Source organism: Populus trichocarpa, chromosome 19 (assembly GCF_000002775.5).
Source record: "Populus trichocarpa isolate Nisqually-1 chromosome 19, P.trichocarpa_v4.1, whole genome shotgun sequence".
Taxonomy (NCBI): domain Eukaryota; kingdom Viridiplantae; phylum Streptophyta; class Magnoliopsida; order Malpighiales; family Salicaceae; genus Populus; species Populus trichocarpa.
Window position 1 is genome coordinate 13823547 of NC_037303.2, and position 61664 is coordinate 13885210.

General features: G+C 30.4%; 5 protein-coding genes and 2 non-coding genes across 12 annotated transcripts; 2 read left to right on the forward strand and 5 right to left on the reverse strand.

Annotated features, from left to right (window-relative positions):
* Positions 1 to 4346: 4346 nt before the first annotated feature.
* Positions 4347 to 7549, reverse strand: LOC18108577 (NDR1/HIN1-like protein 6). 4 transcript variants are annotated; one of them, XR_008058234.1, is made up of 3 exons: positions 6703 to 7549; positions 5300 to 5989; positions 4347 to 4919 (listed from the first exon to the last, which is right to left on the reverse strand). XR_008058234.1 is itself a non-coding variant. In XM_024591318.2 (3 exons), exons 2-3 carry the CDS (start codon positions 5443 to 5445, stop codon positions 4675 to 4677), a joined length of 495 nt encoding a protein of 164 aa, XP_024447086.1. In that variant the 5' UTR covers positions 5446 to 5989; positions 6703 to 7406; the 3' UTR covers positions 4347 to 4674. The 4 variants fall into 4 exon arrangements, 3 of the variants coding, with proteins under 3 accessions (XP_024447086.1, XP_024447085.1, XP_024447084.1); XM_024591318.2 differs by having other exon boundaries at positions 4347 to 5023; positions 6703 to 7406; XM_024591317.2 differs by having other exon boundaries at positions 4347 to 5989; positions 6810 to 7397.
* A 1216-nt stretch (positions 7550 to 8765) lies between these two features.
* Positions 8766 to 13091, reverse strand: LOC18108579 (lipoyl synthase 2, chloroplastic). 3 transcript variants are annotated; one of them, XM_024590922.2, is made up of 7 exons: positions 12934 to 13091; positions 11400 to 12104; positions 11089 to 11179; positions 10832 to 10989; positions 9950 to 10121; positions 9564 to 9674; positions 8766 to 9240 (listed from the first exon to the last, which is right to left on the reverse strand). In XM_024590922.2, the coding sequence occupies exons 1-7, from the start codon at positions 13074 to 13076 to the stop codon at positions 9157 to 9159; spliced, it is 1464 nt and encodes a 487-aa protein (XP_024446690.1). In that variant the 5' UTR covers positions 13077 to 13091; the 3' UTR covers positions 8766 to 9156. The 3 variants fall into 3 exon arrangements, with proteins under 3 accessions (XP_024446690.1, XP_006371583.1, XP_024446691.1); XM_006371521.3 differs by having other exon boundaries at positions 11400 to 12157; positions 12934 to 13082; XM_024590923.2 differs by having other exon boundaries at positions 11400 to 12210; positions 12934 to 13078.
* Positions 13092 to 17980: 4889 nt separating this feature from the next.
* LOC18108580 (protein EPIDERMAL PATTERNING FACTOR 1) lies at positions 17981 to 18698 on the forward strand. Its single transcript, XM_006371522.3, has 2 exons — positions 17981 to 18152; positions 18342 to 18698. Exons 1-2 carry the CDS (start codon positions 18065 to 18067, stop codon positions 18611 to 18613), a joined length of 360 nt encoding a protein of 119 aa, XP_006371584.2. The 5' UTR covers positions 17981 to 18064; the 3' UTR covers positions 18614 to 18698.
* Positions 18699 to 20561: 1863 nt separating this feature from the next.
* On the reverse strand, positions 20562 to 20654 carry TRNAY-GUA (transfer RNA tyrosine (anticodon GUA)). The gene is made up of 2 exons: positions 20618 to 20654; positions 20562 to 20597 (listed from the first exon to the last, which is right to left on the reverse strand). It is a non-coding gene; the product is annotated as a tRNA-Tyr (tRNA).
* Positions 20655 to 23269: 2615 nt separating this feature from the next.
* On the reverse strand, positions 23270 to 23362 carry TRNAY-GUA (transfer RNA tyrosine (anticodon GUA)). The gene is made up of 2 exons: positions 23326 to 23362; positions 23270 to 23305 (listed from the first exon to the last, which is right to left on the reverse strand). It is a non-coding gene; the product is annotated as a tRNA-Tyr (tRNA).
* A 2716-nt stretch (positions 23363 to 26078) lies between these two features.
* On the forward strand, positions 26079 to 27734 carry LOC18108581 (desmethylxanthohumol 6'-O-methyltransferase). The gene is made up of 3 exons (XM_006371523.3): positions 26079 to 26425; positions 26528 to 27117; positions 27199 to 27734. Exons 1-3 carry the CDS (start codon positions 26260 to 26262, stop codon positions 27496 to 27498), a joined length of 1056 nt encoding a protein of 351 aa, XP_006371585.2. The 5' UTR covers positions 26079 to 26259; the 3' UTR covers positions 27499 to 27734.
* Positions 27735 to 37065: 9331 nt separating this feature from the next.
* Positions 37066 to 40597, reverse strand: LOC18108582 (uncharacterized). The gene is made up of 7 exons (XM_024591805.2): positions 40407 to 40597; positions 39509 to 39732; positions 39199 to 39419; positions 38657 to 38876; positions 38101 to 38186; positions 37774 to 37865; positions 37066 to 37670 (listed from the first exon to the last, which is right to left on the reverse strand). The coding sequence occupies exons 2-7, from the start codon at positions 39596 to 39598 to the stop codon at positions 37387 to 37389; spliced, it is 993 nt and encodes a 330-aa protein (XP_024447573.1). The 5' UTR covers positions 39599 to 39732; positions 40407 to 40597; the 3' UTR covers positions 37066 to 37386.
* Between the last annotated feature and the right edge of the window lie 21067 nt (positions 40598 to 61664).

Consider the following 61664-nt stretch of genomic DNA (forward strand, 5'->3'; position numbering starts at 1 on the left):
CAGAGACCCTTTTCTTTTTGCTTTCAGGAAAAAACAACGTATTTGGAAAATTTATTATCTGAATATAAATATTAAATGAACCAAAGCACTTTGAACACATTTCATGACAGAGAATGTCAAGGCCAACCAGAGAAATAAATGGTGCCTTATTATAGGCAAGGCTTATGTATAAATACAGCCGATTAGCTCTCAATATTTCTTCAATCCCTGCCTCCTGTTAACACAAGCAGTACTCATTGGCCCGTCGATCGATCACCTTTCGGAACAATGTCGAAAACATTGATGGTTTTTGGGCTCGCCGTGATGGTGGGATGTGCATGTTTTGCAGAAGCGGCCGGTGTACCAACTGTTGCTGACAATAAAACTCCCTCTCCTGTGATTGGCTATGGAGCTATTGGTCGAGGAGGCAATCATGAATGCGGTCCAAAAAATCCCAAAGCATGTAACGATGTACCGGCAAATCCATATTACAGAGGTTGTGAAAAAGAGGATCACTGCCACAATGGAGGGAGAAAGTTAATTGGAGAAGAAATTCAAGTGAATGCTCCCGTCCATTTTATACAATGAACGGGGCACCTTTTTTTCTCTGCAGCATAATTTATCGGTATTTTATAGCAAGCTCAAACTTAAGCTTGCCTTATTCTGACAGGATTTCCGGTTGCAGACCACTATATAGTCGGTGGTGATTGCGGTATTCGACTACATATATTCCAAGATGCATTTATAACCATAAAATAGAAATCAGGGAATATCTATGTACTTGTTAATATAGATCATGCTTCAAGAATTTCTTTCAGATGTATATGTAGAAACTAAATTTTTTTACCAATCAAATTTCACCATATTTCACCATGTATTATTTTTGTTTTTATTTTTTACAAGAAAGAATGAAAAAAAATTGAAATACATGACATGGACATGCATGCTAAAATCATCTTTGAGTCCTTTCTAGATAGGTGGGTCTTGTAGTTAAGTTCCCTTCTGCCATTGCACTTGAAGGTCAATCTCTATCTAGCGTGGAATTAATTCATTCTAAAAAATAGCCTATCTTTTAGGGTTTTTTTTAATCATAAATAGGTTTGAATTTAATCATTAGTATTAAAAAAAAACATTGAAAGCCATTTGCCTTTCACCATGCAACAAGATATAGTTCATTGTAAATTAGAATGGTGAAATAGTTATTTTGTCATTCTCAATAAAAAAATTAAAATAAATAACATGAAAAATAAATCAGCATTCACAAATATCAACCAATAAAATTATGTCATGTGGTATTAGAAAAGGATTTGAGCGCCCTACAGACCTCTATAAATAAAGAGTCTCAACCTAGAAAGAAATGATTATAAAAGATATAAATTTTTTTTTAGACAAGCTCTTCAAGTAAGAAAGCTCTCTTTTCAAGTAAGGAAGTTTTTTCAAAAGTTTTCAAACCTCCTTCATCTACACTTGAAGTTTACAAAGAATGAAATTCGATTAGATCAAGCCTAAACGTCCCATAAGAGTTCTTCAACAATATTTTGAAGACAAATCAAAAGTTCTCTTCAAAGTATCAAATCATCAAATCTCGCTTCGCAATATATGTCCAAATTAATTCGCGTTCTTGCATAGCACAAATCTTGGCTTCATTTCTCATATAAATCAAGTCACCATACATCAAATCCAAGAGAAGAATCAAAAGATGGTCTTATTCTTTTGATAGAATACTTTAGATAGAAATTATACCCGGTCATATATTCAATAAAATCATACATTTGTATACATGTGTTCGTTTAATTTCAGGTATGTCTACAGTATCAATTTTATTCTTTAACTATATAGCGTTGATGCAATCCTGACTCCATGCTTGGAGCTTAATTAATATATATTGCATAGTGCATGGAACATAAGCTTTGTTGTCATATTTGCCATATTTTGGGCTATTCGGCCTCCCATTGAATAAAAAAATCTGAAAAAATAATTCATTATCATTAAACAAAAAAATTCATTCAGAGGATGGTTTGTAGAATGTACAGAGCAAACGTTGGAGGAAAACAACAACCACATCTTCTCAACGAGCCGGAAGAAAGCTGAAATATATGTTGTAAATTGCTTTTACGTTTTGGGTTTGCTTTGTATGAAAAACAGATTTCTACAATCTATAGCTAACAAAAACAGGACCATAACATACTACATAATGCATCATTAGTCAATTTCAACAAGACAAAATAAGCAAGGATCTTGATGAGTCTTAATTCACCTTTTATTATGCCATTGAAACAAAAACAGAGAGAAAAGGAGAGAAAACAATTTAATTTGAAATTTATCTGCAGAAAATTAGCAGGTGTGAATTGAGGCGCAATGAAAATATAGCTTCAGGGATGGAATTTGCTGCGTCAACTTACAGGATTTATCATTTTTTTTTTTATCTTTCCCCTAGCTGAAGGTGAGTGATTACCTTTTGATTTACTAGAAGCTGAAAATGAATTAGTAGAAGGTTATTAAACCCAATATTCATGTATTAAATTTGGTTTATTTTATGCTGGTGAAGAGCGAGGTGCTAAAACCTTCTCATCAATGTGAGCTCTTGGGCAAGATGAACCTATTATCTACCCTAGAATAACTTTTATTCATTGAACGATGCCCTTCCACTCGTTATTGTCTGGTCACTAAAATCAACTTTTGTCCTTCTCATCAACACTGAGGCTCTAACATTGAACCACTCGCCTTGATATTCAATGGTAAAAATGTGAACTTATCATACTCAACTTCTCCAGATTTTCTAACTCTTGTGGGTTTTTCAACAATTAGATCCATATTGACAAGTACTGGTAGAGTAGGTTGAACAGCTGAGATATGAGCAGTAAGCTGACATTCTAACAATGAGATATTTCCCCTACAAGTGTGAGTGCAGTTGGGGCTTCAATAAAAGGATGGTCTCCAGATTTCAGTTGATCCTTCTCTAGATTTGGACCCCAGTGCTTGTTCGAGCAAATTTGTGAGCCTATAAACTTCACCCCTGATGCTCTCAATCTCTTATTGATAACGATTCTCTATCTAAGCCTTATTTTTTTTGTTTTTTGTTTTCTTTTGGAATCGAGCATGGTGGATTCTGAGAGGTAAACATGCATGCGCTAAAATCAACTTTCATCCTTTCTAGATAGGTGGGTCTTGTAGTCAACCTCCCTCCCTTCTCCTTTGCACTTGAAGGTCAATCTCCATCTAGCGTGAAATTGATTCATTCTAAAAAATAACCTATTAAAATAGGGTTTTTTTTATTTTTTTAATCATAAATAAATTTGAATTTAATCATTAATATTAAAAACAAAACAAAAACACTAAAAGCCAAGACACAGTTCATTGTACAACAATGAAATGATTATTTTGTCATTCTCATAAAAAAAAAACATCAATAACCTTGCTATTAGAGGTAAGATAGTCTTTTCTAAATATATTTGGACAAATCAATCTTATCATATTTTTTTAACACAATAAAATGACTTGATTATCTTTAAAAACAAAAAAAAATATGAAGAAAGGTTTTTTTCAATTTTTAAATACAATAAAATAACTGAAATACCCTAAAAATTAAAAAAAAAAAAAACTCTCAAGATGGCATTCAAGGACATTTTCATCTTTTCATTATGTTTCTTTTTATTATAATCACGTTCACTTGGGGGTATTTGGTATATTAACAAATATAAATATTATTAAAAAAAAAAGTGGTTGATGTTGCGTTGCATGCATCAACGCGTGAACAGTTCTCATGTCCTATGAGCAATGTTTATAACATTGTCCAATAATCAAACACTGCTTTTCACGGCAGCATTTGAATTGTATTGGTAGCTTCTCCATGATGCTACAGTGCATGTCACCAATGGGTCTCTAGTTTGGTGCTGGTGATATTTTTTTTTGTCATTCTTCTCTCTTTTCCTCAATTTTCATGCTTAATCTTTAAAATTTCAAAACAACCTTTTAATTTGTTTTTCTTCAAATTTGTTTCCTTTTCTTTTGATTTTTATTTGTTTTACATGAAATAATTTATAAAATTCATAAATAACAAGCCTGCTGCACGTAAAGGATGATCCACAAGACATTTTTGCTTGATTTGAACTTCATATTTACACGCAGTAGAGATATATATATCCAGTACTGCTTGGAACTAGCCGTGCCAAGACTTAACCACTTTTGTGAACCCTTTGGGATTAGCTTCGGCTGATTCTACCAGAGGTTTTTGGGCAACAATATTTAGCAAGTCTTCCATCATTCTACATTTGCAGCATGTGCTTGGTTGCAGGGAAAATGGAAAGGAAAAATGACTATATCTGGGATTATGTTTCAATAAAATCAGTGCTTGGATTAACAAGTGATGAGCTGAACATGGAATAAGCTTTCTAAATTTGTGCAAATAATAACAAGTTCAGGGTGAAATATACATTACAGAATTACAATACTGCTACATAAAGTTACGTATAAATTCCAACAGAAGCCTACACAGCACAAGCTAAAGCTGCATAACATACACTTGTTTTATAATCAGCAATCTACACAATATAGCCTGCAGAACAAACTCTTCTGATTTCATCTCTGAGAGAGGAAGCAAATGGCATGGATGCTATTAGCCAACTCTGCTTCTCCTTTCCCTTCCATCCGGAATTGATGATGCTAATGAAGAAGAGGAAAATAAAAATATAAGGGTCATATTTTGAGCGTAATACCTTCGAAGGCATAGGTATATGTACTTGATAGAATCCGAACCCTTTTGTTGGGTGCCAAGTTGTCAACAACCAAAGAACAGTTGACATTAACCATAACCTGTCTCAATGCAAGACTTTTAACCATCACAGAAATAGGTGCCTTTACGATTACAAGTAAAGGGATCCTTCCTGTTTCCCTGTTGTCCATTAGAGCTTCTTGAAGTCCTGAACCGAACTCGCTTTTTCCTGTCAAAACAACACGGATCATCGTTGTGTTCTCGAACGGTTGGTGAAAGGCAGGAAGCTTGCCAGAACAAAGAGTTGAATCTGAATAGGCTACAACGACCGAGCTGTCCTTGCCATAGGTGAAAGCAATCTCTTTATTAGGATTGTTAGCTTTCACGACGACAACAAATTCGGTATAGAGGCTAAAATCCGGAGCCATGTTGAAAGCATTGACCTCAAAACTTTCGATATTATATTGAGGCATTTTGGGGTCTAGTGTTACGTAAAGAACGGAAAGAAGGCTAGCAAGAACGATAATCACAACAATCGAGAAGCAAAAGCAACAGCATACACATTTTAAACAACAATGTCCATGAGAATGATGATGGTTTGAATGGTACCTAGGAATGTTACGCCTTTGAGGAGGAGGCCTTACGCTTGAAGAATTACTATTGTTGAGCATAACATATTTTGATGGGTATGCAGGGGCAGTTTCCATTGCTGCCTCAACATCAGATGGATGCACCCTGCGCTGAGCATAGTCCATACAAGATAGGAGAAGAAGAAAGAAAAGCCCTTTCCCTTCACGTCTAAGAATCTTGAACTTGGAGGTAGAGAGGAGACAGGGGACCTTTTTGGAGAATTTTGCTCCACTGGTTTAGGTTATTGTTATATAATGTGAGGGCATGGATTGGAGGATGATAGTAATTGGCATGGTTGTTACACAACTCTCTATTTCTCTATTTTTAGCACAAACTATCTGGGGTTGCAGCTGATATTTGTTAAGACCATCCAAGGAGGAGCTAATTTAGGAAAATCTAACAATTCTTTGCCATATCGTTGTGTAAAAAGATTGGCTTACATAGACAAAATCAGTTACTCATAACAAATGGTAGCTACCAATGACAAATTGCAGTCTGTCAATACAGTCCTAAATGGTAAATGATCATCCTATATACAACTATAGCCAACACTTATGATTTTCAAACCACCCAAAAGAAATGACAGTTTGGAAAGTCCAACTCCAATCTACATAGCGAAAAAAATTCTCTTGGTGTTGCAGACTACTCCAGGAATTTTGCACACTTGACCTACACAGAACCAGTTGGAGCCATAGGAACTATGTATGATAACCACATTACATTTATGAACCAAAAGCCTAGGATACAATGAAATTAATGAGGAAAGTTATAGGAAGCGTTTGGTACGTGACACTGAATAAGAGTAAACAGAACGAGAACCAGAAGCATAGGGTGCAATGAAATTAGTAAAGAAAATTGGTACTTGAGACTGAATAGGACTGAACATGACAAGTACATAAACAGAAGCTTTTGTTTCATCCCGTGCATATGTATCTGTCTAATCTCCTTCCATAGGGCAGAGGAAGAGAAAAGTGTCGAGGAATATAGCAGACAAGCAATAAGCCTTTCTATTATATACAATTGTGATATTTCTTGGGTTGTGTTTGGTTAGTGTCCCAAACAAAAAATTAACAAAAATATATTTGGTTAGAAAGATATAGAGAGAAATATGAAATAAATTTGTTTACGAGATGTTTTTGAGTGAACTCTGTGTTTTCAAAATAGAAAGGAAAAGAGAACGTGTATCGTCTACTCTCACTGTGTTTGCTCTTCTGAGATGGTATCCAAAAGTTCCTTAGAGACTAGAGTGTCAAATCTTTGCCAATGTATCTACCTAAAAACAGATATAGATACATAATCATAGAATTGCAGCAGCAAAAGATGCTTTATTAAGAAGGAAATCAGTTCAAGAAATTGGAAAAAAATTAAAAACCTAACAAGACTTGCTGAGTTGCATAGGAGAGGAAGCAGAGATTGATGATTTAGAATTACAAGATTTTAAAGCATTTCCCCTCATAAACGAAACAGCTGATAACACAGCCATCCTAACCTTAACCACCACCTTCTTCAGCTTCAACGATCTTGACCTTCTTCTTCTCAATTCGGTTCTTGATGCTAACCTGTAAGACTTCAGAAAAACCTGTCTTTTCTTAGCCCTTGCACTTCTATACCCCATGTCATGAGGATCATCTCCATGCAGAGCATCATAACGATCCAATGGCTGATAACCCTTTAATCCACTGCTAAAAGTTTTTGTTATGGTGTCATGGACAAGGGTGGTGGTGGTGTTCATGCCTGTATAAACAGAGGAAACAGCAGACAAGATCTTGATTCTTGGGGGTAAGTGTACTAATATATAGACCTAGAAAAAGGGTTTACGTTTGTTAATTTATTACCAGTTTTCGTTTCTTGGCAGCCGTACATGAATTACTATATTTACAGGGACTCAGAACCTAGTCTTCGATGTTAAATAGGCAATGAATTTGTGCATTAAGCTTCCTATTTTGACCGTTGACAAACAAGGTACCATGTTTATTCAGTGTATAGTAAGCATGAATTGAAACTATCTCTGGGGTAAAATGTACATACATGGATTGATGTTTATGTTTTTTTTCAACCAAAATCTTAATATTAAGACCAAACTAAAACCGAAACCATAGAAAGAAAAAAAAAACATGTCCAAAACGCAAAATTATAAGACAAACATGATAAACAATTGAAAATATAAAGGATAACAATGATTAATTCGAAAACATAAAAGCAAATATAAAAAAAAAATCCTAACCTCAAGGACCAACCAAGTATTTTGCCCACTTTTCAAATAAATCAATACTGCTAGATTAGAAAATATTTTTTTTAATTCTTCTAGTTTGAAAAATATTTTTTTATTGTGTTAATGTTGACTATGCTAGATTAAAAAATATTTTTTAATAGTACTAGTTTGAAAAATATTTTGTTTTATTGTGCTAACGTGGAGAAAATTAGGCAAATTCCGATCATAACTGGTGTGAACTGGCTATGGTAAAATGTGCAATCAACAACTTGTCCATCCCCAAAGCCATCTCATGAGGCTTCACAGTGTTTTATAATCCTTTTATATCTTAATTTATTATAATTTGGATTTTATCCTATAAGGATTTCAACCATGCTAAGCAAGAACTGCAACGTCACAGCAATATCATATGATACATCAAGTTCCACATGCTTTGACTTCCCACCTCTCACAAAATATACATCAAAAAAATTCTAATTTTTTAACTTTTTTTTTGTTGAAAAATCACAATTTTCCGAACATGTACATGGATTTTTTAAAATCCGGGATTAAAAAAATAAATAGAACTCAATTTAGTCAAAAATCACAATTTTTTGAACATATTATACTCCAGTCTAAGTCGAAACCTCACCATACTAGAATCTGGCTTGTGCGGGGATTAAAAAAATAAATAGAATTTGATTCAGTCAAAAATAATAATTTTTAGGACATGTATCTGAAATTTTTTTAAAATATCATTGTTATTATACTCATCTTAGTCGAAACCTGCCCATACTAGAATCTAGCTTGAGTGGGGATTAAAAAAAATAAATGGAATTTGATTCATTCAAACCCAAGTGACTTAAACTTAATCAACTAAAATTTAATTTGGTTTTTCTAAAAAAAAAAACAAAATAATATTTTAACTTAAAAATGATCTGATCCATTTGACCTGCACATCTAGCATTTTTATTCACTGTGAATAACCAGAACTAAGCCCAGTGAGTCACCAACCATTTTACTAGTGACACCTACTTTGTACTAATCATGAACCTGTTTGAAAATTCAGAGATGGTGGAATTAATATAGCTAGCTATAAATTTAAAAAAAAAAAGGCGAACCTCTGACATGCAGCAATTTGAGCTCTCTGCAGCAGAAATCATCTCCCTAAAACGATCTCAGTCCCGGACTTGAACCGATTCGTGGAGTGAATTCGCTCTTTTCCTTTAAACTATCTAGTTCTCTTTAAGAATCTTTCCGAAGGGTAACACGTGAATAATTGCATATGCTTTGTTTATTTACAGGAAGAAAATAGTGATGCTCACAGGAATAATAACTTATGGTCTTCAACTTTATTTTGTTTTGACCATATCAATTAACCATGCTTTGGGTTTTCTTGGGGGGAAAAAGAAGAAGAAATGGAGTTACAACAAGAATGGGAGGAAAAAATAAATAGATCAATTCACGGTACGGCTATCACCAGTAAAACTCACCACTGGCAAATCAAAAAACCAAGAGAACGAAAACTCAACCTTGTATATCTGATACAGTTTGTCCCAAAGCCAGTTGCTTGTGACGTAAAGTTGCTGTTGCTGCAGTTCCATGGCCATCAAGATGGAATGATAAAAAGGATTACAGGAGGTGACTAGGATATGGCAGCAGCTTCTTTAGCACTTTCTTTCACCATTGTCTTGACAAAGAGTTCCCCTGCTCTGTAAGAGGATCGAACCTGGAAAATAAAATCGAAAGCTCTTGTAGGTAAATTTAAAAGGGTCGATAGAGTGTCTTGGAAACAACTAAAGGAACTCAAGCTCAGCTAGTAAAACATTGAATTTGAAGCAAAACCATGCATAGGTTTGCAAAGCTTTTATTATAGAAGCAGACTGAAATTTAGACCCAACAGGATTTTAATGAACACAAATGGATTTGAACAGGGCTGCATTTACAAATTATAACAGTAACAATTAGCCTGTCTTCCCATTTGTTGTTCGTGTAAGAACACAAATGCTGACATCTATAACCTCCAACGTAAATAGTTATCAAAGAACTTACCAGAGGTCCACTAGCCACATAACGGAATCCAATAGACTCTCCATATTCCTTCCAATAAGCAAACTTCTCAGGTGAAACATACTCCTTAACCGTTAAATGTAATGGAGTGGGCTGCAAAAGATAAGCAGTTTCATATCGAGAGCTAAGCCTGCAAGAGTCAAATAAATGTAGCACCACAATATAACACGACAACACAACAAATGCCTTGGCAGTGTTGAACTGAAACCATCTTTTGGCAATATGAGAATCATTCAGGCAGTAAAACACTAGACTATGGCAAGCTTTAAGAGTTTAACATAATTAAGAAAGCAGAGGCCCAATTCTAGGCATAAGACGTGTATTACTCGAGCTAAATAGCATAAGAGCATAGTGGCACATAATTTTACCTGTAAGTACTGTCCAAATGTTAGAATATCAACATCTATAGCCCTTAAATCAGTCATGGCTTCCTTCACCTCATCATCAGTTTCTCCCAGACCCAACATTATAGAAGTTTTTGTTATCATTCCCTTCTTACTGACTTTTGCATGTTTCAAAACTGATAAACTCTGTTCATACCTGCATTTCCCATTCTTAAAATAAGAATCAAAATTAGCATTCACGACAAGTTTTCTTGAAAGAAAGACCAATCTGCATAAGATTTCTTGCTATAAGTACACCAAGCCTGGATTTGGTTTATTCATGCAAATTTTGTCCCGTTCTCAACAAATAATAGAATACCTTTATGTATCATCTGTATAAATATCCTTTTGATGGAGAATGAAGGGCAACAATGGGAAATGGTATTTATTTGTTTAGGAATTTTAATATTTTATGATTATTCTAGATTATTTTATTTAAAATGGAAATTGGTATTTATTATTTGATAGTTTAATTAGGATTTTAGTTTCATTATAGAATTAAGACTTATTGGTTTTCCTAAATAATAAAAACTAGTATAATCATAAAATATTAAAATTCCTAAACAAATAAATACCAACTCCCATTGTTGCCCTTAATTCTCCATCAGCTTTACTTGGCGATAATCGTGAATGTTATATAATACTAAATATTGTTTATAATTTGCATCATGTGTAAAGTCAGAAATAGCCTAGAACAAACCACCAGAAATTTTCCATTTGTTTCAGCTTTTGTCTTTTGTATTCAAATACTATAAACTGATCATCAAATACAACCATGGCTGGTAAGCCTCAAAACACAAAACAACTGATATGATGCAGACAGATCCATGTTTTGTGCTTGTACAGAAGCAATAACAAGCCACTCACCCAGCTCGGGGATCTCTAACAATTCGTTGTAGGCGTTTAACAGTCTCAACATTGTGGGCAAACACATCCAATCCTGAATGTACCAGAGTATCTACAGCCTTTAGGTCACCACGGAAATCAGAAGTTAAGCATTCAACCATGATCTCTGGCTTCAGTTCCTGCAGAAAAGGTGTACAGAATCCAATATGTGATTCTTATACTCTGCAACAGTAAATAGGAGCATGACATCCATAAAGTAAGCCTGATAACATACAAACCTTCATAGCTCGAACAGTTTGGGCAAAATGGCCACTTCCCCCATCCGATAGATCATCACGGTCTACACTTGTTATAACAATGTAATCCACACTACATTGGGAAAGAAGAAACATACTAGATTAGTTCGATGCTTAAAGCAAGTTGAACACTACAGTATGACCTACTGTCTATCTTTTCATTTCTTCTTACATATTGAAGGAAATGGTATTTTGAGATGAAAAAAAAAAGCCTTTCATTTGATAATCTAAAACATACTTGCAAACAGTACAGAAACAATATTTCCATAGTTAATTCTAAGAAACAAACTCACCCCCAACTTGCAATAGCCAAAGCAGTGTTAAGTGGCTCCATGGGGTCAGGAGGAGGAGGGGTTCTGCTGGTTTTAACAGCACAAAATCTACATCCACGGGTACAAGTATCACCCAAAACCATAATAGTTGCTGTTGCAATACCATCCCCGCCTCCATTCCAACACTCTCCAATATTGGGGCATTGAGCTTCTTGGCAAACAGTGTTGAGATTCAAGCGAGAGATAGATTCTTTTACCTCTTCAAATCGTTCTCCTTGAGGAGCTCTCTGCCTCAACCACTCTGGCTTCTTCTCATTGAGATCCCTCCCAGTGTATGGCCCCATCTTTCCACCTCCTGGATATGGGTATGGGCCCTTCTCATTGTTCTTCAAATCCACAGACGCTGATGATGAAGAGCCATTATTGATAGTGGTAGAATTCTGTGGGTGTTTTGCATCAATTTTTGTCAAAGAGGGATAATCAACAGATTCACATCGAATTTTTGAATAGGAACAAAAAAAGGAGGATTTGGATTTAGGGGCTTTAGGAATGGGAATTGACAATGAGAATGAAGGTTTTGAAAGAGATTGCTCTATCATTTTTATTTTTTCTGGGTTATTCTTTGACTCAAATGAAGAGGGAAAAAAAAGGACTCTTTTCGCTTTTGGTTTATTTGCCTGAGTAGCAGCTGCTGTAATATATCTAAATGCTGTCAACCAACGGTGCCTGTGTCCACTTGGATGACATTGTATGGATCAGAATTCCATCCAGTTGTTTTGCTACAGAAAATTTACAAAGTCCATTCAACTCCACTTGAAAGACGCAATGCTCACTTGCAGACAAACAAAACATGAATTTAAGGAAATGGATAAGAAAACCCCATCATAAATGTAAACATGAAAGCAATAAGAAAATGAACAGAAGATAAACATTTAGAAACACACACATCCCACAGCTCAACTCCATTAATCCACCACAACTCTGCATTGCAGAATTATGGAACAAGCGGTTCTAGCACAAGACCAGGAGGTTTTACTGGCTACACTACTGGAAATCTGTGAAGGTTCTATGCTGTGTTGATTTTCTTTCATATTAGTCCTTAGTATTTCTTAAACATCCCAACACAGAAAGACCATAACTTTTTTTTATAGAAATGAAACAAGTGCCACTAATGCATCATCAAATCCAAAGATACAGTATATCAAGCTTCAAACTTTAACATTTCCAAGGATCTTACGTTTTGACTACAAGAATTTCCAGGCATCACCAAAATGCATAACTACATATCTAATGCAAAAAACTCAGTGATTTACAATCAAAACATCAAATAAATCACCAAATTATTCAAAACTCATCTCCACACTCAAACTATACTGCAAATTTTCCAAATATCTACAAGCATCAAAGACTAAAACCCAAAAAAGTTATCATCTTGCAAGTTCACATAGGCATTTTAACAAACACCAAAATCCCATACCATCATTCATTTCACACACATGTACGAACAACAAAATGCAAGCAAGATTAAAAGAGAGAAAGGCAAGCACAAACCCACCTGTGATAAGAGAAATCTGTGATGAAAAATACAGGCTTTGTGTTTGATGAAATGATATGACGCCGGGATTTGAAAGAGAGGGCTTTTGTTTTGGGTCTTTGAGTTCTACGTCCGAACAATAGAAAGACCTTTTTGTTTGTCATTGGTAGTTGCAACTGTAATAGAGCAGTTAGGCAGCGATCACGCAGACGACATGTCTTTCAAGAGAAACAAGATAGCAACAAGACTATAGATAAATGTTTAAGGACTCCCACTAAATTAGTAGAATCTATCATAATAAAAAAAAATTTATGAATTTTTATGTGGAAATCATTGATATTTTCATATAATATGGTTTTTATACAAGTAAGAGATAAATACATCGTGGCTATTTAATAATTTTATACTTATATATTTTAATATATAATATTAATTATAGTTATGACGGGAAAATATAAAAAAATATTTATTAAAATTTTTTAAAAAGAATATTTTATAATTTTATAATTTCTTTTCAAGTTTCTAATATTATTTATATATAAAAAATAACTCAATGATATAATGGAAAATTTTATGATATTTATAGAGTAATCAATGATAGCATATTAATTACTCCATTGAATCTATTTAAAAAAAAACAAATGAGAGAGAATATAAAATTCATAACTCATAAAAAATTATAAGAGTATTTTCATTTAAGATTTTTTCTAATTGTATTTGAAAAGTAAATCTTAAAAAGTAACTAATAGAATATTATTAGTTATTCTCTAAATATCATTGTGATCTTATTAAATATATTTTTATCTTATTTTTAAAAAAAAATTCAATGATATTGGATTTTAGGTTTTTTTTTTTTTGTCATTGGAAGTTGGGGAAAATTTTTAGTAGGGATAAATATTTTTTATTCAATTTGATTTTGAATAGAATAAAATAATTAAACTAAATTTTATAATATTTAAAAAATAATTAGTTACTTTAGATTTGAGAGAGTAAAAAAGATGAAGAGAGTCTCGAAGGGAGTAGGGATTATTAGGGTGAGAATAAAATAAACTTAAGTATTTATAGTCATAGGTTTTTTAACCAGGTTTAAACTATTCCGGTTTGGTTTTGTTTCAGTTTTTGAAAATGAAATTAAACTAAACTGAATTCTTTTAAAAAAATTCTAATCAATTTAATCTTTTTTTTTATTTGGTTTTCTTAGTTATATATATTTTTATTTTCTTGATTTAATTGGTATTTTATTTGTTGCTCACCCCTGGGTCTACTGGTTTCGGCCATTACCGTGCTATGATTCGGCCTTTGTAGCTGGATATTGGCTTTATTTCTGACTTTTTAAGTGGGCCTGCCTCTAAGTTAACGTACTCTTCAGTTTGGTCGTGCTCATCTTTTGTGAGCTCAATTTGTATTTGGGTTTGGGAAAGAATAATAAAATTTATAAAATTACTCTAAATTTCCAGTGCGGTAACACTGTATTTTTATTTTTAAAAAAATTATATTTTACATAAAAGTCAACATCGGGAGCATGTTTTTTTTTTACTTTTTTAAAAAAAATGAATTTTTATTTTTTTCTTCAAATTTTATTTATTTTTAATATTTTAAGATAATTTTAATATACTAATATCAAAAATAATTTTTTAAAAAAATTAATATTATTTTAATATATTTTGAAACAAATAAATTATAAAAATCAATTATTACAACAATAACAAATCAATCTAGATTCATATCTCGACTAAAGTACTAAAAAAACCCTGACTTTTTTTTACCCTTTCCCTCTTCTTCTTTTTTTCTTCGCTTTCTTCTTTTTCTGCTATTTTCTCCTCTTCCTTCCCCGCAGGGGCGGAGCAAGTAAAAAAAATCAAGGGGGGATTAAAAGAAAGTAGGTCCACCTTCAAAAAAATCAATATTGACTCTGGATGATACAGGAAGGGGTTGAGAAAAAGAGAAGAAATAGGTCCCCCTTGAAAAAAAAAAAAAAAGAAGAAGTAGAGAAAGGTAGTTAAAATTTTAATTATTTTATACAAGGGAAGGGCTGGGAAAAATTTTCTTAAAGGGGCTGGGACCCTGCCACCCCCCTCCCCCTCCCCCTATCTCCACTCTTCTCTTTCTTTATAATGAACATCCATTATCTCTCTTCACCCCCTTTCTCTTTAAAACAAGATCTTAATAATAGATAAATATATTGAAACTCTCTCTTCCATCGTCGCAATATAAATCCAGGATTAAATTCTAAGTCAAAAAACCACTACCTTAATTCATAATAAAATAAAATAATGTTCTTAAAATGACAACCACCTATGGCGTGGTGGGTATGGTTAAAGATGGTTTGAATTAATGGCACGGTGGCGGGTCTGTTTTGAGTGGTTTCAATGGTGGCAAGCATGGTTAAAGGAAGTTAGAATCGAAGACAGAAGTTGGTGGGTCAGTTCTTGTGGTGATTTAAGAGGGAATGGTAGTAAACCTAGTATATAGTGGTTGAAAATTGGTGATTTTGTAAAACATGATGGTAAAGTGTTACCACACTTGAATATTAGAAGTATAAGAATAATTTTCCCTAATAATAATTATAACAATAACCCAATCCTTGTAGCTTATTGAAAGTAATTAATTACTTCTTGGGGGTATGAAATCCAACTAAATAGTTTTTTTGACGAGTATTGACCATCCTCAATTAAATTGTTTCTTTTTAAAATAATGCCTTGTTTTCAAATCAAATTTCTATCCTACCTACTTCTCTTATTTCAATCATGTTTTTTTTTTAAATAGAAAATAGATAATAATTAATTTGGAGAAGAACTTCAATTCACAAAAGGATTAAGTAACAAACAAATTTTAAAATATAAAGATTAAAGATAATGTTTAATTCTACATACTTATCAAACACGCCTAGCTCATCAGGTCGATTTGGTAACCTGCTAACTTGGAATTTGGTACACATCAAGTTTGCTTTTGACTTGTTTAAACAATTGATTCGGTCAAATCTGGGTAACTTTGTAGGATAACTCACGACCTAGTTGACCTAGCCAAAACTAGGCAAGACTCGGTTAAATCAAGTCCAATAATTTTTTTATTATTTTTTGTTAAAATGATGTTATTTTATAATAAATCTAAGTTAATTTCATGATCCACAAGTTAACTCGACTAACTTGAGACTCGAGTCTGGTTCAATCCCAAACTTAATCCGATAACTATGGTTGAAACTATAATAATAATCGGGTTAGACCTTAGACCGGGCTAGACTTTATAACAATCTTGATAACTATAATTTTTAAAACTATGAGAGTTAGTTAATTAATGATGTCAAGCTATAAGTGTGAAATTATAATTAACTCAAAGAAAAAAGCAAAACATTCAATAGATGGTCAGATGTAAGAAAAAGAATTATTCAGTCTAAAGATTCAAATTTGAGTTCCATCCTAGATTTATTTAGGCTTGTTTATTTTTATATTTTAAAAGTGTTTTTAAAAATATATAATTTTTTTATTTTAAATTTATATTTTTATAATGTTTTATGTAAAAATAATTTTTTTTTAAAATAATATATATATATATATATATAATATTTAATATATATTTTTTAAAAAAATTATTATAAAAAACAAACTGATATCATACTTCAAAGACGCACCAGCGTATCTATATTTGGTCAGCATATCTATACTGGTGTGAAAGGACAACATTTTTATACCAAATGTGCATTGTGTTTAGCTGACCCTTTAGGCTTCCCGACAACAAGGACGATGTAAGTTAAGGTTACAGCCATTTATGTATGACCCATTAAGAATTTGATAGGCTGAACATGCATAATTGCATAGGATAATCTTCTCTAGCTAACAAAACAACTGGATTTATTCTTTCTGTACGACTAATATACCTCATCATAGCGGTAATTCATGCATAAATTACACGATACTATTTGGTTATTGTACAAAGAGATGGAGGTAATGAGAAATAAAATATATTTGATCGATTGATATAAAAGAAATTAATTTTTAAAAATGTTGATATAAAAAACTAGCGATTGCTTCTTTTTTTTAAGAGTTTGTATACTCTAGGACAAAAATCTTATCTATTTATAGATGGAACTTCAATAATAACTAGGTCTACAGGGAAATTATAAGCAATGATATAAAATAAATTTATATATTTTTAAAATAAAAAATATATAAAAACATATCTTTTATATTGTCTCTTTCTCGGAATATTAATCACTAAGTTAAAAGTACTTACATTCATTTATTGCTAAAAATAAGGAGAGTCAACTTCCATGACCACATTATTTGTCTTCCTCTTCACTTTCGACCATCTAGCTAAGTTATTTGTGTAGTCGGCGGTCAGCCCATAGAATAGTTTCCCGCAGAAAATGGAAAATAAATGAGTTTTATTGGTCCCATTAACTAGTTCGCAACCATGTACAAATTAACCAAAAATTAATTGGGCCATCAATCATAAATCTATGGTAATTAATTAACTATTGATCTTCTAAAACTATTGACTGTATATAGGGTGTTGGACATGTTCTCTTGAGTAATTTGTAGATACTCTAATATGGATAGGCCAATATTTGTATAGAACAAGGTATCAAATTTTCTTGGAATTAAATAGCTTCGGGGTGGTCCAAACTCAAGCATATAAATGTAGAAGCACATTAATGGCAGTCACATTACATCTACAGTGTCTAATTTATTAGCTCCTACAATATGGCCTCAAGCTTTTCAGAGATAGATTCGGTAAAATTTGAAAATCCCTCCAAGCATTTATGGCTATGTAAGCAATTATGCCCTAAGTACATTAGTCAGAGAGTCACGTAGAAAAAGCACTTGAATTCAGTTAATCCTTCCATAAGTCACCTTAATTTCTTCCATGGAACCACACACATGCTAAGGCTTGAGTCATGTGACTATTGTTAGCAAACCTGCGTCGTGCAACCCTTTTCATGTGACCCTCTCTTGTCACACTGCTTCGGCACACACTCTTGCCTGTGACTTGCTTCAATACTATCCTTTTGCCCACCTCTTTATATATCCCTGTGCTCCCACACTTCCACTCTCACACTTTTGTCTCGAATTTTCTTCCAACACTGCAAGTACTCCAATAATTAGCTAGCTTACTCAAAGAAAAGAGTAACACGCCATTAAAGCATACCAAAGCCATGAAGATTTTTGTTGCAGCATTAGTCATTGCTCTCATTTGTCTTCCCACGGCCATTTCCGCGAGGCACATAGGCAGGCCACGAACACGTATGAACCTCTCGACGTTTACTCCTTTTGCTTCATTTCTTTTTAAATATAAGGGAGCGGTTCAAACTTATGTGTGAAAATTATGTTGTTAGTTCTTGATACATTTTGGAACTGAGACTTCGATCTATTCTTTTCCCTTTTTGCTAGGGTTTCTATTGATACTGATATTGTTCCTTAAATGCTGAACAGACCATGGGCACCACCATTCGACACAGCCTCGAATTAAAGATGGGACGGTGGCACAACCCAATTTCTACAGGGAAAGATGGCCAGCAAAGAGAAGGGGTGATACTGTCCAAATTGCTGGATCAAGCTTGCCTGATTGTTCTCATGCATGTGGGTCATGCTCACCATGTAGACTAGTAATGGTCAGCTTTATTTGTGCTTCACTTGAAGAGGCTGAGACCTGTCCCATGGCTTATAAATGCATGTGTCATAACAAGTCTTATCCTGTCCCATGAGCCATGACTCCCTTTTTCTTTCTTTTTTTTGTTAAAATGTACCCTCTCCCATGACTTAACTTACCAAACGTTTAACTTTGTCTAACTAGTAGATTTAGGTACCCATGTTTTTGTTTTTTCCCCTCTCATTTCCCCAATTTGACCTTTCTATTGTAGACATGCCTTTATTTGTGTAATCAGAGAGTTAATCAGCTTCCTTCATCATTACAAGATCATTGATATTATTATTTGCTAGCTTTTCAATTTATTATTTTCTAATATAGTACTTGTTTATAATTTGCTAGAAACTAAACATTTCCCTGATTTTTTCATATTCGGCTACATTTTAGAAATCTGATAAACAAAATTCACTGTTCCATGAAGTTATATAGTAGATAGATAATAAATGGCCTTGATTATGGGAAAATTGTATAATAACTTTTGATTCAACTCCCTTTCTTTTCTATTCTAAAAAAAAATACAGCTTTTCCTTTATTTACAAGAATAAATTGATGACATCTTGAACTAGTGTATGTTCGAACTTTTGTTGGTTGTAACATATCCCTCCAACATATTGAGTTCCCTTTTCAAGATTCGAAATGAACAACAACCTTTGAATGTTTAAATTTCAAGACAACATTGGAGTAGTTGCGAACTTTAAAATGGGGATAAAGAAATTTGTGATATGTTTGAACAAAGAATGAGAGAAGCTAAGAGTAGAAAATCTTATTGTTTTCTCAAGGAACGGAAACAATATCATGTTTCTGCCAAATGAAGAACACTTTTGTCATCAAATTCCGGTGTTATACTTGGACTTAGCAAAAGAAATTTACAGAGTTACTTTTTTTTTTCACGGTCATACTATCAACAAGCCTAGCATTATGGCCATGGAGTTTGTTATTGAACTTAGTTTTATTTGTGGCCTGTGAACATGGGTCTTCTTTTCCTTTCCATTTTGAGCCTAAAAGTTCAATTGTTACAATGATCTTCTATCTCGTAAACTAAAAGATCAGGAGAGGTGAATATTGCAATATACTAGGAAATAAAGGGGCTTTAATATTTCTTTTCTTTTCTTTTCTTCTTTTTGAAGATGGGAAAAATTGTTTTTTATAAAGTGATTGAGGCGGGATCCACTAATCCAACTAAACTACCAATCGAGACCATAACTTTCAAATCATATGACAATATAATAAAATATGATTTGAAGTTTCAGTCTTTTTTCTATAAAAAAATAAAAAATAAATCATCATTTTATAACATACCTCTCTCTGATGAATAAAATAAATCATCATTTTATAACATACCAATCTCTCACACATCCTCTACCAATCACACCAAGTAGGTACGTGGTTATGGCTTCATCACCATTGCTTGTACAAAAGAGAGTTGTGAAAATTTTATTTCTCATACCCTACAGAAGATAATTAAAGAGATTTTTTTTTGTTTATTTAATGAGATTGGCATCTAAAAAAAATAGTTTTCTTTAAATTAGAACTCATCAAAAATAATAAAAATATTTTTACCTAAAATCTCACTATTTCTTGTATCTATTAAAATCTTTTTAAAATAATAGGATAACAAATCTTTTAAAATTCCATAGAATAGATAATGTAATTCCATTAATTAATCAGATAATACTAAAAAAAGGTTTTGAAGTTTTAGTTGCGTCTATTTTTGGTTAGTCAAAACTTTATTTGAACCTAGTTTTAGCTAATAATTTTAGAGAAAAATAAAGTTAATGGGATTTGATCGTGTAAAAAAGTTGGATTAAAATAAAAACAATTCTAGTCAAGTGAAGAAAAAAAATAGATAACTACTCCACATGTTAAAAATAAATGAAAAATGGGCCGTGGTTAACCTCTGCATTATGAGCAGTGGGTTTAAAGTCTAAACGCCTAAGGTAAGGTAATGGCCAATGGGCCTTATCAGATCATGACCCACTTGTCATTCAAAAATCAAAAAGGATTTTTCCGACCTGCCGGATTCGAACCAGCGACCTAAGGATGGCTATTTGGATTTTACCCACTACAGTCCTCCGCTCTGCCAACTGAGCTAAGGTCGGAAGCTATCCAGGTTGGATGGCTAGCATTATATAATAGCATAAAACATGAATTTGTGCCACAATTTGTGATCGTCATATCTGAAGATTTTGAACTAGCATATGTTCGTTTGGATCTACCTGTAGTGTTTTGATTTAATTTGTACATTAGGTTAATTGAATCTTTAAGTCGCATTAAAAATAATAAACTAAAACATTAGGACTCAATTTTACTTTATTAAAAAAAAATCATTTGTCCGTATTATTATTTTATTATTAATATAATTTTTTAGCATGAATAAGTTTGGTGAAGTCTCAAATTTTAATCTCATTTTATTTAAAATTCTAATATAATTATATATAAAAAATGTATATTTATGAAACTCAATCATCATCTAAATCTGCTTACGTATCGATATCTTGAGCTCTCAATCAAACCATTTCAGTCTTGGAAAAACCAATATTCAAAGGTAATTAACGTAGAAATATAATATTAATTTATCTATATACATAAAATATGTGAAAGCAAGTAGTAGTAAGATAAATGCAAATTCATCTGCCCTTTTCCTGTTTTTTCTTTAATATAAGATAGCAAATCTCAAGTCGCGTCACTTTTATAATTTTTTTTTATTTAATATTATATAATCTTTCCCAAAATCATTCTTGACGTAGTAATATCACCTTGATTATAAAAGAAACAAGGAGCATAAGCTACCGATCTTCTAATCATAGTTTTAAAACTTAATCTAAAAGTAAACTCATATTAAGGCTTGAGTTGTTTTAGTTTAGTAATCTCTAAAATAATTCTATAATTATTCATTAAGATTTTTTATTCTTTTAAAAGTAGATCTAAGACTAATATAAATATAGTTATTTAATTTATATTTCATAATATTCCTTTGAAAAGAAATTGTAAGTGATAAAATCTTGAATTAAGATTTTTATATAATAACACAATTTATTTTTATTTGTTATTTTTTTTATATTGTTTTTATTTGCTCCATTTATTCATCTTTTGATTTCAAATCTTAAAACTCTAAATTTAGAGTTAATTGAAGTAAAAACAGATTTGATAAAACTCTTATTATCAAACTAAAAAATTAAAAGTATTAATAATGAGAGATGTAGTTTAATTGGTCAGATTTTGAGTTTGATTTCCAGAAATCACTAATTCAAGTGCCACAAATCTTGGGGTCACTAGAATCTTATTTAATCGTTAACTTTAGGTCATTGGAGGATTAGTTAAGATGTGTATATACTGATCTGGACATTTATAATTTGAAAAAACACGTGAATTATTAATATATGTTGATGATGATTCTTCCTTCAATTTTTCTTTTTCTCACAAATGAAGATACAATAATTTATTTTCTTGTTTTTGTAGTGGATATTGCATGATTGGTGAGATGAAAATTGTGTCAAAATTGTACGAAATTGCCGCAAAAAGCAATTGCAAAGAAAACTGGAATGCTTATTTTGATGGAAATATATAGCACTACAGCCTAATGATAACAATCAATTTGTCGATATGGGACTTGCTTTTGACCTGGTGCTGCTTACTCATACCAACGGTGGAAAACGGAGAACTGAGCCGGAATGAAAGAAATTATTAGAAGGAGTCTTCCCACGCTACAAAATCCTTAACATTCCTGCTTTGCCGTCTGTCATTGAGGCGTATCCAGAGTAACAAATTTTGAGCCACGTTAGCATACCACTTGAAATAAAGTTGTATCACTGAATCATCATCTACTTTAATTTTGGAATAGGAATACTATGATTTATGATTTATTGGAGGTAATTGAAGGTTAATAATTGTGAGAATTAATTCTTTATGTTTATAATTTTATTACATGTTTATAATTTCAACATGATCTATTAAATATATTTTTTATGTTTTAAATGCTTTTGTTGTAAGTTATTACTAATATAATACATTTCCCACCTTGTAAAAAAATCTTAAAACTTTATTTAATTTTTATTAGATTTTGTTTAATTTATCTTGTGATGATGATGATGATAATAATAATATAAATTAATTATTTAAAAGGTTTTTAGCACCTTTAATAATATATATATATATATATATGTTAAACATTTTATTTTTTATCTCAAATAAAGATGTATATAGTTCACTAACTATCAAAAAGTTTTATGGTGCGTGGGTAATAACTAGTGGTATTCTATTAGCTACTTTTTAAGATCAATTTTGAATAAAAAGACATAACAAATATAAGAGAGAAAATAAAATTTAGGATCCAAAAAAAATGATAAAAATATCTTCACTTAAAATTTTTGTTATTTTTTATATCTATTAAATATTTTTTAAAATAATGGGATAAAAAATCTTTTAAAATTCCATAGAATGGATAATTCGACTCCATAAATTAGATATTACTAGAAAAGGGTTCGAAATTTCTCTTGCATCTATTTTTGGCTAGTCAAAGCTTTATTTGAACGTAGTTTTAGCTAATTAATTATAACTTTTTATTATTATTATTATTTTAGATAAAAAAAAAATGGGATTTGATCGTGTAAAACAAATGAAGCTTAATTACTCCACAAATGAAAAATGGGCCGTGGTTAACCTCTGCGTTATCAGATCATGACCGACTTGTCATTTAAAAAACTAAAAGGAATTATCCGACCTGCCGGATTCGAACCAGCGACCTAAGGATGGCTATTTGGATTTCACCCACTACAGTCCTCCGCTCTGCCAACTGAGCTAAGGTCGGAAGCTATCCGTGCAGGGTGGCTAAACTTATATAATATAATATAATTTGTGCCACAATTTACGTCACATCTGAAGATTCTGAACTTGCGTATGATCGTTTGGATCAACCTATAGTGTTTTAATTTAATTTGTACATTAGGTTAATTGAATCTTTAATTTGCATTAAAAATAAATAAACTAAAACATTATAATTCAATTCTATTTTATTAAGAAAAATCACTACATATATAAAATATGATTCGTTATTTTTTAATACTATACAATTTCTCCTCTAAGTTATGTCTCCTCATGTTATTATTAATGTGATTTTCTATCATAAATATGTTGGGTGAAGTCTCAAGTTTTAATCCCACTTTATTTAAAATTCTAATAAAGTTTTTATATATATATATATATGTGTGTGTGTGTGTGTGTGGACCTCTCAATCAAACTATTTCAGGAAACAATACATTGTTTTGAAGAATTATGAACTACTTAATATCATTTATCTATATACATAAATTGTGAAGCTAGAAATAGTAAGACAAATGCAAAGTGACCTACCCTTTTTCTGTTTTCCCCCCCTTAATCTGAGATAGCAAGTCTTAAATAATGTCACTTTTATCATTAATTTTTATTTGATATCATATAATTTTTTCCAAAATCATACTTGACATAGCGATATGACCTTCGTTATAAAAAATATTAATTATAACTGGATTTAGCACGATTATGTATTGCTAGTTTTGGCCCTGCAATTCTTAATGGGCCAGCTTATTATTTTTTTTTGTCAAATATAATATTCAAGTATTATAAAAATGTTTTTTTAAAAAATATGTGATTTTGGTTATATTAATTAGATGATAAAAAAAAAACATTAGCATCAAATGAAATATATATATATGACTACACTAACATAAGGAAAAAAACTCTTTTTCAAAAAAAAAATAAAAATATACAGTTCAATTCTTAGCAAATTAAATACGAACATATAAAATTAAATAAAAACAAAAATAAAAAAAATATTTCAAATCAACTTAAATTAGAATGACAAACTTGTCATTCCACAAATTAAATGGTTGCTTTTCAAATTTTGAAAAGCTAGACACAAAAACTGACAAGGAAAGATAAAAGAAAAGGGAAAAGGTTCATTACCAAGCCGAAGCTCTATTGATCACATGAGCCTCCTAGACGTGGAGGAGCATCAAGATGACTCTAATCTCATCCCATATTCCACTACTTGGCTACCATGAGACGTCACATAAACCATCTAAAGAGCAAATTTATGACGGCCAAACAATTGGTTTTTTTTACCGCGGGCAAATTTAATTATTTTACTGTGAAAAAAAAATCATAATAACCCCAATAATCAAGCCTATGTTTTCTTGAGAAGAGCATATTTATAATTTCACTGTTTCAATCTATATGAATCTACAGCTCCAGTTTCTTGGCGCCGTTCAAAACACACTTTCATTTTAGTTTATTCTTTATGTACATCCATGTGGGTTTCTTAAACTTTATTTATTTTGTTAAAAAAGAAAAGCAGTTGGACTATCTCAACTTCTTTCTTAATTCTTTCTTTAGGGATAAATCAGACTTCATTTAGGATCAAGAAGAACAAAAGAAAACCAAGTTCAAAAGGAGACAAACAGGTCGCATAAGTAACAAAAGACACCAAACAAAAATCAGAGACGAGGCTACCTGAAATTTTAACTATAGTTTTAAAACTTTATCTAGGATTAACATGTTACATATAAGAAAAGTTAATTTAAAAAGAAAATTTTTCTATGAAATTAAAATAATATCATTTTAACATGCGCCAAGACTTTAATTACATATCAAAAAAGTTAATTTAAAAAATAATTTAAAATAATATCATTTTAACATGCGCCAAGATTCTAATTACATATCAGAAAAGTTAATTAAAAAAAACCACGAGTCAACACAGGTTTTTTATTATGTCAATTTAAGTCAATTTCTTTACTTATTTTTTATTCAACTCAAACCGATTTAGGTCTTCGATCTCATGTAGATACAATCTTGATCTTATAACTATATATGCTTTTAAAATAACAAGTTAAATTCATTTCATTCGTATAAGTAAATGTATATTTAGAAAAATATCTACTATACTTGTATCAGAGCCGAAACTCAAGATATAAAAGGATACAACCCCATGATTCCAACCATAATGAAGTTCTTTTATATGCTGTTTGTAGCCATATATATGAATTAAGTTCAATCAAAAAATTTTAATTAAATTTCTTGTTTTAAAACTATTTTAAGTGTATTCTAAATAGAATTAAATTTCTAAAGATAGTATAAAAATAAATCAAATATCAACTCCTCAATATTCATTCATCTTTTGTTTAGATATTTTTAAAGGAATAAAATAAAACTAATAAGGATAATATAAAAATAAAATAAAACATATTTTATTTCTTTCTTTCAATCATGCATGCGAATACAAGTTATTCATTAATTAAACCAAAATTGAACGCAACGTCATTTCATGAACATTTTCAGATTATATTTACTCAAATCATACATTGTTGAATGCCTCACGCAATTCATTATATATCCCTGTAGTATGTTTGGTATGTATAAATTTTCAAGTTTGGTAGGGCTTTTAATCCTCTCAGGTCAAAATCTACTCAATACTACGTGGTAGACGTTGATTGATAGCAATATTTAAAGCACATTTCAAATAAAATTAACTAGTGGGTCAGATGCAGAAGTTGAAAATCTTGCCTCAAAGCAACACTAGGAAAAAACAAATTCCGAAAGTTATCACATTTTATTTTTATCCAAGTTTTGTGAGTTAATGTTTACCTGATACACCATTTTTCTTATAAATATTCCCCTCATCTCAAAGCTTTAAGTGGAGAGCAAAAAGTTTAACAAGTGTTGGCAGAGAGAATGGGATCATTAGACGAAGAGGCATTACTGAGAGGCCAAGTAGAAGTATGGCAGCTCATGTTTGGCTTCGCAGAATCTATGGCGTTGAAGTGTGCGATAGAGCTAGGCATAGCAGACATCATAAATTCTCTTGGTGGTCCAGTCACTTTGAACCAGATAGCTTCAGGTTCTTTACAATTTCCACTCGTTTTTTCCATACTCAGAATAATTTTATAGTCGTCCATCTCATTTTATTTAATTTTTTTTTTTTGTGGGGGGGGGGGTTCAGGAATTGACTCACCTTGTGTTGACATTCCCTACCTTGCTCGAATCATGAGATTTCTGGTCCGCAAACGAGTCTTCACACAACACATTCCATCTGATGGAGGAGAGACTCTCTATGGTCTAACCGACAGTTCAAAATGGCTATTACGTGACTCGGAGGTAAGCCTTGCGCCAATGGTTCTGATGCAAAACTATCCATGGCAACTAGCACCATGGCATTACCTCAGCCAATGTGTCAAAGAAGGTGGCATAGCTTTCAAGAAAGCTCATGGTTGTGAAATTTGGGACTTGGCCTCCCAAAATCCTGAATTCAACAGGATTTTCAATGATGCCTTGGCATGTACTGCAAAGATCATTATGAGGGCAGTTGTATCCCATTATAAAGGTGGTTTTGATGATGTTGAGACGTTGGTGGATGTTGGAGGTGGTACAGGAGGAAATTTAGCTGAGATTGTCAAAGCCTATCCTCACATCAAAGGCATAAACTTTGATTTACCACATGTTGTGGCCGCAGCACCAGCATATAATGGGGTGTCACATGTTGGAGGCAGTTTTTTTGAGGCCATACCTAATGCTGATTCAATTTTTATGAAGGTAATTAAGCGTCCCTTTAGTGCAATTTTCATGTTGCTGTCTTGTCTAACATCTTTTTTCTTGTTTCTTCTCTTAATTCAGTGGGTATTGCATGATTGGGGAGATGAAGATTGTGTAAAGATATTAAAAAACTGTCGGAAAGCAATGCCTGAGAAGACAGGAAAGCTGATTTTAGTGGAGATTGTTCTGCAACCAGAAGGAAATGGCCAATTTGGTGATATGGGAATGGTGTCTGATCTAGTGATGTTTGCACACAGCACAGGTGGAAAAGAGAGGACTGAACTTGAATGGAAGAAATTATTAGAGGAAGGAGGGTTTCCTCGCTACAAAATCATCAATATTCCTGCTTTACCATCAATTATTGAGGCCTATCTACAGTAATACAAATTTGATTTCTATGGTCATATGTTGTACTAAAATAAACTTCAAGGTCGGTGCTTTCAGAAAATTTGGCGAGTGATATGTGCTTAATGGCCACAAAAATTTCACATGACCAAAGCTGAATTGTTTTTTTCCCCCCGTTCCTGGTATGTTTCTTTGCTGTTGTTGGTGGCATAGTTATTAGATAGACTGGTTTCCATGATCTGGTCCAAGGTTCAAGATAATGGGTTGGATAAGTTTACTTGTGTTTATTTGTTTTTTAATAAAATATTATTGTTTTAGATAAAAATTAAAAAACAAAAATGAATTACTTTTGAATAATTTAAAAAAATGGTTAAACGAGTATGATTGGGATTTTGACTGGTCACATACGTCATGAATTGACTCGTCGGGTCATCTAAATTTGACTAGATCAATTTTTTAAATGGTTTAAAAACAAACTCAATCCGAGTCAAGCTCAAGGTTCGATAATCTAATGTTAAAGGATGAAATTGAAAAAAAAAATTTTAAAAAATAAACATCAAAGACAAAACTTGAGTTAACCCGGGTTAACTTTACTAACCCGCTACCTGTAAAATGAGATTGGGATAAAAAAATTAAAATAAAAAAAATAACATTGAAAAAAGATCGAAGTTAAATCAATAAAAAAAATACAGAAAAAAACTCGAGTCTACCGGCGTTAACTTGACTAACTCAAACTCAGGATAACCCCACATAAAGAAAAACGAAAAAAACCGCAAATCTCAAGGGCCAATAATTTAATGTAAAATGATGAAAGTAAAAAAAAATCAATTTTAAAATAAAATATTGAGAAAAAACACCTGAGTAAACACGGGTTAACACGATTAATTCATTACTCGGAATATGAGATCAGGATATCCCCACAAAAAGAAAAACATAACAAATCTCGAATCTCAAAATTCAATAACCCAATGTCAAATGAGTTATTAACAAAAAAAAATCAATTTGTAAAAAAATAATTTAAAAAAGGTTGAACTCAAATCGGGCTAATATTCAAAACCAGTGACTCAAGTCATGAGATGACGATTAACCCATGCGCCCAGACACGAAAAAATAACGAAGAGAAATTCTCAATCATAAAAAATAAAAAAAACCAAACAAATAACAATCAAAACAATAAGAATCAAATCTAGTAAAAAAACTAAATGAAAGAAAATACTTAGAGATTAAATTGAAAAACAAAATAAATTAAGAAAGTGATAAAAAAAAAAAGCAATCAAAAGAATGAGGACCAAAATTATATTAAAAAATTAAATAAAATAAAATGTTGAGGGAAAAAAAAAACAAATCAAGAAAATGATAAAACAGACAGCAATCAAAATAATAAGGATCGTATTGAATACAAAGATTAAATGAAATAAAATATTGAGGGATAAAATTAAAAATAAAAACTTCAAAAAGCATAAAAATCAACACATATAACAATCAAAACAATAAAGATTAAAATTAAAATAAATACAAACTAAAGGATGGGATTGAATTTTGGAAGGTAAGCATGAATCCCTGGGCAAGAGAGAGAAAATAAAAGGGAGAAGAACAAACATACTGTTGCCAAACCATCACGAATTGAACTGCACGCTCCACCCACATTGGTGACGCTGTCATACGACATTTTAGGAGACATGACAGTTGGCTATTTTTCACCGTCAAATGTAATTGATATATCAATTAAACCCCATGAAAAGATTTTTTTACTTTTAAATTTACTCTTCCTTGGTTGTCATTATAAGGAGCAAAAACATCATTAAACTAAAGTAATTCACGATCTAATAAGTCTTGCTCCCCCTAGTTATTTTTTTTAATAATAATGATATTATCTGTCTTAAATATGATAAGTGATAAAAAACCATAATTAATTCCAAGTGGACCTTCAAAACGCAAGTCAAATGGTCTGGGGAACTGACAGGAAGCATTGCTCTACCATGAAAGACATATTCCATCCCCATAACCTTATCAACATGTAGAAGAAGCTCACAAAGAATCAAGGATGTGCTCTCTACACTTGTGGACAACCGCCCAAAATATACAAGTCATCAATGGTGAAAGTGTTTTTCCAAGAATTTTTCTGCTGCTTCTTAATGTTGTTTTTTAATCGGGGAAGTGATCGTTTAGTGATGAACACGGATTTTTTTTTTAAAAGTGAAATAAACAATACAAATATCCAAACACCTTAAAATACATAATTCAAATAAAAATTCATACATGGTTTAAATAACTTAAAAATACGAAAAAAAAAAATAAGATTGAACAACTATGTTTTATTGATAGAGTTTCAGAACATTTTCTAGAGAACATGTCTTGAAACACACTGCAGACAACTAGTGAGATGATACAACATTCTAAGGTATATCACCAACTTCAAAAAAAAATTAGCAGGGACCAATACAGTGAACCCGCGACAACGAGAACAAAAACATACACAAAATGACATCAATTTAATCTCATGCCACCTCACCTTCCACCTTTGTTATGATAGTAACAAGTCCTAGAAATAATGTTCAAATATCCCACCAAGCAAGGCATGTATTTCAAGTTCTCTCTGAGTATTTGTCGTCTTTTTTTGTAGTTAACAAATGGTTAGTCTAAAACACAATATTTCTCTCTATATAAGTATTCATATCTCTTATTTTACTCATTTGATTCCTCACCATCTACCTCTGTCTTCCCATGGTTTCATCCTTCAATCATGCCTTCCCGGTCTAAAATACAGTATAAGGCTTTCTCATACCCAAGATCCTCTAATGCTAGTGTTAGTCTACTAAAATTGAAAATTTGAGATTCGGACAACGGGGAAAGGGGAGATTGGGGAGTGGGGACTATGTAGTGGAGTGTCAGGGAACTTAGATAGGGAGGCGGTAAATTTTTTAACTTTTACGGGTTAAAACTCGAAATCGATCAAACTCGGTCAATATCAGTCAAACTCGTAAAATCGGTCCGATTTTACCGATTTTAACCGAGCTTGACTGATTTTGACCGAGTTTTAACCTGATTTAACATGTTATGTACATGTTAACTTATAAAATCATAAGATTTTAAGAGTCAACTCGTGATTTTAATAACCTTGGTTAGGAGAATCAACGATGATAAGAATGTTTGGTTTGGCCTGAGCTTGATGGACGGTGGCGGTGAAAGGAACGATGGTATTTGGGCGGTTGGTCAATGCCTACCACCTACGTCAGTATACACAATAGGATAGGCCTGTGATTTTGACCTGTTACGGATTTAAAACTATATAAAAAAAATTAAAGTGAAAATTAAAAAATTTTAAAGACAAAAATAAACACACTGACGTAGTATTAATTTTAGCAACTAATATTTCTACTCGACTACAACGACGTCGCACTATCTCAGTACACGGTCCAAAAGAAAGATGACAAGTGTACGGGGTTGCTTCGGGAAAAGGCGAAGTGATGAGCTGCAATTACGTCAAAAGAGGTGGAAAAGATATCAATTAAAATCTGGACACGTGGATTGGATTGGAGGCTCAACTACTCATGATTGAAATTCAAAAAGATGGTGATGGTTGAAACTTGAAACAATATTTATTTACATTATCTTTCTTACATGGAATATGTCTTTCAAATCGATGAATTAGGGTTCATCTAGTCATGAATCAACCCAATTGAATCGAATCAACTAGGTGCTTTGAAATCAACATCTTTTTCAATTTAATTGATCAATTATTTTTCAAATCTATGAATTGGGGCTTGACTAGTTTTAACAACTATGTTAAAAAAACTTAACATGCGATGACAGCCCCATTTGCAACAAGTAAAGTGGCGGTGGAAGAGAGAGATGGTTCTTTTGACAGGTTCTAGACTTCTAGCTGTTAATTAGGCCTGGGCTCTTTTTGGTCTTGGTAATTAAGTGGGCCCGTTGAATTATCTTGATGGGCCTTGGATCTAATATAAATGTCCTTAAGGTTGGATATTTTTTTATCTGGGCTTAGCATGCGCGCGCGCGCGTGTGTATATATATATATATATATATATATATATATATATATATATATGGGCTGATATATTAGTAAGGACGAATTTTGGATAGGGTTTTGGCTCGCACTTCCTTCTCCTAACGGTCTCCATGAGGAATGATTCTTAGAAATGATTAACTGTAATGTCCAACCAGTCACAAGGAAGGATGGTAATGGGCTGGCTAAAAAGCAGGTGTCCGTCCATTTAGGTCCACTATGTTCCAATTAAGGACTTATTTGTATGAAATGTTAAATATAAATACCAAAAAAACTTCCTACAAATGGATTAAGGATTAAAATGTAAAATACTAAAATACTATTTTTAACATTTACGGGCCGGGAATGATCTACTAGCCTAACCTAAGCGTGATACTCATGCATGACTTTATCTCTATTTGTTCAGCCCATCAAGTAGGCTTTCAATGGGCCTTTAGCCCATGTTTTCATTTTTTACTTCAAAAATAGAGAGGTAAAAAAAAGAAGATAAATTGGTATTGCCATTAAAACTCATTTGCAGCAAGGATGTCGATTGAGTACTCATGGCTGAAATTTTTTGATATTTATATTTTATTTATTATTTATCGAATAAAAAAATTAGATGTTGATAAACTACTCATCGAGTTTTAGATATTTAATGTGAATTTATTATCTATTATTTTATTATTAATTAATAAAAACTAAATAGTAATATATATTTGAAATATGTATTTTTATATTAAATTATAAATATTATTCATATATGTGTATTTTATGTCAATATCAAAGTATGTATATATCATATTGTATTAAAAAATTAAATATTTTATAAATATATTTATATATTATAAATATATATATTTTGGATTAGTTTCGGGTGGATTTAAGATCTGGATTGACAATATTTATATCTTATCTATTATTCATAAGATCAAAAAAAAAAATAGCCACTCATTTGGGTATATTTGAGTCAATAATCATTTGATATTAAATTGTTATTGGTACTTGGTATGTTTGGAAGGGAATAGAGAAATGAGAAGTCAAAAGTAATATGAAAATAGAAGATTGTGGTTTTTTCTTCTTTTCATGAGATAAGCTCTTGGGAAATTAAAATAAATTAGATGAAATTATTATGCGAAAGTCATTGGAAAATCACAATTTAGTCCTTGACACATTATCCCATTATAAATTAATACCTTTTGATTTTATCATTTTCATCTCAAACATAATGGACAACAAATAATGTCACTCCTAAATCCATCTAACATTATAAGTGATATTCAAATATTTCCTTCTATTTCAATTTGCATGTGTTTGTTAAATATTTTCATTAAAATCAATGAATAAACTTCAATATAATTTATTGAATAAAAAAAATTATCGTAAAATAATCATATTTTTTCTTTTCTTTCATTAAAGCTAGCTAGTGAAATGGAGGAAAGAAACTAAATATTAAATATATTTGATGTTATTATTTCTTAAAGCATATTGGCTTATTTTGACATTTTAAATGAAAGTATTTAGTGAGCACATACAAATTGAACAAAATATCTAAAAAATATATATATAAAATAATTTTAAATAAAAATAATAATTTTTAGTCGATCCTCATTTAAAACACAATACCAAAAAAAAAACTCAAATTGCAATGATTAAAATCTTATCCACCAAGGATGAAATATGGACCTTCTCATATTGGTTTTACATACAGGAAGTTACCCCACTAGATCTTTAAAAATTAAGGGGTCAATTTAAAATCTTGAAAATATTTTAGTTTGTCATGTTGTTAACCTTTCTCACTCAACTTGAGAAATGTTAATCAGGGTTATTAAATCTTATCAATACAGGTTAGTTGTAAAGAAAATATTTTGAAATTAATCTAATTAGACCCACTCAATTCAATTCATTACCCAGTCAACCTGATTAAAATCAATTTGATATTTTAAAAACATTTAAAATAATACAATTTTAATTTAAAAATAAAATTAAAACAGCATTTTGATTAGCTAGACTTCAACAACAAACATGGCCTGGATTTTAAGGATAAGATCCAACATAGGAAAAAGATATGGGTAAATTCTGGAAAACATGGAAGTGAATTGGTTAGCCTTATCTTATAGTTGATGTGTTCAATTAATATTTAATCCAATATTATTTTATAGCTTGAAATGCAGCCTAAAAAGACATGTAACCTGACACCTGTGTGTGGAACCAGGGATTGCGAGCCGAGCGGATATATATTAAGCTAAAGTGGGATATATCTTTGTTGGTATTTTTTTTTTTATATATATATATATATATATATATATGGACAAGGACTTCATAATCCAAGTATAATCTAAGTGGCATACAACCAATCTATCCACATGCCACCTTTTGACTTTTAAAACAAAAAAGGTCCCAGAAACCCATGTCTATAGCTAGTAGCTAGATAGGTAAATTACGCTTTACCGGGTGTGTTGTATCGATTTTTTTTAATGTAAAAAATATTCAAATATTACTAATATATATATATTTTTTAAAAAATCTCATTTAAGTTATGGATTCTATTGGTCCTATAAAATAATTTTATTTAATTATATAATAAAAAGAAACTACAGTAAATAGATTGAGATTAAAAAAAATGTGATAACGATAACGCTTGCTAAAGAATTACAAAAATTAAATTTTAACTTTTAATTTTTCCCCTACCTCGGAACACATAACTTGAAAAAAAGGACTCACCATTGAAAAAAGGGCTTAATCTTTACTTGTTTTATATTAACAGAATTGTATTTAGTTTTGTGATATTGAGCATCAATCAAGAGCTAGGTTTGTTCCTTGACACAATAAATACATAATATCATGACAACCAAAACAAATAATAAGATGGAATTCAAAATGCACTTGACGTCATGATCTAGTGGGGGAAGGGATTTGTTCCTTTCATCTGCACCCAGGTTCGATCCTCTCTGTGTATATCTGTCACCCCCGCGGTGCCTTACTTGCTCACTGGGCTTGCAGGGTGTTCAGTGAGCGTGGGGATTAGTTGTGGTGCGCGTAAGCTGGCCCGAACACCCCGAGTTATATATATAAAAAATAAAATCTAAAATTAATCTAATATAAAAAGTTCAAATTAAGAAAAAAAGTCATTGTTTTTTAAGTATTTTTAGATTATTTTGATATATTAATGTTAAAAATAAAAATAAAATCTAGAAAAATATTATTTTAATATGTTTTTAAATAAAAAATTATTTAAAATAATATTACGATACAAAACTCTTTGAATAGTTTCAGAAACAAAAAACTAATCACAAGTGGACAGAAAGTGGATGGCACTTGAAAATTTAGAAGCTATCTGGCTAGTATTTACGTCAATCAAATGCTTTTGTTTTTTTACAAACCACTAGCAACGTCAATCAAATGCATTTGTTTTTGATAATCCACTGGCTAGATCATGAGCTACAATCCATGTTTATAAACTTGTCTGGTTTGACAGGTTGATTAAGATTTTAATTAAATTTTAAATAAGTTAAACTTGGATTTATAATTGAAACAATCAAACTTAAATGATTTGTTAAGTTATTCTAAAAATCCAGGTGATTCAATATAACCCTGCTGAGATTTTTTTTTTTTTTTACATTTTTTTTTATAAATATAAAAATATAAAATAATTTATGAATACTTAGCTTCAAATATTTATTTATAATCTACATTCACATAAATTATTTTTTAACTTTTCGACATGAGATAACTATACATAATCTACTTTCACAAACTATACATAATCTACTTTCACATTAATTATTTCTTAACTTTTTGATGTGGGATAATTGTACTATACTTCACATTTTTTTTATATATTTTATATTCACATGAATTATTTCTTAACTTTTAACATAGAATGATTATATTACACTTCATACCTCATATTTTTTTATAGCATACATCAATGTATATTGCTTTTTAATTTTTCAATATGAAATAACTATATTATTGAGCTATTTTTTTTTCCAGTACCTAATCAGATGAATTGGCATTCTCATTTCATCTTTAATATTTTTTTTTATCTTTTTTTAATTTCAAGTGTGATTTTTTTACCATATTTTCTATACCAAACATACAGAAGAGGCAAGAATTCCACAGCACAAGCACCATATCTATGATGTCCTTTACCAGTAATTCTTGGTCCCTAGGAATCTGGGTTGCGTGCCCTGAAGGACACAAAGGCTACAATATGGCAGCCATTCATGTCTAGTGCAAGTGTACAATGTACATGTCTTGACAAGAATGACAAGCTCACCAAACATTTGGCATGGTTATCCATTTTGTTTTGCCACAAGAAATTTAGCCTCATAACCATAATTCAGATAACATTTGGTATTCTTTTTTGCCCGGCTGCATAGAAAAATTGTCTGATTACTCTAATATATATATATATATATATTTTTTTCAAAACCAGCAGAATGCATAACCACCAACAACTAAAGTGCTTGGTATCGACCGACATGAGCTTAAATGCCAGCACACATGAGCATGCACCCCAAGTCACTGGCACAAGAATGTGTTAATGGGCAACAGGTGTTTAATGGTTTTGGAAATTGCAACCAAAAGAGTCAAAAACAGATTTATAGTGGGATTTTTCAGCAGCAGCATCAAGGACCCACTCTTGCTTTGGTTTAGACTATCCTTCGAGCTTCATCATTATTGTGAGGGGATGATTGAGATGCAGGTAATAGTTATTTTTTAAAGTTTTTTTTTTTAATATATATTAAAATAATATTTTTTTATTTTATTAAAATTATTTTTAACATGAAAATATTAAAAAATTTAATTTAAAGTAAGGAAAAAAATAAAATAAAAATTATTTTTTGTTAAAAACGTTTTTGAAACGTAAAAATGTACACACCCTAAATATATGATTTTTTTTTATTAACGTGAGTATCCGGATCAACTTGTGCTTACCTCGACTAATCTTATGGATCTGGAGTTAATGATCATGTATATCTCCAGTGGCCTTGAGATTTGTAAAACTCAAACCGGTAACCCTAGGAAACAAATATATAGCATGAACAGTTAAGTTACATAAAAATATATGATTTTTATATTCATGGATAGGTGATATTTCACCAAGAGGACAAGTTAATCAAGTTTAATCTAGAACAATTAATTAAACTGGATTATATTCTCAAGTAAATAAAATCAAACCAAACAAATTCTAAATGGACTCTCTTTTAAAACTAGCCCGGGCTTTTGATCGAGCGCGGGTCAGGTCTATCAAGAGGCCAGATTAGATTTAATGACACTGCTATCTAGTCCAATCAATCTGACAGGGAAGGAGGGGAACATGCCGCTGAAATGTGTATGAAATTTTCTGAAGATTCTTGGCTTGATTTTTTCCCAGAGGCCAAATTCACAAGAATCAGAGTCCATCTCCAAGGTGAACGTATGGCTGTCATCAAACATATAGAATATGCCACTATATGGTGATTCATGATGCAAGAAAACAATAGATTTATAGTAATGATCAAGAGAGAGTGCTGAGTGCTGTGCCGGACAATCCAAAAGCACATTCACACACATGCAAGTTGCTGTGGCTTTAGAGACATGGAGGAAGCTTGCAAAAGTATTCAGTGATCTCCTCACTTTCAACGATTTCATGATGGTCAAGAAAAAGTGTGTTGCACAATAAAAGGAAGTTCAAAGTTCAAGAGCCTCTAATCCTACTATCTCTCAGGGACCTCGACCATCACTCTACACATAACGAGGCCCCATTTACCACTTAAACAGCAGCCAAAAGAAGAGGAGTAACCTCATCAACACTGACTGGCTAGAAATTGAGCTTGGTTGCGAGAAAGAACTAGCTAGAGTCCTCAGACACAAAGTCCACGCCGGAGATCCAACAAAAAAAAGGAGGATTTTAGTAATCAATCCCCCTGTTAAGGGGAAGTTTCAAAAGTGAAATCTTTTAAGTTATGGTACTGGCCACGCCTAGTCCCCGTGAAGTAATTGAAGTCATGGTGCTCGACCCATAGTTGCTTTAGCCATGAATCTGCCACGCTTAGAAGTGACACTAGCCTATCTTGGTCCCGACCGCAATTGCCTGAGACCCACACGTTCCCTTGCATCTTGTAAGTGGCCAAACCAAATGGAGGGAGAGTGATGTTTTCCCCTTCCTTTCGCTTCTTTTCCGGACTCTCAATGTCATCTTCTACGTCCATATCTGAAGGCATAAACATACATTAAACGCGTACTAAATAAGCTAATCAATCAGCATATTCGAAGCTCTCTAGGTGAAGATCAGAGAATTGGGCTAGAAAAGGTACCTTGAAAAGATGATGAGAGGGTGTGGTACGTGAGGAAGCATGTGGACAAGTCCTTTATGGTTCTTCCCATTGGAATGTGATAGATAGGGTACCTGCGTATAGTTGAACACAAATGCTTCGATGTTATTAATATAAACATGCTGATGGGTGTGAAGAATAATGATTCATTGAAGCTTATCAGGGAACTCCCATGAATTGAATAACAGGATAAACAATTAGGCACCATGTTAAATGTGGAAACCATGCCTTTGAGTATACTTTAGTTAACTTAATTATTTTGATTGCTTGTCGTGCGAGTTTCTGTAAGAGAGAGATTGAGAAACCAACCAGGCAATTGCCATCCAACTTGCCGGTGAAAGATCTACACTTCTCAATGATGTTAAACCCGGAAAGCGTCGAGCAAATCCATTAATCTGTAAGCAAAAGGCCAAGAAGGTGTCATAGAATCCAAGCTTTAAAACAAAGCGAAGGAATTAGTACATTTTAATAGTCAAAATCAACCCCAGTTTTAAGAACTCATTTTGTTGATGGTCTCATGGATTCTTCTTCCAGACAACAGTATAAAGTTAAAGAGACAATACCGATAGAACGTGCGAATATATGCTCAGGAAACACCATGATGAACTAAACAACGAAAGATATGAATCTATTAGCTTAAGACATTGCAGTTCTTTATTTTATAGTACAAAAGTCAAAAGTTGCAATTCCTCTTTACAAGATGCCTATCATGAAAAGGATGCGGAATGATTCTCAACAAATCAATATAGTTTTGCTTTGTCTTTATCATTCATAATCTTTGAAAACTGCTGAAAAATGCTAATCAAAGTAGATTGAAAAAAGCTACAAGCTGTAAGATTTGCGCAAGAGCAAAAAAGACACCAACCTTGTCCATCAAAGGAACTCTTCCATAAGGAGTTGATCTCTCAAAGTATTGAAAATATAGGCGCCCCAGTCTATCATTTCTAGGACAAGGGTTGTCTTGCTCTGACCCTCCTTCTGATGAGCATCCATCGCACCTGCATTTCTTGTCACTCTCACTATCATCACTCCACGAATCGCTGAAAGAGTCTCTCGTTTCGCCATCACCAGACTCAGTGTCTTCCCTGCAAACACCAAATCAAAAACATTCCAAACATTACTTTCTCGGCCTCGTCTGCTTAAGATGAACACTCAAAATTCACACAATTCACCCTCCCAGTTAGTATGTTACAGACTTCCAACAATCATAATTTAAAAAACTTGAACAAATGAAAGGGCTAATTGCAACAGTATTGGTCACAAAATCAATAAGTTTTTAGCTAATGCATCTGGGATTTTGAAACACTTCTGTGATCTTCTTTCATCAATTAACATGATAACTTACATGGTTCATTAATTTCAAGAGGAATATTAAAGGTGCATAAACACAAGAAAACAAAGTGATACCTGAAACTGTTGACTGGAGAATTGCTTGTGAAAATTTGGATAGCAGAGAGGTAAGGCACATAGTATTGAACCAAGGTTTCACCATTGTCCAAAGCAATAGGAACTCCAGCCCCATAAGCACTCCATTCATCATAACAATTCCATAGATCACCCAGAGTAAAATACTCCACTGTGTCTCTCTCCCATGGGTGCCATAGTCTGTTTAGATTCCTAATCTCCCTCTAAAACACAAATAAAACAATTGGCCAACAATCACGCACAACTCAATTTGCAGATAAACTCTTCAGAAGCAAGACAAAAAAACACAAACCTTGTGGAGGGATTGAGATGGGACCAGCGGAGTTGTGCAATGAAGGAAGCAATCGAGGTTTGATTGCATTGACCCTTTGTCGAGAAACATGATTTTAGACTAAAAAAGACAGGAAATCTCGAGTCAAAGAGTCTTCCTCTTGTCCCTGTGAAAACAGAGGAGGGACAATAGAGAGATAGGAAGAAAGAGCGGAGAGAATGAGAGATTATAGGGATACGATTTCCCTATTCAAAGAAAGAAACAGAAATGTTAGAGAATTCTATTTTTTGACGTTTGGACATCTAAATATAAGGGGAAAAAAAAATCTCACTTCTTTTACTTTATCTTTATCTTTATCAAACAGAAACTAAAATAAATAAGTTTTTGTTGGCAACAAGAAGGAAAAAATGACAATGTTGTCTAAAGATCAAATCTTTTCCCTGTCACCGGAGACTGAAAACTCAGGCAAGATTTTTTCTTCAAATTGGAACACTAAAACCTTCTCTCGAGTGGGAATTACTCCTTTGTTTTATATTGTTTTGTTTTTTTCTTGAAGGAAACTCAACCGTTACACTACAAAACAGAGACTCTGCTTTGATCAATATTGAAGAAACCAAATTACTTGTCTTGGTAATCAAACAACACAAACTCAACGTTAATTCTTCAAGTTAAATCAAGACCCAGCTAGAAAAACACTTTAAATCAACAGAAACAGCAAGAAACCACTCTGAATTTTGAAGGAAGGAAAGGCAGAGTAAATACAAGAAAGTGAGAATTTAAATACTCCTCTGCTTCCTTTTCTTTTGTAGCTCTAAGATCAAGAATGTATTTCTCTTTATAACTGAAAGTGATAAAACGGAATCAACTTTAAGTGAAAAGAACAGCAGATGGCGAGAGCTTGGAAAATCAAGAAACAAACCACTATCCAAAACAGAGTATGTTGATGTCTTGATGTTTTGAGAGGGATACTAAGCAGAGTGTAGTCAATTAGAATTATCCAAATGGAAGAGAAGCATACAGCTTTTGATTTCTTGTGAGAGAGAGAGGGTGAAAATATGGGATACTCGGTAAAGGGGTCAGAACACAATATTTATATCATTTATGGTTCTCACTCTCTCTTCAGGGTACAAATTTTTTCTTTGTTTTAAATTTTTTATGTGGGGAGGGAGGGTTTTTATGGTTTTGCAGTGGGACTTGGTCCCTTGGAATTTTTAGCAGGTAGTATAGGATCTTATTTTTCTCATTTTCTATTTAGAATTAATAAACAAAAAGCTTGGTAAAAAAAATCAAGAAATCTTTTTATGATGAGGAATTTTTTTCAACTGTCTTATGTATTTGGATTAAATTTATTAAATATTAGATAATATATATATATATACTTGAATTTTTATATTTACAAAAAAATGTTATTTTTTATCACCACTTCTTAACTTAAAAACAGAGATAATAATGGAAAACAAACTCATATAGTCACAAATCAAATCCTTAGAATGTTCAACTTAAAAAAAATTAGATTAAAAATAAATATATTAAATTTTAACCAAGTTACGAATTCATCCATTAGATTATCCAAATTATATTAAATTAATTTATATTTAATTTAATTTAAAACTCAATTCATATAAAAATATTAAATTAAAGGATAAGGTAGACCCACGCACTGGTTAATAGTGAAAATCTATCACATATTAGTCAAATTTCCGCATTCAAATAATGAGAATAAAAAATCTTACTGACTTCTAAGTTTTATATGATATATTTATTTCCTTTTTGTTTATTATAGTTATTTCCTTTTTGTTTATTTAATGAGGTTATTATATACCACATTTCTTCCAACTCTAATTACGGTTAACCTTAAACAATATTGATAACTATCGTATTCAACTTTAATCAATTTATTAACACGAGTTCCTCTTATCCTAAGTACAATTACTTATTAATTAACCCATCTAGAAATGGCACTAGCATTTATCGTCATCTCATGCAAGGACGGGTTCAAGTTCAAAGTTTTGATCAGCCAAAAGTGAAGTCTTTAAAATTTAAATGCCATTTTCCTAGGACCATGTCCAAGTAAAATTAATGGGAGTTGTTGGAAATTTGAATTTAAAAAGAAAAATATATATTAAAAAAAAAGTACGAAAATTTTATTTCAAAACTTAATTATGGCAAGTTATTGAATTCGGCAAGTTATTGAAATTAAGATATGTAGTAGGGTGAGGTTCTTAATTCACTAGGATCTTTTCTCGGAAAGGAAAAGGAAAAGAGAGAGAAAGACATCTAGGTTAGGATTTCACTTGGACCTATCATGGCAAGGATTAAAAAACGACAACTTATTATTTTTTTTTTTTTAAAATGCAAGCTTTTCCTAATTTTATTGATAAATAAAAAGGTAAAACAAAAAATAACTCTCAAGCCAAGAAATGAAAGTTTTTTTAATTAAAACTGTCGGTTTTGAATCTTATATTTTAATAATTTTAAAAGATAAAATGTTTATTTCTAATTAGTTTTATTCATAAAATATTTTACAATACAACTAATTATATATAAAATATTTTTTTTTCAATATTAAATATTATTTAAAAAAAAAACAATATGATATACGGGAAAAAAAGCTAAAATATACCACAAAAGTCCTAATCACAATTGTTTTAGCCTTAAATTGAAGTTTAATACTTTACTATTACTTTTTAAATTGAGGTTTATTTTTCTACTATTATTTTTTAACCTTTAATTGAAGTCTAATATTTTATTATTATTTCTTAACCTTGAGTTAAAGTTTAATCTCTTACTATTATTTTGTTTTAATTATCAGAAAGAGCAGTAAAGGAAACCGCGTGAACGCGAACAGTACTTAAAAACTATTACAAAATAATTTTCAACTACGTACGCCGGATGTCTGTTAGCTGTAACTGATTGACCGACTCCTCCACTGCTTCCTTTCTCGTCACTCATGTCAAGCCGACAAAGGCAGAGGATTTATTTTGTTTCTTGGAGAAACCTAGATTTAGTCTTTAATGTATTATCTTATTGTCAATTCAGTCATCGTTATTTTGATTTTATAGGATTTTTTTTTTGTTTTCAGATTGTTTTAATGTGCTAAAATTAAAAATTATTTTTTTAAAAAAATATTATTTAAATATATTTTCGAGCAAAAAATACTTTGAACACAACCGCTATCATATTTTCAAACACTTTTTTTTTATCTTAAATGGAGTCAATATTAGACAATATCATCCCGTTTTCATATTAGAAATACTCTTGTTAGCTTATTTTGTAGTTATATTTGAACGTTGACAAACGAAATTGGTAGTGTTTAAGAATGCGGTTGAACTGTGTTTTTATAAAATTTTAATTTTTTTTCTTTTAAATTAATTTTTTGAGAGAAAAGATATTTTAAAAAACCTTTATCACACTCCTAAATAGGTCCATTATCTAAATTTGATTGTGTTTGGATAAAAAATGATAAAATAAAAAATTTCGAAGCTCAATTAGTAATAGAGTAATATCTTGGGGACGAAATTGAAGTTTGACGCTGTTGCTTTTTGTCACATAACTAAACAAGAAGGAAAAAAGGTCATTCATGGAGAAAGCAACACGTGGATATCCAGCACGGCATGGGGCATTTTATAGTGACAGATAGAGGGATAGAAGGGTAATCTGAATAGAATAATGGGGTGGAGCCCTTATTCTGACTATTTGTTTGTTTCTCTACGGGTTGATAGATGGATTTACGGTTGGGCGTGCATTTTCATTCATAGCCATAAGTAGAAATTGAGAAAAATATGTAGCTTACAATTTTGAAAAAATAGGTGGAGGGTGATTTTAGTTTTATGAAATAAAAAAAAATTAAAAATATAGTTTATATCATGTAAAAGAAAAAAACTAAATGGAGTGATTTAAAATGATAAAAATATAATTAATAATCGGTGAGAAAATTTTGAAAATAATAAATATAGATGAATTTATGACATCTCAAATGCTAAATATGAAAAATATAACAATAAGAAAATTCAAGAATGTACTTGTGTTATTGGACCATGATCTTAAAATACATATATATTTTTAAAGTTTTTTTATTATGTTTTCTTTATATTTAGCATTATTTAAAAATAATCAACATCAATTGAGAGATATTATTAATTCAACAGCTAAAAAAAGAATTAATCTTATTAATCAAGTGCTCTAAGCCAAACTAGAAGTAAATTAATTCCATCAATTAGTTAAATGGTATAATCAATTAAGGCATGTAATGCCATGTTTTTTACAATGATTTGTTCTCTATTTTAATTTCATGTGAAAGGGGAAAACATAATTGAAGTCATTCAATGCACCAAATCTTATTCTTGACAATGATCTGTTCATGTTTTGTTGTCGTAAGAATTTTGCTTGGTGCATGCGTGGATTTACTAATTGATATATATATATATATATATATATATATATATTAAATAATTTTTAATGATTATTTATATAATTTTTATTAATAATAATAATTATAATAATAACTTACATCAACTAAAGGATATTATTATTAATGATTTCATAAGTAAACTTGTGGGTGATGTTTATTAAAGGATTTTAATGGATGTGTTTACAGGTCTTTTTTTTAATTTAGGTACCAATTATAATCTTTTATTAATCTTAATTTCACTAGCCAGAAAAAACTATTAAATTTACAAGAAATTAAAACTCCAATTACAAAAACATATCCTTGTTATGTGCACTTTTAATATCAAATATCTTGATTTAATTTATATATTTCAAGATTATTAAACTCTATTCTATTCAAAATACAACACATAAATGGAAAAAATAAGCATAAATTTCTTATTTTAATCATTTTCTTCCTATTTTGTTTCCAAATCGAAAACAGATATCCAAGAACCGAACATGAAGGAAACGACATAGACTCCCTTAATGTGAACATCCTAAAATCAAGAGACTTTCAAGGCCACAAATAAAAATCTATCAAAAAAATGCAGAAAATAATTATAAAAAGAAGGGTGAAAATGACACTCACATGCAAAAAAGCGAAGCCAAATCACGTGTTCAGTTTTTGTGTTTAAATTGCATCGATCTTCCATGAGGGGTCCTCTGGGATTTTTCTCTTTATTTTTCTTTCCCTGTCCCTAATCTTAATTAGGTAGGGACTGATGTGTCCTTTTTCTCAAGAAATTAGATTAATAAGATGGAAAAGAAGAGATTAAGAACTAAATAAAACCACAAATTAGATTAACAAGTCGATTTTGTGTATCTGTCCCCCTCTGTCTTGATTTAAGATGGGGTCGATTAAGATTTGGGCTGTGGATTTATTAGACTCGTTAAATTAATTGATGAGATAGTTGAAGGAAAAAAAAATTAAGGTTCCAAAAATTCAAAGCTCATCCACCTCTTGTCCCATGCACATGCAAATAAAATCTGAAAAACTAACGAGTCATCAATAATTAGGAAAAAAGAATGGGATCGGCCTCACATAATTTAATATGAAACAATCAATTTTGAGTACAGTAATTAAATTTGTTTTGTCGGTTCAATTCTCGATCCGTTCAACTTAAAATCAAATTTAATTTAAATTTATTACTGAAAAATTAAGTGAAATCACCGATGATTTTTCTAATATTTAAGAATCATGACACATTACTAGATGATATATCTAATCTTCAAATATAAATTAATCAATTGCTGAATTGATGATAAATTAAATTGTTTAATTTATTTAATTATAATTATAATTTATATTTAGGTCAACATATTAGAAACCTAATGAGTTACACAAATTAAGAACCATTAGTCAGAAATTAAACTAGGATGATTTAATAAAGTATAACTTGATTAAAAATATATTTTAAAACTCAAGGACTAGAATATAATTAATACATGGATTATATTTCTAGACCTAGAAAAATCAAGTAAGGATTTGATTGAGTTAATTTCTAAAATGATCTTGAATTAATATATAAATATTATTTACAGGGTAAATTGATATTTTTTTCCTCTAATTTATAGGATTTTTTATATTTCTCTATAAAAAATAAATTATACCTCTTATTTTAACAGAGAAGGCATAAGTTGGAAAGAAAAACTATATAAACACAATATTAGAATTAGCACTCTAAGCGTAACAATCTCTCTCGTCTAAATAGAGATTTAAAAAATTTTAAAAATTTTATATTACCACATCAAAATTATTGGAAAAAACTAAAAAAAAATCATTAATTTAATATTTTTTATAATAAATATATTTTTAAAATACATTCAAACACTGTTTAAAACACAACCTTACTCTCCGATTGTAAGAATCTTTAAACATTAAAAAAAAAAAGAGGCTGTAGACTTTCAATTTGGCATCAATTCACCCACCGTTCATGTGCTTTACGTGCAAAAGAGCACCAAGTTTTCTACCTTCCACGAATGAGTGATATCTTTGCTTGACCATTCAGAGTTGATAGCCTTCATCGTTATCGTTAACTGAGCTTTCAGATAAAATTTACTACAATTTGTTATCTGATTACTTAGATATAATTTTATCAAAGTGTTCTAGAAGCTAGCCTTGTCTCTTGTAAGACTGTTTTTATATCTAAATTAGGTTTAGAAAATGTTGTTTTGGTTTAATTTTTCCGTTATAGACTAGGCCAGTTTAGCTATTATAAAAATAGTTAGGTTAGTCCGCTATTTTTTCAATCAGTTTTATAAATTACTATATTTATATTTGAGTTATTTTCTATAATTTAATATTGTAATCTTTGAACTTGAAAAACCCAAGCTCTAGTTTTTCACTATACAATATGTCAATTTAAATCTTTGAAGAAGTCAAAATAAAATATTTTCTAACAAATATATTTGTTTGGATATGAAAATTTGTTTGGTTTTATTAAATAGGAAAAGTCAGAAGTAGAAAGATAATATTTGAAGATTTTATATTATTTTCTTCTTGATAAATTGGAAAATTTTGTGGTCAAAATTAACTAATTTTTTTTTAATTGTGTAGAATCTCTTCCTATAATTTTTCAATTTTATTTGATTCTCCATTTTATTTTTATTTTTCTCATTTACATGATCTTTCATTATATTGTTTTTATAAGTCCTATATAGATTATTTTGTTAAAAAATAATATAAATCATATATTGAGACCTCATCTAAAATTTTAAGTTGAGATCCAAAAATATGATTTATATTATTCTCTAATACATTTTAATACTTTTTTTCCTTCTCATTTCACTCCCTAAAATTTTATTTTTATTTTTCATTCTTCAATCTTTTTCATTTTTTTTATCTATAAACTTGATCTCATAAAATAATATTAATCAATGAAAGCGCCTAAAAATAAAGAAATGACATAAATTGATTGAAATTATATTTTTGATATTTTTATGTTTTTGTAAATACTGGAAATTTGGGGGTAAAATACAAGTTATGACATATTTTACGGTTTAATACCTAACATTTTGAAAAAAAAAAAAAAACCAAAATCATCAAATGTTAAATTAACAAGATGGAAAATTAACCAAACAAAACAAATTCAATGAATCTGAACCCATGCCCAAGCGAGAGTTGAGTGCACGTCGGTGGTTTTAAGCTAAACCCATGCTGCTTAGATTTTTTCTCTCTCTAAAAGCTTTGGTTGCCTAAAAAATTCATTTTACTTTCCATCCAAGACACGACTACATACGATATTAAAAAAGCTTGTGATCTCTCAAGATAAGATAAACATTTGGATTTGAGATTTTCTTATCACCTAATAATTTCTTAAGATCAATCTCTTGTTGGCTTATAATTAATTTTATATGTGTTAATAATCCATTATAAAGAACTTATATTGCATAAAATTTTTAAATAAAATCTTAACCTCAAATATGAGCAGAGTAGATTTTGCTTTAATTTTATCTTATATCCATAAATCATATCAAAAATTAATTTTTCATCGTGGCCTAGCGGTTCTGGTAGGGAATTCCCTGTCTCTGCACCCTAGGTTCGAACCTTTGTGTGCATGCTGTCACCCCTGCGGTGTTTTATCTGTCTACTGGGCTTACATGGTGTTCAGTGGATTCGGGGATTAGTCGTGGTGTATGTAAGTTGGCCCGGACAACCCGGGTTATGAAAAAAAAAAAAACTAATTTTCCAACACTGTAGGAAATTAAAAAGAAAACAGTATTTGTTGTATATAAAATATTATCCGATTAATCTTACCATTAAACAAAAATGGACAAGTTTTAAGAAATTCAGGCTCTCATTTTTATGATTTTAGAGGCAAAGATATTAAGACAAGGAATAACTGGATAATGTTCGATTGATAGAAGACTCGATTTAAATATTTTCCTATTAATTAGATTAATTAGATGTAATTAATTGAGAATAGGATGATCATAAACGAGAATAAGAATATCCTTTTCACAAAAAAAGTATATCCAAGAGCTTTCTAGTGGCTTTCATTTTGACTACGTTGCCTATTTAGCTCCATCGATCCTTAGAAAAAGAAAAAGAAAAAGAAAAAAACTATGGCAAGTCAATGCGAATCATCTATGGTCCATCGGCATGGGGGTTCATATTCTTTTGATAGATGGAGATTTTCTTGGATTCTTTCATTTCATATTTAACCATTTTTTTAAGATTTAAATTAATAAATTTAAAATTAATGGCAATGATCTAAGAGCCCCCCCTTTTTTTTTACATTTTAAAAATATTTTTTAAAAAATATTATTTTTTTTCTTTAAATTAATATTTTTGTATTTTCAGATATTAATATCAAAAAATAATTTTTAAAACAATTATTATAATATATGTTATAACACATTTTTAAATAACTGTGTATGTTAAAAATGATGATGGCTAAATAATTGATTTTATTTTTGAAACATGATTGGTTACGTTTCTTTTCGAAAACAAGAGGATCTAAAATTATTTTCAGATGTTACGATTTTTCTCGTCACCCAATGACAAAAACAATGGAACAACTTGATCCTGACATCGCATTGAAACCACAGTTTGACACTGTAGTTTGTGGAAAATAAAGGCTAGCAAGTTGAGTTACAAAGCTTAGTGCATGGCTACCGTCCTTTGATGGCTGCCCGTAAACAAGCCAAAAATGTCAACTAGACTTTTGAAGACTATTTTTCCTTCGCACTCAATTATGGAGCTATGGAAGTCGGTCGAGAGCCATGCAGACCATGACCATAATATATTTTGGACATTTTTTAAAGCTAAACGGGTGGTCTTTTTTGTATTATATTCCTAATTTCTGTTGGTTGAAATGTATAATAAAAAACCACTAAATAAAAAAAAAATCAGCAGATTAAAATATCAAACTTGGATCTATTGGGTGCAAATGGCCATTAGTTTTAATCACTTCAAATACTTCTTTTTCTCTTGAAGTTAATGGCACTCGATCGGTCAATATTTCTTTATATCACCGCTAGTCAAGGGTAGAAATTTTGATAGGAATAAACAAGCACCAATATAAAATTCATTGTATGTGTCCATTGGATTTATTACAAGAATAAGAGAGTCGAGATATTGAATAAGCCTAAGCCTATTCATGGTATTTGTAAACTTTGAGAATTTCTTCTAAAATAATTTCAAACATGAAGTGGAGTTTAAAAAAAGATTAGGTTTTAATTAGTATAATTCAAACAAGAAATGAGATCACTTAACATAACATATATTTGACTACATAATTTTATATTAATATATAATCTTAACTTTTTATTTGATTGCTGGATCCAACTGAGAAATTGCGAAATAATTTTAAAAACCTTGTTTTTTATAGAATTGAAAATTTATAGCAGTCTAATATCAAAAAAGTTTTTAAATAAAACCTGGAAGTTAGTATCCGGGAATATATAAATTGTGTCTTATTAAATACAAGCATGAACTTTGTAATATATTCTTAATAAATAACTTTAAAATTTGAATTCAATAATTATCATAATGTATATATCAATACCTTTACCTAGCTTCTATGTCCATTCCCCCCCACCCTCAAGATACGAATTTTCTAACCAAACACAACACAAGAGAGAAGACTTTCATTAATTTAACAATAAAATCCATAATTAATTTCAGATTAAGCTGGACTCCATAAGCAGAATGACTCGACCGTCCACCAAAAAGTGCTCAGTTCATTGAAAAAGTATGAGTTATACTTAAGAATTAAATAAATAGAAACTTTAGTCTTGAGACAAAATCAACGGCCAAAATTATGGATCACATAAAAAAAATTGTTATCCAGATAGTCAAATACTTTTGCCCTTCGAATTCCATTCATAGAAAAGGTAAATTAACTGACCGCAAACAACAGCCTGAGAAAATAAGAAAACAAAAAACAAGAAGAGAAGGAGAGAGAGGAAAAAAAAAAGAAAAATTCCAATTTTAACAAGTGCCATCTAATTTAATTAGAAAACAAAGTTATTAATCTTCTAGGCTTGAATTGAGCTTGGATTGTATTAAAATATTTTATTAATAATAAAATATTTTATAGTTAGAAAAAAATATAAAATTATCTATTAGACTTCGTTTAATTTTTCAAATTGAATTGGTTATTTGATAACAACACTATGGTCATGATCTAACTCATTAATCATTTAAATTTTCAAATTGAATAAGTTATTTAATAATAATATTATGATCGTCTAATTTTATCTTTAACATTTGCACCTGTTTTTAATTCTTTAAAAAATGTCCATGTAAAGGGTACTGCAAGATCAATGAGTTTGAGAATGGTGGAGGAGCAAATTTAATCTCAAGAACTTCCAACAAATCATGCTCGGCAGTAGAAATCCCAAACATCAATTTATGGGCCACCGGCAGGGAGGGGGAGGCCATTTAATGGTGCTCTTTCCCCATTAAAAGAAGAAGAAGATATAGTTTCGATAGAGAAAAGGAGGAATTAAAAAAAATACTAGTTGACCTGAGTCGCTGTTTGTGGAAAAGAAAGGCGAGAAAGTGGAGGTGCAAGGCTAGTGGCTCCACTGCTTTGGATGGCTACCCAACAAGAAAGGCAATAAATTAATGACCTTCGAAGACTTTGTTTCCCTTCGGCAGGCATTGAATGGATGGAAGCAAGTCAAGAGCCTTACTGTGGGAGTAATTGTCGAAATTGTAGCAGTGTTTAGCAACACGTTTCAACTTGTATTTTTAAAAAATTTGAAAATTTTTTTTTATTAAAATTTAATATAATTTATACGTTTTAGATCATTTTGAGGTGCTAATGTTAAAAATAATTTTTAAAAAATAAAAAAACATCATTGACATGTATTTTGACACGAAAAAGTTATTTGAAAAGCACCATCAATTACACTGCCAAACACGCTACAGTAAACGGTCGGAAATTTGCTCTGAAAACTAATGAGGTGGTCATCACTTGTTAATCAACTTAATTTTCATTATCAGAATTGAAAACTAGAAAATATATATAAAAAAAATCATAAGAAAATAAGAAATATAAACAAGAAAGTAAAGGAGAAGAGAAAGAAAGTGTCGATTGAATGAAGTTCGGTCAAACGAAAAAACAAATAAAAACTCTCATCATAAAAAGCTTATACACACCTGATTTAAACAATTTTATTAGTGGATTTAAATTTCTAGTTCTTAAAATGTTTATAATTAATTAAATCTGTGTGTTTATTGGTTGTTTAAAAGTAATGTTAAATTTGTGTCTATAATATTCAATTGAGTGTTTTCATGTTTTATTTTTAAAAAATAATTTATATTTATCTATATGGGTAGCTATTTGACCACAATTCAATAATAAAACCAAACTAATGAAAGATTGGAGAAGACAATAACGAACAATGATTAATTTAATCTATTACTTTTTTTAATTGAGCTTTGTTCAAAGTCTATATATATATATATATTAATTTGTTCATTTTTAAATATTTTAGTTTTGCATGGTAAGGCAATCCATGTCCATGAAAACACCAAAAAGGGAGATTTAAGATCAGATTATTGCACGGTAGATTCGTACGTCAAGGACCATATCCTAACAACCAAATCCTCAAATATCAAAATAATTAATTAGATAGCTGATACACGATGCGCCACGGGTTCAGTTAGTTTCTTTAAAAAGAAAATGTTTGCATCATGCTAGTAATTTTTTTTTAAACTCATTGTTACTTCATTGTAAACACCATCCACCAACTAATAAAATAAAGATATTATGAAGTACACATCTCATATTTATATTAAATTAATTAATTTAATTTAAAAATAATTTAAAAAAAAAACTAAATTCAACTAATAAAAAAAATACAAGATAACTTATGTAATTTTCAAAATCATTGAAAATCCATCATAATATATATAAAAAAATATAATAGAACCGGGTCTCTAATTAAATAAATATTGAAGGATGAAACTGAAAAAAATATGAATTAAAAAAATACAAAAGCAGACTTGGACAAATATCATAAACAATGATTAATATCCTAAGCTCATAACCTATGAAATCATAGATCCGAATTTAATCAAGAAACTTAATTCTCATGTTTATATTTAATTAATTAATTAATATAATTTAATTCAAATAAAACACAATTTCTTTTAAACAAGCTAAGTTTAACAAGGAACAACAAACAAAAAGACAAGAAATAACCCAAGTCATTTTCAAATTTAGTGAAAAATTCTATAGGAAGCAAATTAAAAAAATAACAAAGTTCAATCTCCAATTAAATAAATGTTCAAGGATGAAACTAAAAAAAAGCTTAAAATATGAAAAAAAAATACTAGCAAAGTTGGGTGAATTTCTTAAACCTGGGTTAATCTCTCAAACCTACAACCCGTGAAATTCTAAACTCTGACTCAATCATGAAACTTAATTTTCAACTAATTTAATGTTAAATGATAAAATAAAAAAATATATATGAATTTAGCAAATTCTCCAAAGTTAAAAAAATATTAATCAAAAGAATGAGAATCAATTTTTATAGAAAAAACTGAATGAGGATTAAATTATAAAAAAATTCAATTTTAAAATTATATAAAATAAAATAAATAAAAATCAAAAGAATAGGGACTGAATTTAACAAATAAAAAAATTAGAGTATAAAATTTAAAAAATATAATTTATAAATTATTTCAAATAAAATAAATAGCAATAAAAAAATAAATCTGAAGAAGAAATAAAAAATCCCCTAGAAGTCAATTTAATAACTTTTATTTTTAAAGGAAATTTAATCATTTTAATGTATTAAAAAGACTAAAAAGTTTTTAGACACTAGTTGAAATTCATTTGTTTTTAAAAATAATTAAATCACTTTATTATGCTAGAACCTTTATAATGCTAAAAAAATATGAGGATATCAATTTGTCCTAAATAACTATGGTAATGACCCATGAGTGTTAGAGAAAATATTGTTTTACTTCTAATGGCTAATTCATTATTTTTATTTACTAATGGTAAAATAGTTATTTTATTTCACTATTTCATAATAATATATATTTTGAGCGACAGAAAATGACCGATGATTTTTAGTTTAATTTCAATTTTAATGTAGCAGGAAGTGGTGGCTACTAGCTAGGTGATGTCGAGGATAGAGTTACCTTGTCCAATAATTGTCATGGTGCAACAACTACCCATTAATTCTCCGAGTTTTTTTTATGCATTCAAAACACCAAAAAGTTTGTGAATTCAAAGTAAATCTATTCGTTCGGTTCAGTTTTTTTTGAAAAAAAACCAGTTCAAATCAGTTTGATTTAGTTTTTCCGGTTTGATTCGGTTTTTTTCTGGTTTGGGTTCAATTTGATTCGGTTCGATTTTTTTAGTTTCAGGCTTATAAAACCAAAACCAAACCGGTCGGTTTTTTTAAAATTTTAATCGGTTTTTTTTCACGATTTGATTTTTTCAGTTATTTTTTTTTAATTTTCTCAATTTAATTGATTTTTTGATTTTTTTTTCTCACCGCTACACCTTTCAATAAAATTTGAGTGAAAACTTTTTCTGGTTGGGAAGACAAATCCCATCATTAAGAAAATGCTTACAATCTCATAAATCGTAGCTCTTGATTATAATAACCCTTTCTTTATGCCAGATGATTCTATGAACCCTAAATTGATCTATCCGTACATACAAAATAAAAAGATGGGAAACTTATTTCATAATTAGCATACTGAAGTCTTTTTGTTCACAGGCATATTTTTTAAGATCACAAGGCCAAAGATTAGTGCTATTAATTAATGTGGCTAAGACCTAGTTAGAACTAAATTAATCGGTGATTAATGCAGAAGCCAAATTAAATAGGATGGGCATATCCCTTTGGAAGACTAGCCAAGTGGGAACTCCATTTATAAATTTTATGTCCACAATTACAATTTCAACTCCATGAAACAATGGAAGATTTGACCACCAGAAATTAAGGAGTGGTATGTGTTGTATGGATAAGGATACGAGTATTCAACATACAAATTAAAATACACCAAGTCATTTTGGTCAAGCTACAAGAAGATGGCTCGTAGGAAATCCCTTAATTTCAATGTAAAAAAATCTATTTTGATCACGCGAGGATAGATTTAATATCTAAATTCATGCAAGATTTGACCTAACTATTCAAAGTACAAAGCTATATTATTTTAGCTCGTAGTTTTGTCCCTTCAACTAGCATTGGTTTTTGGGACTAATTAATTGCCTTGTAGCAAGTCAAAACTTTGTTATAGGCATTTGAGGGTTTAGTTGTTGTGGTCAATCGTGTGACTTGTTCTGTTCCCGTTTCGGGTTCGACCCTCTATGTGCACGTCTGTCACCCCCGTGGTGCCTTACCTGCTCCTGGGCTTGCAGGGTGTCCAGTGGGCCGTGGGGAATAGTCGTGGTGCGCGTAAGCTGGCCCGGACACCCCAAGTAAATCAAAAAAAAAAAAACTTTGTTATAGTGTTGAATATTGTTTTGGAATGGTGATAAAAGTTGTTTTTTAAAGTATTTTTTATTTAAAATTATATTAAAATAATATTTTTAATTTATTTTTATATTAACATATCAAAAATAATATGAAAATATTAAAATAATATTAATTTAAAATAAAAAAAAAGTTGGTTAAAAAAAGTGGAGAAATAGTCTCCAAATTGAAATAGATATAGCCACGTAGGAATATTCCAAGATTGTCAATGCTTCAGTTTTAGGTTTCTAGATAAAGCACGGTCCATTACTGTACAAGAAGACCATCTCAGTCATGTGATAAAACTTACTATGGATAGAAATCTGGGTCACCTTGTACACATGGGTTTTGTTGGCCATAGATGTGTTTCATGTAAATAGAAACGGTGCATTTTATAAATAAATATTTGTTATTTATAAATAGATAAACTAAAGATGAAGATGGTTTACCGACTTTGAATTAATTGGTGGTATCACATCACATGTGCCTAAAATTAATTTATTCCGTATTATTTGCCTAAAATTCAGTTCAGAATTGCATTTATGTCGCCATTGTTCATTAAAATTCTTTGACAATTTTGCGATCTTTCTAGGCATAAAGGCCAAACTTGAAAAAATGTGGAGTTTTTTTTTTTTTTTCCTGAAAATAGGCATGACTTGGTTCTTTCCTAATGCCTTTAGGAGGTTCGTTTCTTCTTTTATTAATTTGGCATCTGAAGGAGTATAATTCCCTCGATGTGTTAAGTTAACATAGATGGAACCAAATAAATTTGGAGAAAAAAAATCACTATTGATGTACAAATTCATTTAAAAATACCTATAAACATCCAATAATAATAATAATAATAATAATAATTTCTCAATAAAAAAAAGAAGGGGCAAAGTTATTAAATCAAGTTCAGCCAATAACTAGAATTATGGATTGGATATGTTAATCTTAGTTAACCTGAATTAATTCGAAACAACATGGTAAAGTGACAAAGTAACGTATAAATAAATGTTGGCATGTCAAATACCTTATTTCTTTCTTTGTAAACGAAGTTCAGAATCAACAAGGTAAAAATCGATGTGGGTGTACTACTAGGGTGCAACCCTACTTTTGTGTTTATAACAATAAAGAGATAGAATAGAGTTCTTCACGAAGTTCATTCCAAGATCTTTTTTTAAAAGTAAAACGATATTATTTAAAAAAAAATAAAAAATCAGACTAATTTTTTATTGAATTATAGACTAACATATTATATTAACTATTATATTAACCAGATCAATTCTTATATAATTTAATTTAAAACTAATACGGTTTTATTGATATGAATAGTGGGTCGGAGCGGGTTGAGTTAAATAATAACGAGAAGGGGAGAATTGGGTTAAATAATAATAAGAAGGGGAGAAATAGTAAAACTTCTTTGAAAGCATGGGCTAACACTGAGTTTTGTTGGGCTGATTGAATATCGCTGCCATTATGTGGCCTGAACATGCTTACCAATTTGTGTTGCATGAAGAAATATCACGTGGAGGATTTGGTTAACAAAAAAAAAAAACGACTATTTTTTTTAAAATCAACATGTCACGTGGCCTTTTTATGAAATGGACATAAAATCGGGCCTACGTCAATTCACTGGTATGACTCTGTCAATCATAATTATCCTCAAAATTTGGCTGAGCAAATAAGATAATGGAAGATAAATTGATAAGAGTAATACTTTTCTTCCCTGTCTCTCACTCTTTCCTGCCATAATTATCGGCAAGAAATTGAGACCGGCAGCATCTCTTACCAGGACCAAGGTTGTCTGGTCTCCATGTCAAACCATGTTTATCTGCAATAACTTTGGGTTGAATACGTTATTGTAAGCTAAATCGGATTCATAACCCAAAATGACACGCATCCATGTCCAGGATGTGGAAGGAACCTCTCTCGCCTATCATGGAGTTCCCATTACCCTTTGTGTTATCTTTCAAAATTTGGATTCAATCCTCCCATTCATTAAAAAAAAAAAAAATCTTGTTGCCTCTTTTTAAATCGAAGCCCAGAACAATGATATGAGATCCAAACTCATTTGTTACATGAATATATAAGGGCCTGTTTGTTTCTGCGTTTCAAAAGCGCTTTTGACAAAATTTGAAAATTTTTTATTTTTTTATTAACTTGAAATTAATATGTTTTTAGTGTTTTCAAATCATTTTGATGTGCTGATGTCAAAAATAATTTTTAAAAAATAAAAAAACATCATTGGCATGTATTTTGGCACGAAAAGCTATTTGAAAACTTGAAAGGTAAAGCACTTCCTAAACTAAAATGCTTCTATGATTATTAGATATCGGTACCGTTTAGTATTGCAGTTTAATTGTGTTTTTAAAAATTATTAAATTTTATTTTAGTTTTAAATTAATATTTTTTTTAGTTTTTAATTTTTTATATATGAATGGAGTAATCACTCCTGGCTTTTACTCTATGGATAATTTCTTTGGGCCATTTCTCACAGGCTAAAGACTTTGTTTGTCGGAGCTGATGGCCTACCAACCTTCATAATTCTGATTCTTGTGGCACAATAGTTCAGCTGAAACCCACCATGACAAATTATATATACGTGTGTGTGTTTGAGTCTAATAGCTCAATGCACACAATCATCTATTTAAAAAAAAAAAAAATTGGAACTCCACCTATATGAGATTTTTATTTTGTTTTAATTTATTTTCATAGCTGAAATGAGATTTAATTTTGGTTGATATATAAGTTGGTTTGAATTACACTTTTATCATCTAATTTTTAAAAAAATATTTACTCAACTTTTAGTATTAATATTAATTATTCTCGAATGGATTTTAAGCAATTTATTTAAATTTAAGTTTTTTTTCTAATATTTTAAGATGATAATATTTCAAATAAGGAATGTCAAATTCCCAAGAGAAAAGTACAGATTTTTTTTTATCAAGGAGGATAAAATATTTTATTAGTGTTTCAGGATATAAAAAATAAATAAAAAAAATATATATATTTGAATGCAGTGATGAAGATAGATTATGACAAAAAAAATTCTACCCTAGAAATAAATTTATGCACCTCTAAAAAAAAAAAAGGATAAGAGGACACGAGGAGACTATATAGAATTATGATTTTTTTTTTTCAAAAAAGACTTCACAAACTTTTCATATTTTCTGGTCATGACCCCGCATTTGAATCTAGACCCTTCATGTTCTATACTTCTATACATAAATATCACACAAGCGGTCGTCGACAATGTTAGTCGGATTCCGACGAGTCTCCCCAAAAAATGATGAGATAGTTATAGAGGAAGAAGCGCTTTGTTTGATCCTTTGCTTAAGGCTTGGGCTGCATCCTAGCTTAGGCTGGTCTGGGCTTCATTCCAAGCCCATTAGTGTCTATAATTTGGCACAGGTCCAAGCTTATTATATTTCTTTTTTTTAGCCAGATCCCTTCCTTTCTTACATTTATTTTCTAAAAAATATATATGTGACATATATATTATTCATTGCAACATTGTTGTATCACAGAGATTTATTTATCATTTTATGAAATGAGAAATAGATGAAAAATAATTAATCAAAATATAATTTAGATTTTTAATATATTTACGCTACATTTATTTATGTTTTTATTAGAATTTATATTAGTTTATGTTTTTACATATAACTCTAGATTTAATATATGAAACTTGGAATATTAATAACTTAGTAGATATAATCTATAATATTCATTAGAAAAAAAATTGTATGCTCACTACTAGATTTTTTAACTTGATTTTAATTAATGAAGAAATTATCATTTCAAATTATTAAACAACAATAACTAATATTTTAAAAGATATTCAAACAAGTCAATTTTAATAATAATAACATAAATCAAGGGTAAAATATAACAATTAATATATCTAGTATATAATTGTCAAATAATCTTATCTTTATCATATCGTGGATGCATTACATCAAATCTTGTATTGTTTTTATTAGAGAATAATATAAATTATATTTTAAGACCTCACCTAACAACTTAAAATTTTGGGTTGAATTTGTTTTTTGACATGGTATCAAAATCTTGATGATCAAGTAGTCACGAATCTAAATCTCATTATCTCTATTTATTTAATAAAAATTAAGCACAATATATTGTGAATTTATGTAAGTTTTAAGCTCAAAGAGTTTTAACTTAAAAAAATATATTAAAAAATAATATAAATCATATCTTAGAATCTCATCTCATCTAACCGCTTAAATATTTGGATTGAATTCTTTCATAAACAATTTTATCCTCGAAGCATTACCTAATTGTGATTGATGATAGCACATTGGTTTTGAAACAAAGTTTAGCCAAGATTTACTTTTCATAGAAATGGGGGGGAAATAATGAGCTAGGACCCCAATCTCCATTGACTACAACTTGGATCCATTCAACTTTGTGTAATTTATGCAAGCCACCATGTATTGCCCATGCTTTAAGGGGATTTCGATTTAAAATATTTGAAGATAAAGTGCTTGTTGCTTCGTAAAGAAGATAAGGTTAGAGTTTTGTCATCCCCTTTTTAATCATTTTATTTTGTACCGTTTCACTTAGTTCCATGCCATTGCGCATTATCCTTCCTTTCTTACCTGAAAAAGCTGAAGCTTTTTCTCCTGCTAGCTGCCTCGAAGGCACATAATTAATTAGGGCTAAGTGTATCATTCAAACATCATCACCAAGTCAAGCATCCTCCTGTGAGAACCAGAGGAGCTGTGAAGCTTGCAGGAGGAGAAACATCCTTGGACAACAAGAGAATTAAGTTATCGTTTTATTTTTTCCAGAGAAAAGAAAGAAAAGATTATGATTCATAAAAGAGAGAGAGAGAGAGAATTTTAATATTACTTGAGAGGGAAAGGAAGTAAAATAGAAATAGAAATACCCTGGTGTCATTAATTGATTTTTGTGAAGCTAAATTAAAATAAATGATCGGGATTCTCTTGATGTTTTGTAATATTTTTAAAATTTAAATATGAATACGATCTAGTGCCTGCGGTAATTCAACTTCTTATTATTATTTTTTTAAAGTTTATTTGGTATTACGATAATTATTATGTTTTACTTGGAAATGTATTAAGAAAAAAAATTTGAATTTTTTTTTATATCGACATATTAAAATAATTTAAAAATATAAAAAATAAAATTTTAAATAATTGTTTTTTATGAAATTTCATTTGGACCCTTTTCAAACAATCCCATTAATTTCAATCCAAATCATTAAACCATTTCAATAATAATTTATGAAAATCAACAAGATTTGCATAATAAGAAGGAACAGGATGTGATTAAAGATCGAGACATATATAGAAGAAAGGAGTGTGGAGAGAACATGAATGGTGGGTTGTTGTAAAAAGAAAACGATAATCATGAAGGCACTAAATAATGATTTGTGATACAAGGAATTGAAGTGAAGAAATGCATGTACAAATTAAAGGGAAGAAGAGGGCCTACATTCGTAGACTACGTTGTAAAGGCAAAGAGCATTAGAGAAACCATCCCAAAAGGTCGTGGAAAAGATAGCAATTCTTTTGATCGATCGCCAACACCAAAAGAATAAAATAGTGAAATAAATTTAAAAAAAAAACTATGAAAAAGGTTCTAGATATCTTTGAAAATTCAATGTGTGGGAATGGAAATTATGAATCTGTAGTCTTTTGAAAATTCTAAAGGGCTTCTCAAAAACTAGATTTTTTTTTATTAACATGGATATCCAGGTTAATTTGTGTGCATCTCGACTAACCCCACGGGCCCTGAAGTTAACGACCATGTAAACTTTCGGTGGCCTTGAGATTGCGGGACTCGAATTGGTGACCTCTATGAAGCAAGTGTAGTGCCTGATCAGTTGAGTTACACCCATCGAGATAAGATTAGATTTGGAATTATACTTGTAACAAAATATATTTCTTCTGTCAAGATTTTAGTATATTACCTTCTTTTTTTTTTTTTTTTTACAACTTCAAGACTAGTTTAAAATTGTATTTTACTATTATTTTAGATAAAAAAATAAATATATATATAAAAAAACAAAAACATGTTTTGATTACATGAATGAGATGAATTTAGAATGAATTCATGCTCTTATGCTCTTTTCAAATAGATAGGTCAAGGCAACATGTTTTTTTGTAATAACCGTCTCTGTTTTTTTTTTTTTTGAGATAATAACCTAGCGCTATTTAAGTAACTACAATAAATATTTAGGATTACTAAAAAGAAAAAAAAAGAAAAAAAGAAAATTTTTGCATTTATATTCCTCAACTAAATTTGGTTTGTTCATTAATTGTTATCAACTTTATTTTCAGGTCAATACGCTTCCAAGTCATTGTCTGATTGGAGTTGGAGATGGTTGAATCAATTTTTCATTATCATAATTCTAGAAATAAAGAATGAGGACCGATTGACATACCAGGTGGGTGGTGTGTAATATTGTAATAAATATTATTATTTATTTAGAAATATATTAAAATATATTTTTATATATTTTCACAATGATTTTATTATTATTATTATTATCATGTTATATAATGAGAAATTTAATATTTGAATAAATATAAAAAATAAAAAGCACAGTAAAACATCAAAATAACTTAAAAATAAAAATAAAAATAAAACTAGCATTAAAATATTTTTTTGTATTTTCATAATGATTATTTTTTGTTATCATCACATACCTAACAATAATTTGGTATTTGAATAAATAAATAATTAATTATATATGTAATATACATAACATTGAATATCCATCTAATTTATATATGCATTCAGTTTCAAAACCAACAACACTCCATGCCAGTAATAATAACACAGCTGCTAGCCCACACAGGCTGCATATGTCCTCTAGAATGCTTATTTCCCTCCTTCATCAGCCTTGAACTCTAGAGTTATTGCATAATTAATGTACATGATACATCATCCAACTTTGCTAGACTTTTAACAGCCACCACCTCACCTCAATACTTCCTCCTTATTTGGTTTTGTGTTTTAAAAATATTTAAAAACAAAATAATTTTTTTTAGTTTTTTTCTTGTTTTAAATTAATATTTTTTTGGTAATTTTAAATCATTTTAATGTGTTGATGTCAAAAATAATTTTTAAAAAATATTATTTTGATATATTTTCGAGTGAAAAACACTTTGAAAAGCAACCGCTACTATACTTTCAAATACTCCTTATATAGGACAAGAACATTTTGGCTCCACTCCCCCCCTAATATTGTAGTGTGGTATAGTTTGATATATTTTTATATCAATCATAATTTTAAACGTTGTTTAATTTTCATTGTTTGAATCTATTTTTCATCTTGAAT

Excerpts from the sequence above, each read along its gene's own strand:
- LOC18108577 (XM_024591317.2), bottom strand. The coding sequence starts at position 5,445 with ATGGACTATGCTCAGCGCAGGGTGCATCCATCTGATGTTGAGGCAGCA.
- LOC18108581 (XM_006371523.3), top strand. The coding sequence starts at position 26,260 with ATGGGATCATTAGACGAAGAGGCATTACTGAGAGGCCAAGTAGAAGTA. Across the intron at positions 26,426-26,527 it reads TTTGAACCAGATAGCTTCAG|GAATTGACTCACCTTGTGTT; the intron begins GTTCTTTACAAT and ends GGGGGGGTTCAG. Across the intron at positions 27,118-27,198 it reads CTGATTCAATTTTTATGAAG|TGGGTATTGCATGATTGGGG; the intron begins GTAATTAAGCGT and ends CTCTTAATTCAG.
- LOC18108579 (XM_024590922.2), bottom strand. The coding sequence starts at position 13,076 with ATGACAAACAAAAAGGTCTTTCTATTGTTCGGACGTAGAACTCAAAGA. Across the intron at positions 11,180-11,399 it reads TTGGCTATTGCAAGTTGGGG|TGTGGATTACATTGTTATAA; the intron begins GTGAGTTTGTTT and ends TTCCCAATGTAG. Across the intron at positions 9,241-9,563 it reads ATGTGGCTAGTGGACCTCTG|GTTCGATCCTCTTACAGAGC; the intron begins GTAAGTTCTTTG and ends TTTATTTTCCAG.
- LOC18108580 (XM_006371522.3), top strand. The coding sequence starts at position 18,065 with ATGAAGATTTTTGTTGCAGCATTAGTCATTGCTCTCATTTGTCTTCCC. Across the intron at positions 18,153-18,341 it reads CATAGGCAGGCCACGAACAC|ACCATGGGCACCACCATTCG; the intron begins GTATGAACCTCT and ends AATGCTGAACAG.
- LOC18108582 (XM_024591805.2), bottom strand. The coding sequence starts at position 39,598 with ATGTTTCTCGACAAAGGGTCAATGCAATCAAACCTCGATTGCTTCCTT. Across the intron at positions 39,420-39,508 it reads CATCTCAATCCCTCCACAAG|AGGGAGATTAGGAATCTAAA; the intron begins GTTTGTGTTTTT and ends TTTGTGTTTTAG. Across the intron at positions 38,187-38,656 it reads GAGTTCCTTTGATGGACAAG|ATTAATGGATTTGCTCGACG; the intron begins GTTGGTGTCTTT and ends TTTTGCTTACAG.